This window comes from Manihot esculenta, chromosome 9 (assembly GCF_001659605.2).
Source record: "Manihot esculenta cultivar AM560-2 chromosome 9, M.esculenta_v8, whole genome shotgun sequence".
NCBI classification, from domain to species: Eukaryota; Viridiplantae; Streptophyta; class Magnoliopsida; order Malpighiales; family Euphorbiaceae; genus Manihot; species Manihot esculenta.
The window spans coordinates 26,090,916-26,158,246 of record NC_035169.2 but is presented as its reverse complement, the minus strand read 5'-3'; the positions used below and the strand labels follow the sequence as shown (position 1 = coordinate 26,158,246).

General features: G+C 38.9%; 2 protein-coding genes and 2 non-coding genes across 4 annotated transcripts; 3 read left to right on the top strand and 1 right to left on the bottom strand.

The window, feature by feature from the left end:
- Positions 1–13,546: 13,546 nt before the first annotated feature.
- Positions 13,547–20,696, top strand: LOC110622574 (ras-related protein RABE1c). The gene is made up of 9 exons (XM_021767132.2): positions 13,547–13,739; positions 13,873–13,955; positions 15,055–15,127; positions 15,202–15,302; positions 19,351–19,416; positions 19,658–19,755; positions 19,850–19,912; positions 19,995–20,087; positions 20,501–20,696. Exons 2-9 carry the CDS (start codon positions 13,883–13,885, stop codon positions 20,582–20,584), a joined length of 651 nt encoding a protein of 216 aa, XP_021622824.1. The 5' UTR covers positions 13,547–13,739; positions 13,873–13,882; the 3' UTR covers positions 20,585–20,696.
- Positions 20,697–26,138: 5,442 nt separating this feature from the next.
- On the bottom strand, positions 26,139–30,731 carry LOC110622573. Its single transcript, XM_021767129.2, has 6 exons — positions 30,553–30,731; positions 30,061–30,211; positions 27,258–28,526; positions 27,111–27,179; positions 26,797–26,995; positions 26,139–26,649 (listed from the first exon to the last, which is right to left on the bottom strand). The coding sequence occupies exons 2-6, from the start codon at positions 30,061–30,063 to the stop codon at positions 26,579–26,581; spliced, it is 1,611 nt and encodes a 536-aa protein (XP_021622821.1). The 5' UTR covers positions 30,064–30,211; positions 30,553–30,731; the 3' UTR covers positions 26,139–26,578.
- Positions 30,732–36,936: 6,205 nt separating this feature from the next.
- TRNAF-GAA lies at positions 36,937–37,010 on the top strand. The gene has a single exon. It is a non-coding gene; the product is annotated as a tRNA-Phe (tRNA).
- Positions 37,011–51,692: 14,682 nt separating this feature from the next.
- LOC122724719 lies at positions 51,693–51,799 on the top strand. Its single transcript, XR_006352172.1, has one exon. It is a non-coding gene; the product is annotated as a small nucleolar RNA R71 (small nucleolar RNA).
- The last annotated feature ends 15,532 nt before the right edge of the window (positions 51,800–67,331 follow it).

Below are 67,331 nucleotides of genomic sequence, written 5' to 3'. Positions count from 1 at the left end.
GCGACTTCTGGCTAAGGAGCATTTCCTTTTTGGGACATGTTGTATCAGAGGACGGTATATCAGTAGATCCCAAAAAGGTAGAGGCAGTAGCCAACTGGCCTACACCCACTACAGTGACAGAAATCAAGAGTTTTCTGGGTTTGGCAGGCTACTATCGGAGGTTTGTTCAAGACTTCTCGAAGATAGCTGCTCCTATGACCAGACTGACCAGAAAGAATCAGAAGTTTGTGTGGTCAGAGGAATGTGAGGAGAGTTTTGCAGAGTTGAAGAGACGATTAACTTCAGCACCGGTGTTAGCGCTGCCAATCAGTGATGAAGATTTCACAGTGTTCTGTGATGCATCCCGAGTGGGATTAGGTTGTGTGTTGATGCAGAATGACAAAGTGATAGCTTATGCTTCTAGACAGCTGAAGAAGCACGAGCTGAATTACCCGACACACGATCTTGAGATGGCAGCTGTTATCTTTGCACTTAAGATGTGGAGGCATTACCTCTATGGGGTAAAATGTGAGATCTATACGGATCATAAGAGCCTGCAGCACATCTTAAGTCAGAGAGAGTTAAACTTGAGGCAGAGACGGTGGGTAGAATTGCTCAGTGATTATGATTGCAAGATCCAGTATCATCCAGGCAAGGCGAATGTTGTAGCTGATGCCTTAAGCCGAAAGTCACTTGGCAGTTTATCCCACATTGCAGTAGAGAGAAGACCGGTGGTGAAGGATTTCTACAAGCTCGTGGAAGACGGGTTACAGTTACAGTTATCTGGTACCGGTGTTTTGCTCGCACAGATGAAAGTGACACCAGTGTTTCTAGAGCAAGTGGCTCTGAAACAGCACGAAGACCCCGAGTTAGTGAAGATTGCCAGGACTGTTCAGTCGGGCAACAGTGCAGAGTTTAGATTTGACGGTGAGGGGATTCTTCGGCACGGTAAGAGGTTATGTGTACCAGATGATAGCAGTTTAAAGGAAGACATTATGAGGGAAGCTCATAATGCGAGGTATAGCATTCACCCGGGAGCCACCAAGATGTATCAAGATCTGAGAAGGGTGTATTGGTGGCCAGCAATGAAGAGAGAAGTGGCACAGTTCGTGTCAGCCTGCGAGACATGTCAAAGGGTGAAGCTAGAGCACCAGAAGCCGGCTGGAATGCTTAACCCACTGCCGATTCCAGAATGGAAATGGGAAAACATAGCTATGGATTTTGTAGTGGGGTTACCGGCGACGTCTAACAGACTAGACTCCATATGGGTGATTGTGGATAGACTCACTAAATCTGCTCACTTCATTCCAGTCAGGAGTAACTACTCTGTGGACAAGTTGGCGCAGGTGTATGTAGACGAGATAGTAAGGTTGCATGGAGTTCCAGTGTCGATAGTATCAGATCGAGGACCTCAGTTCACCTCCAGGTTTTGGCGGAGTCTGCAAAATGAAATGGGCACAAGGTTGGATTTCAGCACTGCTTTCCATCCACAGACAGACGGTCAGTCAGAGAGGACCATCCAGACCATTGAAGATATGCTGAGAATGTGTGTGTTAGACTTTGGCGGTTCTTGGAGGCAGCATCTACCTCTGGTGGAGTTTGCCTACAACAACAGCCATCATGCTAGCATAGGGATGGCTCCTTATGAAGCTTTGTATGGGAGGAAGTGCCGAACACCTATTTGCTGGGAAGAGGTAGGAGAGAAAACTCTTGCAGGGCCAGAGTTAGTTGAGATAACCAGCAAGTTAGTGCCTATCATCAGAGCGAGAAAAGTTATGCAGACATCCGTAGGAAGCAGATAGAGTTCCAGGAGGGGGATATGGTATTGCTTAAAGTGTCTCCGATGAAGGGAGTGGTTCGGTTTGGAAAGAAGGGTAAACTGGCCCCACGGTACATTGGTCCCTTTGAGATCTTACAGAAGATCGGGCCTGTATCGTATAAGCTAGATTTACCGGCTTCTATGGAACGAATTCACCCGGTATTCCATGTTTCTATGTTGAGAAAATTTGTGTCAGATCCAGAGAAGGTTCTTAGTGAACCTGAGGTGGAAATCTTAAGTGATCTCACCTATGTAGAGCAGCCAGTGCGGATCCTTGACACCCAGATCAGAAAGCTGAGAAACAAGGAGATACCAATGGTGAAAGTTATGTGGAACCACCACAACCTAGAAGAGTGCACGTGGGAGACTCGGGAGTCCATGCTCCAGCAATACCCATATCTGTTTTAAGGTTAGTTTTTCCCCTTTTCTATGTGTTTCTGTTGTGTTAGGGACATTCGGGGACGAATGTTCTTAAGGGGGGGAGAATGTAATACCCGGCTCGAGTCCGGCATCGGAATTCCTATAGTCCGGTGGAATCTCGGGTGTCGGAACCCTCGAGAAGGGTAATACATATGTTTTTTAAGGTATTTTCACTGGTTTTCATGTTTTGAAGGGTTAAAAGACTTGAGTTTTGAAAGAAAAGCAACAAGGGAGAAATGCAAAGGTTCGGCCGCCGAAGGTCACTTTCGGCCGCCGAACATTGCATGGTTGCGGCTTCACGTTCGGCTGCCGAAGGTGGTCTGGCCAGCCACCTATAAAAGGGCCAAGGGTCGGTGGAAGGAGGTTATTTCTCCTCCACTTGCAGCCAGAGGTGAGTTTCAGCCTCTCCTACGTTGACTTTCATGTTTTCCATGATTTTCATCAAATCTTTCAAGAGTTTTAAGAGTTTTGGTGATTTATGAAGGTTTTGAGCAAAAGAACCAAGTTTTGAAGCTTGGAGCTTTGGAAGAGCTTTTCTTCATATCTCCACGTTGGGATCCTTCATCCTCAAGTTTTTTAAGAGGTAAGTGAAGATCCTGAGCTTCTTTGATGGTTTTGAAAGGTTTTATGAAGTTTGTATGGGTAGTATGCATGTTTAGGTTTAGGTGAGGTTTTTGGTGATTTGTGGTGTTCCAGCATGATTAAGTGTTGTGTGTTATGTTTGTTTGGGGTTTTAGAATAGTTTTAGACCCCTTTGTGCATATATATGTGTATATGCTAGTTGGGAGTAGTTGATGTGCATGTTGGTAGGTTTTGGGCAAAGTTTGCATGAAACAGAGCAGGGTTCTGCCCTTCGGGCAAAACCAGGTTCGGCCGCCGAAGGAAGGTTCGGCCGCCGAACCCTTTGTGGAGGCAGTTCGGCTGCCAAAGGTTGCCCCCGAAAGCTAGGCTTTCGGTTTAGAAAGGGACTTTCGGCCGCCGAAAGAGGGCGTTCGGCCGCCGAAAGTGTGTGAGTTTCGTCTCTGGACGAGACCTTCGGCCGCCGAAGGTGCCGCCGAACATGCATGAGTTTCGTCTCTGGAGTGGGGTTTCGGCCGCCGAACCTGCCGCCGAAAGTGCCCTGTCCAGCTTCCTTTTGCATGTTTTATGTGATGGTTTGAGGATTGTTTAGAGGGGTTTTGGGGAGTTTCTTAGAGATGTTCTTGAGTGAGTTTAGTCCCTCATTTGAGTCCACCTGTGTAGGTACGGACCAGAGGAATCAGGGACATCAGCAGTGAGTCCAGAGTCAGAACCTGCAGAGTCAGTTCAGAGAGAACTACAGGTGAGTGGAATTTAACTTAATGTTTTAATATGAGAACTGAATATTTTCTCATGCTTCATGCATCATGAATATGCTATAGGGTGAGTGCATTAGTGTACACGAAGATGATGCATTGCATTTATCCTTGTACTTGGCACTGCTCCTTGTACATTGCTTATGTGAGACGGCACGGACTTCGTGAGGATTCATTAGCCCTCAGAGGAAAGACCTGGAACAGCCCTACGGGGACCAGGCACACACAGAAAGACCTGGAACAGCCCTACGGGGACCAGGCACATGGTACTTAGGTACCCCAGATGAGATAGAGGGAGTTTTGATCCGTCCGGCCGAGGTTATGTGATTATGTGTTGCATTCCATGAGAGCATGTTTTATCACCTGTTATTTGACTATTCTACTCACTGGGCTATCGTAGCTCATCCCTCTCCCCTAACTTCAGTTGTGCAGGTTCAGAGGTCAGAGAGAACTCAGCAGGGTACAGGAAGAGTACAGAGTGGTGTAATAGCTAGTGTGGACATGTAAATGTATAGAGATAATGTATATGTATAGTGTATAGAATGGTGCTTGATTTATAAGACTTGTAATCCCTTTGTGGAGTCACATGATCAGTTTATGTATGTTTCTTTCTTGTTGTATGTTTATGAGCAAAACCAGGCTTAACATTATGAGATTGATCCGCCTAGAGCCATGAGGAGCTCTAGTAGGGATTGGTAGAGCACAGAAAGAGTGCATGCACAGGTTAAGCCTTGGAATGAAGAAAAGTTTTATGTTTTTACAGCAAATGTATGATCATGTATGGGATTTTACAGGTAGACAGACAGGATAACAGGCTTACTACGGGTCCCGGCGACCTTAAGTCGATCTGGATCCTAGTGCCGGTGGCAGTTCGGTTTCCGGGCTGTTACAATTTCCTTGATAACATCATAAAAAATCTAATATACATCTAAGATATCTCTATATCCAATTCACGACATTGATCCAGTGTGCTTGCTAGGATCATATTGATTTACTATACTCATAGCATATAACATATTGAGTCTAGTACACTTCATAGCATATATTAAGTTCATGACCTCACTCTTATATAAAACATTTTTATTTGAACTTTTGGAGTCTTAGGACATAATCTACGGTTTAAAACTTTTCCTTTTAAAAAGAAAATGAGTATCTATAGGTTTGAAATATTGCATATTTAATTATGTTAAATAATAGAAATTTATCCAAAATCTTACATTTATAAATAAATTTAATTATTAATATTATAATTAATATTAAATAAAAGTTAAAATTATTTTATTAATAATTTTAATTATATCAAAACCTCTATTATAATTTATAATTTAAAATTTAAATAAATTTACCATTTTAAATCAAATAAGTAATACTAATTAATTTAAATTATTTTATTTATTAGAATAAAATTAACAAAATTATATATATTATTAAAATTATTCATGATAATTTATTGTGGAACATTTTACGGAGTGATATATTTATTCATATCTAAATATTATTTGTCAAAAACTGATGAAAATAATTTTATAATGAAGATAAAAAGTGTTTTATAATAATTTTTTATTAATTTTAAATATTTTTATTTTTTTATTTAACTATCAACAATAATTTCAATGAAAGCTGAGACAAAGATCTAAAAGTTTCATGAATTGACTAAATTCTGAATCTGTAGGTAAGATGATGAAAATTTCAAGTGAACCTAAACTGGACACAGAGTTAGTGCATCCGGAACAGTGTATATTGAATATACCATAACTAATTATGTACACAGTGAAATTTGTTAAGACTAGTGCCAAATGAATCCTAAGAAGTATACCTAAAACTTTGTAGAAGGCACTTAAGCTTGAATTTGTATGGAAATGCATGAATCTGATAAGTTTTGTGATACTATAAACAAGTACCAATACTGGACTGATTAAGACCTTATTGAGCAGCTTGTAAAGAAAAATTCATAAATTAAGCTAGGATGATCAGATTTGTATGAACCATACCTTGTTGGAAAGATAAGACATAAATGTACATTTCTTATGAAGAAACTGAAGTGAAATTGTAACTCTAAACTGCTTGAAAAGTTTATGCAAGATATGATAGAATGTAGTTTTCTATATTGAAATGCTAAGTCAATAAAGTTTTGCACTATTTGCCATGAGTTTTCCATATTGTAAACCTTGGCATATGATATATGTACTTTGGAAAATGAATTCAAATAGCTTCAAATGACATGCATTTACATTGATACACTGAATTAATGATACTTGGCCCTAGTAAACGTAATAGGAGTCGAGGTTAGCTTAAGGGTATGGCATGCCATATAAACATACAGAGTTCGCAGTACTGCTACCGATACATGATCTATATTTGAGGTTACATATCTGGTACTTCATAAGCATGGCCACAGAGCTCTGCTATCACAGTTTTGGCCTCTGAGCCTACCGTTCGGCACTCAGTGCCTACCGTTATAATTCCTTATCTACCTAGTCAATCCTACTATGTGTTTATAAGGGCTAAGATCTTAATTAAGATTGATACTTGATTTTGTGAACTTATTGGTGAATGATAACATGTTTACATCTACTAGCTTGTAACTGTTTACTTGATTATCTATATATGCTAGCTTGTTTATTTTATTATGTTATTTGTTGCTATCACCCACTGAGCATTAGCTCAGCGTGTTGGTTCTTACCTCACGCAGGTTGTAGATAAAGTAGATACGCGGAGTTCATCAGAGGTCTACATTAAATATCAAGGCCATTATCATAGCTGGTTCTTTTGAGTCTCTGAGTCATAGTACAATTTTATTTTGGCATGTACATATTAAATAGAGTGAGTTGTAAAGGTTATGTAATCAAGAATAGAAGATATCAAATGACAGTTGTTAGTGTAATCATAACTGTGATTTTCATATGTATTACAGGTTAAAGTACTACTGAAACAGAGGAAACTCTGCCGAAAATTTTGGTTTAAAAATCTCACATTTATGTTAATCACTTGATGAAATTTACATGCAGTACCTAAAAACTTGGTATTTACAGATAAAGGAAATTGTTTACTTTTGGATATATCAAAAGAGGCATAGTTTGTGATTTTCCTTGCTCTGTCTACACTTTGATAGGGTAAGGGGTGTTACAATTAGTGGTATCAGAGCATAGGTTTAGGCGATTCTAGGTCATAGTATGTATGTGTATATGTGTCATTTATGTACATGCCAAAATGAGTTACAGTTATGATATGGTTCTGATGTAAATCTCTTCTTTTTGTGTTTAGGTCATATAAAAGATGTCATCTGAGTCGCAGAGAGCAGTAGATGAAGAGGTAGAGAGTCATGCTCCCTCTGAGGCAGCTGCACCTGCTGCTCCTCCACCTGCTGCTGCTGGCGGACCAGGGCAGGATGCATTGTTTCAGCAAATAGCTGAGTTTCTTAGGAGGGTTACACAAAATGTACTAGAGGTACCACCACCACCACCTGTAGCAATCCAGGTTCCCCCACCTGTTGTAGCCCAGGCACAACCTAGGCCTCCAATAGAAAAACTCAGAAAGTATGGTGCTACAGAGTTTATAGGTAAAAAGGAAGATGATCCTTCAGCTGCAGAATTCTGGTTAGAAAGTACGGAAAGAGTTTTACAGCAGCTACAGTGTTCACCAGCAGAGAGCTTAATGTGTGCAGTATCATTACTAAAAGAAGAAGCCTATAGATGGTGGACAACATTAACACAGATGGTTCGACCAGAGCGCCAGACTTGGGAATTCTTTTTGTCAAAGTTTAAGAAGAAGTATGTTGGGGCCTTATATATAGAGGAGAGAAGGAGGGAGTTCTTATACCTCAGACAGGGCAGGCTTACTGTAACTGAGTATGAGCGAGAATTTGTTAGACTTAGTAAGTATGCCATAGAGATAGTTCCTACAGAGGAAGAGAGATGTAAACGATTTGAGCAAGGATTGCATGCTGATATCAAGATGTACCTCACAGCTATGCATATCAGGGAACTCTTAGTTTTAGTAGAGACAGCCCACAGCCTGGAGCGAATTAAAGAAGAAGAGCAAAGTAGAAAGCAGAAAGGGCAGCAGAAGAGGAGCCATAGCCAGTATCAGGGACAATCCTCTGCATCTCAGACAAGTAGTAAGAGACAGAGGGAATTTCAGCAGACAGGGCAGAGAGGACCACCTAGGCAGATTCAGAGACCTGGGCAAAGTTCAGTAGTAAGGTCTGGACAGTAGACTACCTCAGTATCCAGTACAGGAGGACCAGGCAGAGGGTTGCCACCAGTATGTGAGCATTGTGGCAGGAGACATGGTGGAGTATGTAGGAGATTGACTGGGGCTTGCTACTTATGTGGAAGCTCATACCACTTTATGAGGGATTGTCCTAGAGGCCAGTCAGTGCAGCCTATACAGACAGAGAGATCTTTGCCGACAGGGTCTAGAGGCAGAGGTAGAGGTAGAGGTGAATCTAGCAGTGCTCAGAGTCACAGAGTATCAGAGACAGTAGATAGACCAGACACTAGAGCACCTGCCAGGGCATATGCTATTCGTGCAAGGGAAGACTAGGACAAACCAGATGTTATAGCTGATAAATTTTCTATCTTTGGCAAATATGTTTATGCATTAATTGATCCTGGTTCCACACATTCATACATTAGCATACCCATCAATAATGAGAAGGAAATTGGAGTAGAACTTTTAGAACATGACATAGCAGTGACTATCATGAGTTTAATTTAGAAATAAGACTTATTCTATCTCAATGTGCTTCGAAAAAATTTTGAAGAGTGTGATTCCCTATGATTCAAACTCAGTTAAACTTCTATTCTCTTGCTCACTAAAGAATACATATCCTTTTAATTAATCAAAGGTATATTGAAAAGAACATATTCTTCCCCTTTAGTTCTCCAAATTTATATGAAAGTTCGTGAGCAATTTCACACTCCTATGGATTTAAAGTCCACAAACAAATTTGTGTTTAGTCCATAACTCATATGGAGTGGAAGTTATTGATTATATGAGTATTAGGTTAAGTTCAATAGAGATTACGAATAATATATCACCCCAATAGATGATTGACAAAATTACCTCATCTCATTATTGACCTAATCTAATAAGGTTATGCTTCTCTTTTCTGTTACAAAATTTCTAAATTGCTCTGACAGAAATTTCTATCTAGTTGGTTCTTAAAACTTTTACTTTTTTGTTTAATTGATTCTTAACTGAATCCAAAAATTTAATGAAACAACTTAAAGTCTCAAATTTAATGAGATATCAAATAGACATAACCATACCGAGAACAATCATTAATTACAAAATATATGCTCTATGTTTAGTCCCACATACATAGAATCACATTTATTAGAAAAAATTAAATACAATAGAAATTTAGCTCTTATTCCTAGATAATTTTAAATTTGGCAATATTTACAAATGAACATATTTACTTTGTTAATATTACCTAATAGGCACACTTGACTAATCGCTGCATATTTTTTAACCTATGTAGCCAAACATAATATACCACGTATTTATATCATTCATAGACGTATCAAAAGATGTAAAATAGGAAAAAAATATTACTATTGAAGTTACATATAACTTCTAAGCCAATATGAGTATTCATGAAATATCTAGAACCATTGGAGCTTGTACTTAAAACAAGTTTATATCTAATTCATGAAAAATATAAAAAAAAAAATTAAGTTTAATCAACACCAATACAAATAATAAATTTCATTAAATTTATGGAACAAATTGAATATTATGTAGGAACAAAATTTACCTACTATATATAGCAAGCTCGTAAGTGCTTAAGCCCTTCACTTCTACTTTGGAGTTATTTTTAATGAATATCCATCTTGCTCATAAAAGAAGTCATAAAAAAATTTCATGAAGGTATTTCAATAATGTTCTATACGGTTAAAATATTTGACCTTAGTAATGTTTTCCTTCTTCTATCTGAAAAGACTTTTACTCTTCCCTTTATTGTTGTTTATAGTTGAATTCACTTATTCCAAACATTATATGACTCACAGTTTAACCTATGCTTTATTGTTGTTTATAGTTGAATTCACTTATTCCAAACATTATATGACTCACAGTTTAACCTATGCTGGGTCATGTTGTTCTATTCTAGTATTTCTTTGGAAAATTTATGCACATGAATTAATGTTTTAGTTCATGAACATGAGACCTCTCAAATTTACTCAGATGCACTTACCACCAAACTAAGCCTGCGAGTGCTAGTTCATACATACACTATCCTTAATAATAATGAATTATATTAATAATTACTTTACATTATATTTTAAAGTTGAAAGTTCACTATATTCCTAATCATCGTCTAAAATCCTAATGTATTATAAAAATTAATCACAAGTTCATTATAAAATTATCTACAATAGTATAAACAAATTACATGGATAACAATAATTTTCAAAAAAACTATTCATGTCTAACATAGACTTGAGACACAAGTATAGGATGTTTAACAAACATGTATAGCATCTGATCTAGTCGATTTAAATCACAATCAACTCTAAGAAGTTTTGGCTTAATTATAGATCTACTATTAAGTCTTAATAATCTTATTGAATGACATGCTGTCTTATTCACAACCCATTTGTAATATTCACTGATGAATCCAATACAAGGCGACTATAAGACTTATTAACATTCTCCCAAATAGAATCCAAAATTCCTTTTCAATTGAAATTAGATAACATGATTCTTAAAGAAAAACACATTTTTTTGTCTTGTAAAAAAAGACTTATTTCTAAAAAAAAAATTATCATCTACATCAATGATAAGCTACGCTAGACAATTTATCTTATTTTAAGTGCCTATAGGATCCATCTTGAAGATGATTCATGTATCTGATAGAAGTACCGGCATGGAGTCACAAATGAATTGCATCCCATTTGAAGTTGATATTATATTTTTTTAACATATACAAAAAAAAAATAATGGTCTAAAATAAAAATGACGGTGACATTATCAACAAAAAAAAAATTTAGACATTTTTTTAAAAAAAATTATTGAAAAAATTATTAAAAAATAAATATATAAGAAATGCCAAATTTTAGTTTTTTTTATAAATGTCACTATAAAATTTTGAACTATGAATTTATTTTTTTTAAATAAAAAACTTTTTTAATTTAAAAAAAAATTAAAAAAGGCCTAGGCTACCAAGCCAATGTGTGGGCTGGGTGCGCTTGGACCCAAAAATGAGAAGTATTCGATTCAAACTGAAATAACCAATCGAATCAATTAATTTTGAAAATTCAATTCGATTTTATTTTTTGTTCAGTTCGATTCAATTTGATTATTTTGAAAAATCAATAATTTCAATTTGATTTTGGCTAAAAGAATTTTAGTTGAACCAAACCGAACTAAATAAAACATATTAACATTGCTCAGTCAATTAATGCAAATCGATGCAACGCACAACTCCTCTTATCCTTTCAGTCTCAATCGCTCATCCCCATCTCCTTTCTCCTTTCTCCTTTCCTCCTTCACGCCATCGTTGACTGATTCACCTTTGCACCCTCTGATCTCTGTTGATCATTGTTGAAGAAGAAATACATTGTCTCTTTTGTCGATCTCACTAAATCGCATTGCCTCCTTTGTCGATCTCACCCACAAGATTTCATCCCCAAACCCAATAGGCTTCTCCTCTTTTGTATAAACCGAAGTCCTATTAGTTGTATTTCTTCTAATGCTAATTAGGCCTTGTTAATGCATTTATTTTCAATTTCAAAAAGAAAAAAAAAGTGAACATGAGAAAAAAAAATCCACCTAAATAAAATACCTACATAATAATCAAGACATTCGAGGGATCATTATCCTCATAAAGAATATGAGGGATGAAGCCATTATTGTAGGAATACATAATAGGGGAGTAAAGAACACAGTTAATCTGCAATTAACATTTAGCAGACATATAAATAAATGTTAAGGCATAAAGAAAATACATTTAGCATATTGATTAGCTTGATGAGTCAAATTTTTTATTAATTTTTTTAAAGCTATATTTTTGAAGGTCAAATCAATGCCAATTTGTAAAAGTGAAAATGCTAATTATATACCAATCAAGATTAATATTTCGACATTAATTCTAAATTAACTTCACACTCAAAGGAGAAAATATAGGTATTGAGTTTCTTTATCGAGATCTAGAAACCTCTTTGAATATGCCAAGATTTGTTTAGTGCAACCGTCAATGTGTTGTTACTAATAGTCTTAGACAAAACTAATTTGCTCACTTATAATCATTTTTGAATATGGAGACCTTAGAGATCACTAGTTTGCTTACTTATAGTCATTTTTGAATATAGAGACCTTAGAGATTATAACTATGAGTTGAAGAATAGTACCGGTGCAATTAAGTTATTACTGTAAGATTTAAAACAATAAATTCCATATTTTATTATTGTACTATTAAAATGATTAAAGAAATATAAAACTCATCATGATTAATAGTCAATATTTAATTGTTATATCATATGTATGTATGTTTCTAGATTTTTTAAAAATAAATAATTTAATTTTTATATTTTAATTTTATTAAACTAAATGAATTAAATTATTAAATTTTAAAAATAAAATTTTTATTTTGACATACATAAAAATAATTTTTCCAAAATTTTTAAGTAGTATCTTACTATTTATACTGCTTCAAAATTTTCATATAATTGTTTTCCATCTGAAAAAAAGCATCATAAACTGTCTTAAGGAAAGGATATAATTCTTCCTCTAGAGACACTAGGACAAAGGAACCTAAAGCTTAGGGTTGTGCTTGTATTTTTTATCACGACTCAAATTTGAAAATTAAATTGAATTTAATTAGAAAAGAAAAAAAAATATAATAGGAATAAATTATAAACAATTCCATTTTTTTATTTATGTATTAATTTAAATTGGTACATTAATATTAGTATATTTACTATTTATTATAAATATAAATAAAATTGTCTAAAAATAAATATTAACATTTAAATATAATTATTACGATTTTAGTTTGCATTATAAATACATCACTGTATTTTGCGGTTTAAAAACAATAATATTTTATGACATTATTGTAATATTATTATTAAGAAAATAATTTTATAATAATATAAAATTATTGAAAAAAATATTTTTATTATATAATAATATATTTAAAAATAACTTATTTATATTTAATAAGATTATTTTATAATATGATGGTAGAAGTAGATATAACAATAACAAATTGTTATTATTAATTTACTGTAACAATTTAAGTAGATCTAACAATAATTTGAATAAATTGTTTTAGATTTATTATGTAGTTGTAGAAAAATTTTCTTTTACTTTAAATTGATATTCTATTTATTTTATAATTTTTATCTATTTTATTTTTTTTATAATATTAAAAAATATTTTTTTTATTAATTTTTTAATGATTTCTTTGTTAAAAATATTAAATTTTATTAAATATTAAAAGCTATTTTAATAATTAATAATAAATTATTTTTAAAATAAAATAAGATTATAGCAATAAATTTATATATTAAATATATCTAAAAAAAGAAAAATGGACAATTAAAAAAATATGAACATATAATTTAAATTAGAAATAATTTTAATATATTGTATACTATTTTTTGAAATCATAATTTATACTAATTTAAGCAATTTTTATATTTATATATTATACAATAAAAATATAAAAAAAATTCTGATATTGTTAAAACAATAACTAACTTTATTATTCGGATAATAATTTAAATTTAAAATTTTAAAAGCCTCACCTAATTTGAAAAAAATGAACTAAACAAAATCAGAATATTCAAAATTAAAATTAAAAAACCAAATCAAACCCGAAAATTCGTCTCTATTTAAATTTTTTTCTTACGACGAATCGGAATTTTCTTTTCTTTCCTTTTTTTTATTTTTATTTTTATTTTATAAGTAGAAATATTCCTTTGTATATCCGGCATTATCATGGACTTCAAAAATCAGGCGTTGGATATCACACGTATCCCAAATAATCCATAATCCAACGGCCACAAGGCGAATGCTATAGTTTAAAAAGTTCCATCCAAGTTTCTCTCACAAAAATTCTCTCTCTAAAATATTTTCAACGGCCAACCGGTGCTGACGTGCTACAACTAGAAGACACTTTCCCTCTTCAGTATCAATCTCCTCTTATTAGATCTCACTCTCTCCTTCTCGATCTGGTACTTGTTCTTCAATTGATTTTCATTTTTAATAATTTGTTTTCTCAATTTTCATCGTTTACGCTAATTCATAGAGATGCATTTTCTCTTTAGGGTTTAATTTTTGTTCTTTTCTGATTGGGCTTTGTGATAGTAATTCATCAATGGCTGCTCCACCTGCAAGAGCTCGTGCCGATTACGATTACCTTATAAAGCTTCTCTTGATCGGCGATAGCGGTATAAATTTACCTTTCTAACCTCTGGGACTGGTCTTGTTTGAATCTATTTGAATTGAAATGTTTATCTTCTCGTTTTTTCTCTTCAATTTGAGGTATGAGCGATTATCTCTTGTCGATGAAAATATGGTTACAAGTATAGGCTCTGGATCCTTCTTATGAGGCGAGAAAGTGATTTGCATTTCCAACGATTGATTGTACAATGCTTGTTTTGAGCCTTACTTTGACTCAACTTTTTAGGTCAATATTGAACCTAAAGTTTATCCCGTTATTCAATATTTGATGGGTTGTTTGGGAAGTGATTAAGACGCCACCTCTTCAAAACTGGAGTTTGGAAGATGCAGGGAAGGCTGGAAGCATGAAGTTCTGATTGAAATTGCTAATTGTAATGATATCTAAAAGGATTATTAGTTTATCAGATGTATTGTTTTCTGAAGCGGAGTATTCATTATCAAATTGATTAGATGTTTTTCACTGATTACTTCTGAATCGTTATCCAATGTCTAATTTACTGCCAGCATTGATTCGTTCTTTATATTCTTATGTATTTAAATGCTGCATTCCTTCACTTCTTTTCCTTTTCTTTTGAGTTACTTTTTTCTAATTATTATGCAAGCACGACTTTTTTCTAATTATTATGCAAGCACGTGACCTAATATTAGAATGCTAAATGTAATTGCTGCAACTGTGCTATTGTGGAGTTCAAGTATAGAACTATATATATTTGCTCTTATCTTTGAAAGTTACATAAATTGGGTAGGATCCATAGTATAAGCTGGTACATATTGCTTTCAGGATAATAATTTTTGTAGTCGGCCTTCATTGATGATTAATTTACCAAATTACAACAAATTGAATGAAGTGGCAGCTGGAATGGCAATGACCATGACAGATTCTCCAATGCCAACTTGATGCATATGGCACTGCATGAGCTTGCCCTGTTGTTCGAGTTATATATTTTAGATGACTTAGCAAGTACCCTTTCTTTTGTTTTATTTACTTTTAAACATCTCTGTTTGCCTTGACTACATGTTTGTTTAAGTTTTATGATTTAGGACCCTAAACATTTCATTCTTGTCTCTTGATATGTATCTTGGCAGGTGTGGGTAAGAGTTGCCTTCTTTTGCGTTTCTCAGATGGTTCCTTTACAACTAGTTTCATTACAACCATTGGGTAAGTGCTTCTTTATATTTTCTTGTTTATTTGAAAATGCTTCTGAGCTTTAATGGTCAAATTTCCTTTTACAGTATTGATTTTAAGATAAGAACAATTGAGCTTGATGGAAAACGGATCAAATTGCAAATTTGGGATACTGCTGGTCAAGAGCGTTTTCGAACAATTACAACTGGTTTGTCTCGAGGCTTTTCTTTTTCTTCTTCATCTTCTTCTTCTTCTTCTTCTTTTTAGCATGTCTAAGCTAATGGAACTCTTTCCTTAAATGGTTCCTATGTCACCTTTCATTTTTCCTTGAATTCTTTATTTTTGTTTGGGCTTTGGAAAATTAAGGCCGACTTCTTAGCAAGTATGGACATAAATATAGGATACAAGAATGAGAAGGTATTGATAATTATGGGACATTCCATTTCAGAACTAGTCTGGTCCAAGCCAGAACCAAAACTTGTCCAATCCAGATTGACCAAAATGACCTTAAACTGCACTGGACCAGTCTGGTTTCTGTCAAAATTTGGTTTTTTCATTTTAAAAAAGAAAAAAAATTCAACCACTAGATTTGATCAAACGACTGGACTGGTACTGGGATTGGGGTGGACCTTTTGTCTGGTCCTGGTTAAATCTAACCCTTGTACAAGAATTGGCTGTTGTAGCCCAAACTATACTGCCAGCCATGTATACATATGGACCTTTGGTCTGGTCCTCGCTAAATCTAACCCTTGTACAAGAATTGGCTGTTCTAGCCCAAACTATACTGCCAGCCATGTATACATATAGACAGATGTGTTACTTATTTTTGAAAAGTTGAGGATATCTTATGGCGAGTTATGCTAATTATTTAATTGATATTTTTAAATACAAATTTAAATATGTTTTTTTCTATCTTTCGCCAAATGCATAAATTTCAACCATCAAAATATTTATGTAAAACTAATTAATTTCTTTTGAATAAGGAAAAAAAGGAAAGATATACAGTTGATAGAACCTATTTATTTTAGACAATCTTAAAGCAAGCCCATACTTCATTAGAAAGAAAAAATCCAGGAAATAATTTTATTGTCGATTGCTGTTGAATTGACAGGCAATCTGAAGTTTTACTACCTACCTTGTACATTCTGGTACATGTCTTATAGAATTTTATTTGTTTGATAAATATGTTTACATAAAATAAATGAAAGTGAAAAAAAAGGTCATAAGATCATGCCAGTCAGTCTCTATATCTGTATCCTCCTTTTTTCTTCATCTGTCTCTCTCCTTAGCTAGATAGCTCTCTGTTATTGTGTTGTATGTTTCCACTTGTCATTAAGTAAAATTGATGCATCTGTTTAGGTCTCTCCTTTTTTTTGCTTATTTTTTTTCGCATTTATGAGGTTTGAAGATGTACAATTGTACTGGGAAAAAAAAGTAAGGTATTTGAGTAGTGAATTGATGAGATCAGAGTATCGTTTGTTGTCGGGTAAAATGAGGCAAAAACCACTAAACCATATACCGTACACCTTCTTAAAGCAACAAATGAGCCAAGCAAATTGTGAGCTACTCTGAGCTTGACTCAGTAAGAGCTTCTTTGAGTTCATTCTTTAAGGTTAGTGAAATGAAGTCAAGTGCACTTTTGGAACTCTTTTAATAAATGAACCAAAATTAAGTTTAGTGAATCTCAGCTCGTTAGAACTGGCTCATGATTCACGTCATATATAGTTATAAATAACGTCATTGTCAGTTATTCTATTTTGATCATCATTTTCATGGTATCTTTATATGTAAAAAAAAATTGACTGTTATTAATTTATATACTATAAAAGCAGTTTCTGAAAGTTGCATTTTTTTTGTTATATACACCAAGAAGCTAATTTTCACCGTAGTCCCCCAATGTTGGGTATATTTTCAAGTGAAAATTACTATTTAGTCTCTATAGTATGGAGAAACTCACTGGTTGGTCTCTCAATTGAAAAATGTGTTAAAATATTATTAACGTTTTAAAAAGTCTACTAGTTAGTCTCTCCGTTAATTTTAGTTGTTAAGTATTGAAAAAAAGGCTAAAATATCTTTAATACAGAGAGACTAATTAGTAGATTTTTTAAAAATTTAAAAAATCAACTAATAAATTTTTTAAAACCATAGAGACTAAATAGTAAAGTACTTAATGACTAAAGTTAATGAAAGGATTAACTAGTAGGACCAACCAGTGAGTTTCCTCATACCATAGGTAGTAATTTTTCCTATTTTCAATATGGTCATTCAACTTCAGTTTCTTTCTTCAAACTCCTTTAGCTTCAAATTTGCATATCATCAAAATCATTGTCACCCACTATTGTAGGTTTCCTGATAAATATAAATATTTTTTTTCTCCTCCGTTTCTTCTCGACAAATTTCCTTTTTCATTATTTATATTTTATTTAATGAATAAATATTTTTAATTCTTTAAGTAGTATTGAGATCTTTAGTAATTAATTTATTAATCTTTAAGTTTTGGTATAAATCTCCTTTTTATGAATTAAATATTAACAATAAATAAAATAAATATCAAATATTATGACATTATTTTAAGCCATTATAATGAAAAATAATTTAAAACTTTTATCCAATTAAATATTATTAATATTGATTTTCAAAATGAAATAATATATAATAAACCAGTGAAATGAATTTGGATAATTTTAAAATGTTCCTCTTTTCTTGTTTATTTGTTTAAAACTATATATCTGTATTAAATAGAAAGAAAAGATAATAAAGTTAGGTGAGAAATGAGAGAAGAAACAAATAATTTTGTGGTAACCTATAAACCTGCCATAACAGTTAACAAGGACTTTAATAATACCTAAATTGAAGGAGTTTTAAGAAAAAAAAAGTTGAAATTGAGTAACCAAATTGAAAATATACTCAAAGTTGAGAGACTACAGGTGAAAGTTAGCCCATGCTAATATTACAAGAGTGAAAATTGATCAAGCGTGCTATGTTTTGAATATTTGTTGAATGGTTGTATTACAACCTAATGTTGGTTCAGAATGATTATGGCTTGATTTTAACTCGTTAGGCTTGTGATACATTGTGATAATCAGCTCAGCTCTTTTCAACCCTCCTGAGTTGACAAGTGGATCTTTTAGTTCCTGATTTGCACCAACGGAAGAACCTAGAATTTTCCAGTAAAGGAGGCTTTGACCTCGAAGAACATGAGGGCGGTGGCAAATTGTCCAACCATATCCCTGTTATTTTAAATATCAAGACTACAGTCTATTTACCCTTTGATATACATGCATCTTATACCCTTGATATTCTTCAGCTTTATTGAGTGCATTCTGAAATGCAATATAGTTTTGATGAAAGGGCACTTGCAAATTTTCACATGTCAATGCTTCCTCGCCTAGCCTTAAGATTGACTCTGGTTGGAATCAACTGTGAAGCATATTAACCATACACTTTACCCCCAGGATTGGTCTGTTATTCTGTTTTAAGTTGGAAATACAGTCAGTGTAAAAAGAAATTGCTGAACTCTTAATGGAGCTGCTTTGGATGGTTGGTACTTGGTACAGATTTCCAAAAATTCTTTTCTTATCTTTTTGTTGCTGCCTTAAGATTGACTCTGGTTGGGATCAACTGTGAAGCATATTAAGGCATACACTATACCCCCAGGATTGGTCTCTTTGTTTTAAGTTGGAAACACAGTCGAGTGTAAAAAGAAATTGTTGAACTCTTAAGGGAGCTGCTCTGGATAGTTGGTACTTGGTACCGATTTCCAAAAAACTTTTTCTTATCTTTTTGTTGCTGCACTAATCAACTTTGTTTGCTCGAGTTAAATGAACATGCTGAAAATACCTGACTCGATGAGCTGGATGGGACTTTTTCTTCCAGCTTTAATGATGATTGAATTGTACTGTATTTCTTCTTGAGGCAGTATGATGTTGGCTTTCGCATGCCTTTTATTGTTGACTTTCTTGAGCCATGAGTCACATATGGGCACAGAAATACCATCTTCTAAATTTGTGCCTACAGAAATATTTGCCTGTTCTACCCTAATGAATTTTCCAGTGCATGCATGAAGTGCTTGGATTCCATACCTGCTCATGTGGTGAATTTGGATTGGATGCTGGGAATCTACCTTCTAGATTGTTTGTTTTTGGCCTGTTTGTTGTTTTTGTTTGTTTCTTTTTTCTTTATTTGTTTCTCTAGAATCTCTCCTTGTTTTTTTATCTGGTTCTGAAGTTTGCTGAAGGTGCAGTTCTCTTTTGCAGCTTACTACCGTGGAGCTATGGGTATTTTGCTTGTATACGATGTCACTGATGAATCATCTTTTAATAGTAAAAACTTCTTTTACCCCTACCTTCTGAAGTTCAGATTTCCATGCTTTTGCCTATCATTCTTATTGATTGGATTGCTGTATTACGTTTGTATGATTTTCTATCAAACTATGTAATTGTGGACCTTATCATTGGTGAAGCTGCCATTATTACATATGGAATAAGGATCTTTTCTTTGTTATTTATTATCTTTTCTATCCTTAATATTCTCTGCAATTATGCTTATTTCTTTTATGTCTAGATATTAGGAATTGGATCCGTAATATTGAACAACATGCTTCTGACAATGTGAACAAAGTACTGGTGGGTAACAAGGCAGACATGGATGAAAGCAAAAGGGTCTGGTCTCTAGCTCTCTTTTTTGTCGCTGCATTTCTGTGGTTTATGTTTTCATGTATCTTCAAGAAAAATTGATGAGGAATTCCATTTTTAGGCTGTTCCTACCTCAAAGGGCCAGGCTCTTGCAGATGAATATGGCATCAAGTTTTTTGAGACCGTACGTGGATTTCATTGTTTACTTTGGTACTGGTTTTAGATCTTGTTGAATGTCAATATATGACAAAGAAACTGTCCTGCAGAGTGCAAAGACAAATTTAAATGTGGAGGAGGTTTTCTTTTCAATAGCTAGGGATATCAAGCAAAGGCTTGCAGATACCGACTCAAAGGCTGAGGTATGATTTATTAGAACTTTTGCCGTAGTGCTGCATTTTTCATGATGTGTAAAACTGCAACTTCAATGTAGTGGTTGGTATTTATGGTAAATTTAAGCTTCGTTAATGTCTCAAAATCTAGTTGGTAATCATTCAATTGATTTCTTAGAATATGCTAATCATGGGCAGTAAGCAGATCTTTGGAATTAAAACTTGAGTATAAAAGAAAAGGGGAGAAAAAAGTAGACATGATAATATTTTTGATTGATTTGTTTTTATCTAATTCCTGTTTTCCTTGTCACTCATAGTCAAATAGAAAACTTGCTCATATACTGAAAATGTATCAATATTTGATGCTGTTAAAATTATCCCAAACCTAGGCTTGAGTTTCTTGCCCTTGCGCGTTTTCTGATATCTGTTGTTGGATTCTGCAGCCACAGACGATCAAAATTAACCAACCGGATCAGGCAGGAGGTGCCAGCCAAACCGATCAAAAATCTGCATGCTGTGGTTCTTAAAGGCATGGACTACATTCGCAAGCATGCATGTCAATGGAAACTAATTTTGTTACAACTCTGTGATTGGTGCCTGTATTGTTTCTCCCTATCATTATTTTGCTAGTGCTGCGTATCTGGGTGTGAATGCATGATCCTATTTTTGAGAAATTAATTGGTGGCCTGAGGAAACTTTTAGCTTCTATTTGATTCCATTTGTCAACTAATAAGCTTCAACGATTATAGAGGGTAGATTCTGCAAGTCGAACTTCCAATTTGGGATGATGAACCTTATGGAATCCAATCTCTGATTCTGGTGAAGGATGAAGTTGATTCCTTCTGTGGGATTACAATTTTAAACAAGGTCATTAATGTTGATGTTTCTAATTCAGGTCACTCTCAAAGTTACTACGCTTAGCAAGTCTTAGGGTCTGGTTCTCAGTTAAACTCTCTCTCCTCTCGTTTTTCTATTGATCCATCATTATTGCTTTTAAACTTATCTTGTTGATGGCTGTGAATTTGTTATTTAGAGGATTGGAAAGTGCACCAGTGTTACCAACTGAAGAATAAATGAAAGAGCAAATAGGTCAGCTAGCCTAGTTCACATTTTTCTCCTCTTATTATATATATAAATATATATTTTTTTTAAATAAGACATATTTTAATAATTAAGGATATTAAAATTATTTATTTACTATTACATCATCAAAATGTTTATAATTAGTACGAACTGAAAAGTGCCACTTATCTAAGTGTGAAAATATAGATGTCTAATCATTATAAATTTAACTCTTTAAAAATCACTATACCTTTTTAGAATATTTTTACACATCTAAGAATCTACCGGTGCTAGACAAGATTTTATTTGTTAATAGTTTATAATTGATCCGGCCGGAAAATAAAGTTGTGCAATTAATCTTTTATTTTTATAATTGTTAATTTTTCTATCGTAAAAATATAATTTATAGAATTATAGTATTTTTTAAAAATTCAGTAATAATATAACTGGCTAATTGATGGGTGTCGTTAGCTAATCGATCGGATTCTGCTATTACATATATAATAGAAATTTGCTATAGATTAATGATAATTTACTGTGAAGATTTGGCCTAATTCTGATATTACAGATATAATAGAAATTTGTTAGATTAATGATAATTTAATGTGAAGATTTGACCTACTCTAGAATGGATGAGTCTTGATAGAGAATTGGGTGCCACGACGTTTGGGTTTTTCTTTTCATGGGTAAGACTGTGTATTGATTTATTAGCTTCTTATCACGTGACTCTATTTTATGGTAACAGTTCATAGACTTTTTTGGATACTCGCATCGTTTTATTTGCTCATGTCCATAAATAACAATTGCCTTATAGTTATGAAATAAATTAAATGTAATAAAACGAATTTAACATTTGGTCACAATAATGACTTAAGAATTTTATTAATTAAGATTGACACGTCCGGTGGATACCCTCTTAATGGAAATATGTCATGGTTTAGAGTGTGAATCATATCCACTGTCATGGTCTAGAGTGTGAATCATACCCACTGTCGTAAGTAGCAGCATGCATACATGACTTTTATTATTATTATTTTTTAAAATGGTTCAAATGATATTTAAGTTAATTCTGTTCACCTAAACTAATTACGGTTTTACGATTAAAATTTGACAAAAGAAGGTAATTATGATTATTATTCAAATCAGATCAGTAAATTAGATAATTAAAATCCCTAATATCTAATATATTGAAAATCCCTAAACTCAAAAGTAATGTGGACATTCTTTATACAATCTATTTTTTTAGATAATTATTTTCGTGTCTTTATATTATGATCTACTAATTAAAATATCCATATCATTTTAAAATTATATTAAAATATCCTTATATTTTAATTCTATCATCCAAAAAAGACTCCCATCAAATTAAATCCATTTTTTCCGTTAATTCAAGTAAAAAAAACTAAAATAATCTCATTTATATTTGCCCTTTAAAGATTCAGATTCCACTTGAAAATTCTGGTGCTTTGTAGAATTTCCATGGGTGCTTAGGAGAATGAAGAAGAAAAAAGTCACCTTTTCTTCACAGGGTGCAAGGATAAGAAGCTGAAGACAGGTTGGGGAAGAATCAATGCATTGTAAGTATATAAAATTCTGGTACTTTATAGAATTTCCATGGGTGCTTAGGAGAATGAAGAAGAAAAAAGTAATCTTTTCTTCACATGGTGCAGGGATAAGAAGCCGAAGACAGGTCGGAGAAGAATCAATGCACTGTACGTATATTTATTGTCAGGTCTTTGACACACTCCGCAAATCAAAGAAACTCTTCTTTCTTCTTCTCCTTTTTTTTCCTCTTCTTTTTCTTTCTAAATGAGGAAAGATATTGCTACTGTCATGGTTAATCGCAGGATTTGTTCTTTATTCTGTGCTTCTTGCTTTTACTTTTTCTTAGCGTAAAGTTGGTTTATGTCATGATATTGCTTGCAAGATACAAGAAATCAATGAAAAATTGAATGATATTGTTAACTAGAAAAACAAGTATGATTTTACTTAGAAATCAAAGATAGAGATAAAGAAAAAGAAAATGCAAGAATAAATTGTTGCTCGATCTGAGTATTGAACAATCCTATCATCAAATCATCTCTCTAGTGGGGATTGAAAAAATAACTCGCCAAACTAGTCTATAATGACATTGAGGTGCAAACCCATTTGAAAAGAGAATTTGGGTGTGAGATCAGGATTGCTAAGACAATGCTTGAATCTCTCAAGGATGCTATCCTAAATTTAATTGAACTACAAGCTCTACTTCAATAAATACAGTGATATTAGGAATTCTCGTTGTATAAGAAATTAGAGATTTTAGCTATCTAAATGATTTGATTTGAATGTTTATTCTAGTTACCTTCTTTAATTAAATTTTAACTACTTAACTATAGTTAACTTAAATAAAAAGAGTTAGTGTAGGTGTCACATGAGTTATTTGAAAAAATAATAAAAAAATCACATTTATATGCCACCTCAGATAAGCACTTTTTTCAAATCTAGATTTCTAATTGGATAGCAAATAAATTTATAAATTTGGACAATAAAAACCATGTCTTAAAGTTTTAAACAAAAAAATGTCAAAAGATTTATCTTTTCAAAATTTTATATTTTTAACGCAGGCTAAATAGTAAAAAAAGCCAAATCTTTTCTTATTTTTTAATTTTAACTAATCTTTTTAATTTTATCAAATTTAACCTAATTATAAAAGTTTATGTTAATTATAGATTGTGGTCAAAGTTAGAATTGAAATTGTTGACAGAGAGACTGATGTGGTATTTATACTATTATTTCAATTATAGTTACTGATGTGTCATATCTAATAAAGAAAAAGCTAAATATTTTTTTATTTTTATCAATTATAATCTAATTTTTTCAAAATTAGTATTTGATTACTTAAATAATAAAATTAAAATTCATTTTGCTTGGTATGATAAAAATAATCCTTTCTCCTTTATTTCTAAAGCATATTTATATAACTTATTTGTACATTTCTAATTTTAAAAATTATATATATCTATATACTCATAAGCAAGTTTTTATAAATAAATTTTAAAAAGTAAAAAAGAGACAGAAAATTTTATTCTTTATTATATTCATTAAAATAAGAACTCATTTTAAAAAAAAAGTGAAATAAAATATTAATTTTTACTGAATAAAGTAATAAACTATTAATTTAATTGATTAAAATTAGTCATTGGCTGAAATGAAACTTTAAAGTTGGTCTATATAACTAATAAAAATTAAAATGGTTTGGATTTTTTTTTTATTAGCAAATTTCATGCCACATTAATAACTATACACTAAATAATATTTTAAAGTTATAATAGTAACTATTCAATTCTCAATTTTGACTGATAACTAAAATTAATAAAATTTAAATAATTCACTATAATTAATAAAAGCCCTAAAGGTTTAATATTTTTCAGTAATTTTGCCATTAATATATTCGTTCTTTTCATTTTTTTTTATTTTATCTAATCTCACCATTAATATCAACCACTTTTTGAATATTAAAATCTATGGTGCACTAAAATTTTGAGTCATTTAATCAAATTGAGTGGTAATATCCTCTCCTTCCTCACAGTCGCATCTTATTACCATTTTATTCTTATTGGTTATAAAAAAGAAAAAAATTGAAGTAGAGTAAAGTTGAATTTTCAATAGTAGTTGTGCACAAGTCTTCAAAATCAAGTCCTGATTAATAAAAATTGAATAAAATTTCAAAAACTTTTAAAATTTTGGCTAATTGTAATAATATTTAAATATTTGAATTAAATTGCTAAAAGCTAAAAAGTTTAGATTATTTTTTAGCTAAGCAAATAAAATTTACAGTTCCTTATTAATTTTTTAAATTATATGTATATATATATATAATAATTAGTTATATATACAAATATAAATGAATTTCTAAACTGAAACTAGGTAAACAATAAAAAAAAATCAATTAAAGTAATACTAAAAATGAGTATATTAATATAAATAAGAAAAGGTAACTATTTAATCTACGTTTTATTACAAATAATTTATTTGTATATTTTAAATATTAGATTATTAGTTTCACAAGACGCTCATGTCTTCCATTCATTTTTACCATTACTTTTTAAATTTAAAATCTTATTTAATCCTAAATACTATAATTATTTATAATTCCATCCCTTAATTTTTTAATTATTTACTATTTCATCTATTAATTTTATTTCTTACTTATTTACTATTTCATCCATTTGGGAAGGACCAAGCATAATATTAGTCTCTTACACTCTTTTCATCTCTCTCCCTTCATATCTTACTCCTTTAGAAGAAGTTGATATGAATTTAATGGGAAAAAAATTAACAACATACAAAATTATAAGTAATTACAATATTTACAAATTAAATAGTAATTTAATTTTTAAAACTAAAGGCAATAAGAATGGAGGAACTTGAGTGTACAATAGAAGCAAAATCAATGGGACTAAGTAGTCTAATTTCTAAAATAACAAGATCAAATAGTTGTTGGTTATAATATTTAGGGATTAAATAGCAAAATTCCCTTTAAATAATTATAAATATTTTTTGTGCTTTTAAAACATATGAAAGTGTTAAAATAGATGGTGCGTCTGTTTTCTCAACAACAAACCCTAAACTCTTAGGAGGATTATGCAACTATGCATGACCATGATGCCATTCCCAGAGGAACCAAGAAACCCAAAAAAAAAAAAATTTACAAAAAAGGGGAAAGATTAAATGATTCATACAGGTAGTAAAAGAGTTCAAACTGAGAGAACAAACACAATCCTGAGCTCATTTTCATTTCACCATTAACATGTACGAATTGGGGGAAAAAAAAACTAATTCTTGCAGTCAGAAGATTCCAAATAGCAAAGTGATCTGAGTAGAAAAGGACCAGCAAAACATCAAGACCTTTTCCAAAAGTATATGTGTGAGGGGGATCTATCCTATGAGACATGAAAGAATTAGTTAATTAGTTATCAAAAAATCTTTTGCCCCCCCCCCCCCCCCCCCCCAAAAAAAAAAAAAAAAAAAGCAGATTAATATTGTCAACCATGTTTTAGACCTATTGACATGCTTCTTTTTTTCTTTTTTTTTGTTTACAGCCCATCAGTAATTTCAGCATAATGAACTTAAAATGCTTTTCCGGGTAAACATGACAAAAATGGTTGCAAAGGAAACCACAACAGAAAACTTACAAAACTTTTCTTCTGTTAAAAGTAGCACATATTTTTTTTAATTCCATTTGAGCTTCAGTCAGCAGGCTATGTGCAGTTTTCGCAAATCCAGCTACAAAAATTGAAGTTCCTTTTGCATGTTGGACTCCAGCTTCCACCATGATGCCCAGTTCAAAAAATTGCACACACCCAACAGTCGCAAGTTAGCAGTGCAGCCACCTTAAGCAGTACAAGGTGTGGCCAAAAAGATGACTTGTATGCACAACACAAAAACTATCCGACCTTGCAAATTAAACAAGGCTGCTCTTATTTTAATGGTTTCCCTTCATCTTTTCCATAAATACGTTGAAGTTCACGAGTGGCAGCTAGAAATGATTCTGTAAAGGAGACAGAATAGCACACATGAGATGGTAGACAATCAATACATAGTGTACAAGACCAAAAAATCAGAGTAAAAACCAATGAAGAAGAATGGATAATCCAGATATCAGAGCAACATAATTGAAACAGATACTTTGCATTACCCTTCCAAAGACGAAAGGACTTCTGGTTGATAGGTGATCCAGTTATTGTCTGAATTACGTCAAACAGCATACTCTGAGGTGTGCTTCTTAGCTCTTGGACAATGCCATAGATAGTCTTCCCATTCTCAAAATATATGTGATTATTGGGGTGTTTTGTTTTGCAATTAGCGTGTCGCTCAAATTCATAAGCATTAATTACCTATATAAAGAAATTATTAAATACTGGGTACACATTCAACAAACCATTCAGAAATTCTTCGCCAGGAGTCCATTTGGAACTTTTCTTTGATAAAGAATCATAACAAAATGCTTACCTTAGAGAAATTGCATGTCTGACAGCCACATAAATATCCAGAACCTTTTATAACACCACAAAGCTCCTTCTGTTATACATACGAACTGGAAAATGTCATCACAGGATAGGTTGGTCTTAAAGAGTTATGCATAAAATCAAAAGTTACCTCCCGTGACCATGCTATATACTTTACAGGAACTCCATCCAGCATTCCAGTGGATAGCAAACTTCTGACATTTGAAGGGAAGTTATTTGAAGGAGCCTTCTTAGATGCTTTTAGGTCCTCTTTCTTCTTAGAAGCATTTTCAGTTCCAGATGCAGTTGTATGGACAGCAGATGCATGTGCATCCACATTTGAATTGACTACTTCTTTCTCATTTATTACTTCTGAATTCTGAAGAGAAGGTTGGGCCATCAACAAGTCATAACTGGATATGAGCCGTCCTGAGGGATTTGTATCATCATCATCATAGCCACCGAAGGATATTATAGTACTCTCTCTTTCATTAAAGGACTGACCAACTGACAAATCATTGTTATCGCCTTTGTCATAGGTGTGACCCATTAAAACAGTACTGCCAGTGCCTTTGCTGAAGAGATGCCCCATTGATATGGTGTTTTCATCTGGCTTGAAGGTTTGACCCGTAGATATGATACCGTTCTCATCCTTGCTAAACGTGTGGCCCATTGCTATGATACCGTTATTATCTTTGTATGTTTGATTCATAGTTATGTTGTCATTTTCCTTGCTATAGGGTTGTCCCATTGAAATGAAAATGTTGCTCTCACTGTCATAAGCTTCCCCCACAGACATGATATGGCCATCCCCATTGTTATAAGCAAGACCCATTGATGTGGTATTTTCACCCTTATCGTAAGCATGAGAGGTTGACAAATTATTGCTATCCACCCTATTGTAGTTATGTTCCATTGACAAATGCATGACATTCTCAGATTCCTTGACCTGGCTAACTTTCACTTTTCTAATCCCACCAAAATTTAAATTTGAACTAGGATCTTCCAGTGTGTGAGACATAGATAAATTAAATGAAGAATGATTCCCATATGGATCCTCATTTACCTTCCTTCCCATATTAAACTTTTCTGAGCTAACCAATGAAATATTTCTGTCATTGAAATTGGCAGTCCCTGTTGTATCAGAATCAAACAACCGTTCAGAAAGATGACCAGAAATTGACTGAAAAGTAGAAGCATTTCCCCATTGAGAAACATTTGAATTTATCATTCCCGTAAACAAGTTGTTGGTTGGAACTCCAACTGCCTGTTTCTTGTTGGAAAATACCTCTGCTTCAGAACCATCCATAAACCACTGATGAGAACGCTTCATCTCAACTCTAGATGGATCGTAACTAATCTCACCATCATTTATTGACTCACCACCTTTTGCCATCCAAAAACCTTGATTCTGGAAAGACTGCCAAACAAAGTATGTAACAAAGAAAGAAGTCCCTTAACATATCTATAAAAGAAAAAAGAGTGCATATAATCTCCCTAGTCCTTGCCAAGAACATAACAAAAAATGGATGATTATAATCAATAAGTACAACTTAAGTAGTAAACATGACATGTGCTGATGTGCAAAATAAAGAAGCCCATTAAACTTTAGTTGCTATCCCTTTTATGTATCTTTACTTCCCATCCATTAAGTGAGCCGAGCAGAAATCAAGCACCAAAAACTTTATATTAGTGGAAAATTTGAACATAATTACCAGAATCAATCTATACCATACCATTATCTTGCTCTTTTAATGGCAGAAAGGAGATAGTAATCAAGCTAAAGTGCAACAATGTTAAAAGTATCCAATTCCAATTATTCCTCATAAGTTATTAAAGGGATTTGAATGCTGGCCCTCTACATGACAACAATGGAACTTGCAATAAAATTCCACAATTCATTTTTGTCTAAACTAAGGGAAAGTTTGGTTTGGCTTTGTATGTCATTGAACCTGCTTACAAGTATATAATCATAAGTGGGTTAGTGCTTCATTTGGCTGATAATTTTTCATAAAAAAAAACAAAAAATACTTAAAATAGGTTAAAAGTCATATATATGGCAACCTTTACAGTTTATCTACTCAGTTTAAACTATTCTCTGACCAAGTAAATAACTATATATCCTAATAATTTTTAGAAATATCAACATTGTCCTTATTCTAACCACAACACTTAATACACATCTGTTCTGGTCATTTTGTGATTTTGATAAATTAAGTTACTCTTAAGTACCTTTTAACAAACAATTTTTTTTTTAAACAACCTGTTAACCAAACACTTAAACTATTTAAAAGTTACTTGCAAAAAATTTTACCAAACAATTAACCATTTATTTTTAAATTGGTTTATATGTTTCAAAATATAGTTCAAATCAAAAGTTAAAAGTAATTTGCCAAACAAATCAAACAGTCTCTAGCACTTCATGAATTTTAGATTAACAGTTTTGATTGCAATACCAAAGTTCAGCAAAAAGTGTAAGCTGACAAAGGTTAAGTCCATCAAACTAATGACCAATTATGTGCTAGAAAAAATATTCAAATGAGCAGACGTATGCAAGATTCTTTTCAATGAAGACTGATCTTGAAGCGTAAAAGGAAAGGAAAATGAAATCTTTCACAAGTGGCACCTTGCCAAATGAATATTAAAATGCATATTTTCTTATTCTCTTCCATGGATAGGACTGGACAAGGATATAGTAATGAAACAATTTCTGCGATTACAATACAACCCAGGATTCTAACACCCACTTAAAGGAACCCATTTTGTATCAAAATTAACGGGCCAGTAAGAAGCAAAAGCACTGCACTGCTAGTGCAAAGTCTTAACAGCAAAAACAATAAGCACAGACAACTTCCTTAGCACATTCAGAGTCAATATTAGCACTAAGGTTCTGAAAGCACACCTCAAAATCTTAATGTGAAGTTCAAATTTGGTAACTGATACACGAAACGTACCATTTCTTGTTTCCTTTTCCCCGTCAAATCCTTTATTATTTTATTTGCAGGGAGCTATTGATACTTCTAGCTTGTAACCAAACTGTTCTATCAGTACAAATTTCTTCAAGTCCTGGTTTAAGCAAAAACGGCAATCCGAGCACAAGCTTACCTGCCAAAAGGGGAGGAAATAAGCAACTGCTTCGAAGCAAGCAAACTATAACATCATATTTTGAATCCTTGGTCCTTCAAGCACCAGATAATTGAAAACTCAATGAACCGAGCCCCATGCAACCATAATGAGAACTCAAACAGCGATAAAATCCCAAATATTTTTAGTTTCATTTTTCTCCATTCGCTAAGAACCAAATGCACTACCAACAAAATAGCAAATGCGATAAAGAGAAACCCAAACCCTAAATTACAACCAAGATAAAGGTGGGATTTTAATTTGATCGATTGGTAATTGGAATAACAAAATGCATAAGGTATTTGATGGTTTGAGAACCATACGATTCTTTTCTTTTTAAACAGGAGATCGAAGATAGTCCCGGCACCGATTTGGCAGGATAATGCGCCGGATATTGTAAGGACAGGGATTTCGGCGAGATCCACTCAAGCGGAGAAGTTGATAGATTGAGTTCGTTTTGGTGAAGAAGAGAATAGAGAGGGATTTTGATTTGGTACATAGACAGTGATATAGGCACTGCTTAATTAACAATAACCCAATCCAGCTTTCGGCTTACAGTAAGCGGGCCGGACCTTGCGGGTTGGATCTTTTGCCCGAAAAAAAAGGTTTTGTCGCTAACCACGCTTATAATCAAAATTTTCAATTTTAAAAGAAAATATTTCCGACTTTTAAATTTATTACAAACATAATTTTTAAAATAATTTATTTAATTAAATATAAAAATTTAAAATTTTACGTTTAATTATCATTATAATAAAAAAATCATTTTTTATTTATAAAATATAATATAATATAATATAATTAACAAATTTATTTATCTATTTTTAAAATTCAGCACTTCAGTGCCTCAACTTTAATTCCATCCACAAATTGTGTTAAAGTCAATAATTTAAGTTTAGTTAAAACAAAAAAAGTAAAATATAATCTCAAAAATACTCTTATCCTATTCTCTACTGCCATTTCCCTTCTCCTTACCCTTTTCCCTCCCTCCCTTAAACTGATCTCTCTCCTTCCTTCCCCTATCATCGTCGCCAGCTTATCACTCTCCTCCTCGTCATTGCCATCACTAAAAGAGAATCCCTCCACATTGTTGAGAAGAAGTACTCCTCAAGGTCTTAACTGCCTTCATCGTGGCCACAAAGAAGCCCTCATCATCATCGCTGCCCTCGTCATCACCGCTCGAAAAAGCACTTCTTATTATCTTGTTGTCTTAGTCGAAGCCGTGAAGTCTCGTCGTCCTGTTGTCGACAAGCGATAGTGCGATGATGATGGATGGAAAACGATGGAGGGATGAATGAAATCAAATGGATGAATGAGCAATTAGAGGGACATCATCGAGCAACAATGGCGTGAGGAGTGAGAATCGAGCGCGCCTTGCCTCAGTGGGTTGTTTGGGTTGTGCCTACAAGTTGCCTCTGTTCAATTATCTTCAATGGCATTGTTTTCTTGAATCTGAATTTATCTTTATTGAGTTTAATAGGATGAAAAAATTTTAATAGTTGAAATTCTTTTTGTTTATGAAGATCGAGTTTGAGGTTTTGGTTATTGTTTGAATTGTGAATGAACTTTTATTGCTTCTGTTCATTGATTCTTGCAATATGACTGCAAATGGGTTGATTGTTAAGAAAGAGACTTTTGAGTTTGATGGAATTAAATTTTAGAATTGGGTTCTTGATATTGCGGAGAATAGATGGATGACATGGCCGGAATGAAGCTATACTGTGATTGACTAGAACCTGCAAAGAAGAGAATGTGAGGTGGGGGTGGGTATCCACGGTAACCACTCTAATGCTCAAGTCAGTATTTAGACGGGTAGAGAGAATATAATGAATTGCTTAGAGTTTCAGTATTATAGAATAACGTACCTTTGTCTCTGTAATTCTTCTCCTTCTATACTGTAAGAGGTAGAGATGAATATGGTGTTTTTTTTATAATCCAGTGATAATATGGTCATCTATTTGATTCGAGACATTACCGGCTAATAGGCCGGAATTTCATGATCGCAGGTATAATGGAGATATGCTAGATTGTGCCTGATAATGGCCTTGTTGAAGGAGGGGCGAGTCTTTTAGTGATGACCCGGGTGTTAAGACATCCGGGTCTTCCCTTTCTCAGGATAGACTGCCTTTCCAACATGTCTGGTTATTGCCACGTGTCCCTACCTCGTAGCGACAGCTTACGGCTTACTTTGGACGGATGTTATGTAACATCAGAGGTCTCCCACTAGTTTTTGATTCTTCATATTCGAAGGAGATATCTCTCATCGAGGTTTGAGGCACGTGACCCTCAAGAGTGGTTTCTTACTGCTCACGTCGTTTCACCTATCTAGCCTTTCAATGATAACAACAATTTTTATCGCACCGCATTTAAAGCCCACTGTCAAAACCATCCTATAAAAGCCCTTGGTTTTCCTCGAGTACTACTTTTGCTCTCTTCCGTAACCTTTTAGAGAAATTTTCTCCATAGCTTCCTTCCTGTTTTTATTCCTTACAATCTTACTTCTTGTACGGTAATTTTGTTTTTCTTTTTCTTCAATATGAACAAGAACACCTCCTCTTCTTCCCCTAGTGGGGTCTCTGTCTCTAGCTCCTCCTTTTATGGTCTCATTCGAGCGCCATCCCCTATTCTTTCATTGAGGGAGGCTCCAAAGAATGAGAGTGGTCTACTCAGTGATGTCCCATCTGTAATACCCGGCTAGATTCCGGCATCGGAATCCCTACCTTCCGGCGGAATCTCCGTTGGAATCTAGAAATTTTGAAGATGCCAGAGGTTTCTAGAGGGGTAAAATGTGTTTTCTAAAATGTTTTTTTTTACTGATTTCATGGTTTTAAAGGGAAATGAATTGAGTTTTGAAAAGAAAAGACCAAGGAGGCGTTTGCCAGGTTCGGCCGCCGAAAGTGAAGTTTGGCCGCCGAACATGGAAAGGCTTCGGGAGCGCCTTTGGCCTCCGAAAGCTTTGTTTAAACGAGCCAAGGTTCGACCGCCGAACCTCAAGTTCGGCCGCCGAACATGCATAAGTTTAGGGGGCACGTTAGGCTGCCGAAGGTGGTTCAGCAGGTCACCTATAAAGAGCCCCTCAGATCGGAAATGGGCGAGTTTTCTCCCCTTTCTCGAGCTCAGGTGAGTTTTTGTCCTCCCTTGGCCGTTTTCATGTTTTTTCTTCATCTCCTTCATGTTTTTCATGAGTTCCATGGTTATTTTGAAGAGTTTTAAAGCTTAGATCGAAGTTTTGGGAGCTTGGAGCTTTTGGAGCTTGGATTCTCCACACCTCCGAGTTAGAGATCACGCAACCCTCGATCTTCAAGAGGTAAGTGTAGATCTTTGCTTTCCTAGTGTCTTTTGAAGTTTTATGAAGGTTTTAATGGTAGCGTATGGGTAGATAAGCATGTTAGGATTTATGTGGGTTTTATGCCCAATGTATGTTATATGATGCTATGTTGAATGTTTAGGCTAGGTTATGCATGTGGGAGAGTGTATGCATGAGTGGGAAAGAGCAAGTGAGATTTTGGATAGTTTTGTTGGTTTTGGCTTATATGGGTCATAAGCCATTTAAGTATGCTTTTTGATGTTCTTTGTTGGAGTTTAAGCTTGTTTAAACTCCTTTGTGCATGGTTAAGGGTTTATGCATGTTTTGGTTAAGCTGGGTGCTTGTTTTGGGGTGTTGGAAGGTTTGGGAGGCTTCAATGCATGAGAAGCTGAGTTCTGCCCTTCTGGGAAGAACTCAGGTTCGGCCGCCGAACCTGCCTTTGGATGCATGGATTGGCCGCCTAACCTTGCCCCCGAAAGCTGAGTTTTGGCTTGAAAGCAGACTTTCGGCCGCCTAAGGAAGGATTCGGCCGCCGAAAGTGCCTGACTTTCATCTCTGGAGTGGGACTTTCGGCTGCCGAAGGTGCCGCCGAAAGTGCCCGAGTTTCGTCTCTGGAGAGAGGGTTCGGCCGCCGAAGGTGCCGCCGAAAGTGCCCTGTCCAGCCTTTTCAAGGTTGTTTTCTATGCATGTTTAAGTGATGTTTTAGAGGGTTTTTTTTGAGGAGTTGTTTATGAGTTGTTTAGAGTGTGTTGGCACCTCATTCGAGTCCACCTGTGTAGGATCGGACCCGAGGGATCGAGGAGGCCATCAGTGTTAGCAGTTGCAGAGTCGGTCCAGCGTCTGCCAGAGGTGAGTAGAACTAAACTTAATCTTTATTTTATGAAATCAAATGCCTAAAGCATGCTCATGCATCATGTTTATATGTAATAGGTTGATTGCACTAGTTACATGAATATGAAGCATTGCATTATTTACTATTGATGGAGATTGGACCAAGGACGACCCCACTAGCCCTAGAGATGTTGTGAGACCTGGCCGGGCCAGGCATACATATACAGTTGTTGTAAGACCTGGCCGGGCCAGGCATACGAAGGTTATGAGACCCGGCCGGGCCGGGCATACTGAGACTGGAAGGGATGTTTTGGGGTTAGGTCCAATCCGTGATATGATTTGTTTGTGCTGTGACGCATTTTATGAAAGCATGTAATTAATGAACTGTTTTCTTTGTTTCTACTCACTGGGCTTTTTAGCTCACCCCTCTCCCCTAACCCCAGTGTTGCAGGTTTGAGGTTGATCGGGAAGTCTCAAGAGCAAAGGTTTTGCTTATGTAATAGTATTAGATTAGTACTTTTAGTGTGGACATGTATTGTAAATTGATATAATGTTTTGTAAGAGATTGTAATGTAAAGTTATGTTTATGGATTAGTACTGTGCTTGGCCCTAAGACTTGGTTAGTCCCTTTTTAATACATGATGTATGTTATGTTAGATGTTGAGTTGTGGTTGAACTAATCTTGTGGCATGTGTTGTTTACCACGCTATGGTAATGGATGAGGACCTTAGTGGAGGTCTTGTGTTGTGGTTTGATGCATGCACAGGTTAGGTTTGGTTCTTTGGATGTGACTCCGGCTTGATGTATGTTATGTAGACCCAGCTAGAGTTTTGATGAGGGCTCTAGTAGGGGGGTCCTTTTATGTTTTCAGTTATGTCGCATACAGGTCAAGTTCGGTTTGTACATCAGATGTTTGAGTTTTTATGTTAAAGTTTTGATCATGTATGGGATTTGACCAGGTGATAGGAGGTATGTTTGGCTTGCTACGGGTCCCGGCGACCTTAAGCCGATCTGGATCCTAGCGCCGGTGGCGGTTCGGGCCGTTACGGTAGGGTATCGGTTTTCGGGTCGTTACACCATCTGTCTTCTCAGAGCGTGACATGGATCGTTTGTATGATACTTACCACATTTCTCTAGAGTCTTTCCGATTTTTTGCTCCTTCCCCATCCCCCCCCCCCCCCCGTATTTATGCTAATGACTAGATCCCTGCAGAGGACACTATCATTGTCTTTGAAGAACAATTGAAGGCGGGCCTACGCTTCCCTTTAGAAGCTTGTTACCGTTAGTCAAGTGATTTGCTCAGTAAACGAGTAGAAAAAACCCTTCTTTCAAGTCAAGTGGGGAAAAAAGACAATGCGCTTCTGGAGAACAGCATCTATTCCTTTCGGCTCAAGGCTTAGTGCTCAGTAGGTCTCAAATAAAATGGTTAGTGGCATTACGGGGGTCAAAGGAGACTTTCTAGAATAGACGACTTTCCAGAATAGACCTTGAAAGGCTCACAAAATATATCTTCTATAACTCGCCTGGGTGGGCTACTTGTCTTAAGGGATAGGCAAGACCGACTCCTTAAGAACATATTTAATACAGTGTTCTTTCCATTCGACATGCCGATAGGGAATGATTCATATTCAATATAGTTAGTAGTCCAATTTATCTATTGGTTGGCTAGCTCATGCAATCAAAAAATCAGTCCTTCGCCTTAGTAAGCTAGCTTTCTATAGGTAGGACATAGATCGATCATGACGAAAATGGACTTTTCCGTAATGTAATGTAATAGAAGAGTCATAGTCCCTTCTCGACCAGACAAAAGTGATATGAATTCCATTCAGGCTTGGCTTGACCCTTCTGGAGGCGCAAAGTTCATCATTCAGTGTGGTGGGGTTCCTTTCCTTTACAGTCGAGTCACTTCGTACCTCACCTGGCATATTTGGATGACTTGGATGCTAGGGAGATCTGGATAAAGTCTCGCTCATAGATAGAGGATGAATATGCACGCTATGGCTTAGGCAGTTGATCAGATCAGATCAGATAGCCCTTCGGGCAACCAACCGCACATCAAATTCTGATCAAGAACTTGGAGGGATGGTTGAGTGGCTTAAGGCATTCGTTTGCTAAATCGACATACAATCTTCTTGTATCATGGGTTCAAATCCCATTTCCTCCAGCAGAACGGGCGAGCATGAGAGAAAGAACCTCTTGATGAAGTCCCCCGAATAGCACTACTTAGTGAGTAGGAACGGAGTTCCTGTTGCGCGTTTGACCGGCCTATCTTCTTTCTATAAGCAAGCTCCCTCCGGCAGTCCCTGGACGACTCTTGGTTCTTGAGAATGTTGGGAGATTAGGCGGCATTTGAAAGAGCTGCTCGAAAGCTTGACGAACAAGCGAAAAAAGCCCTATATCTAACTATTTAGTTATAGTTTTCTTTTCTTTTTCTATTTTTAGTTTAGTTTAGTGTTTTTCTATTTCTATTTTTAGTTTAGTGTATTTTTTGAGTAAAGGACTTTTCCCTTACCAGTCAAGTGGTAAGGTAGGGCATTATTCGATGAAGAAAAGAGACTTTAGGAAAGTGGTTCAGGTAGCTCAGCTGGTTAGAGCAAAGGACTGAAATTCCTTGTGTCAGTGGTTCGAATCCACTTCTAAGCAGGCGAAAGGACCAAAGGACATGTAGCCAAGAGCGAGCCGAATTTTGAAATTCAAGTGAAAGAGGAAGCCAAAAAAAAATATGAGCGCTCTTGCACTATACAGCTTTTTGGCGGTAAGGTTGGGGTGGCTTACTAGAGGCAGATTTTCTAAAACTAAAAAAAGCAGTTGATTACTCGGATTGGTTCTCGCGTCCCTATGCCTAAATGAGCAGGTTCGGTTCAAGTCTTCATCGATCAGGTGGATCTATATGCTCCAGAAGGGTGAGACGAGGTGTAGCGCAGTCTGGTCAGCGCATCTGTTTTGAGTGCAGAAGACCATAGGTTTGAATCCTGTCACCTTGATGTGGTATTCAACAGCTGAAGTGCACAACCCAGCAGCCTATAAAGGCTAGCCAAAAAAACTCGCATTTGGTTTGTTTTAATGAAAAAACTGTCTTTCTTTCTTAATTGTGTTAGTAAAATGAGTGTTCTCGTAGCGCTTTTCTCTGAATTATACCAACTGGGTACTGTAAAAATGAGGAATTATGGTATTTTAGTAGTCGAAAGTACTTGAACCTTTTTTACCAAATGCCTTCCTCTTTGAAGCAGTGGAAGAATAATTTTTTTATCCTCTGCCATCAGACTTCAGGGAGGTTTTGGGCGTTTTCAAACCAGCTGGCAATATTGGGTGGAGTTGAAGAAGGATGGAATCCATCCAAGGAGAGAGGAAAACAAAGCTTTAGCCTTTCTCCTAGAAATGGCTAAAGCCTTAAAGAAAATTGACATTACCCAGGCAGTGAGGAACGTCATTTTGCCCTAATAGAGTTGATAGCGGTTGTTGAAGCCGTCAAAAATAAACCTATTAAAAATCAACAATTAACTTGTAGATAGTGGCAATAGGGTCGAACCACAGGGATTTGACACCAAAGATTTTCCTAATAATGACTAAGGCAAACAAATAACAAATAAATAAAAGAGGGGATTTTGTTTTGATGGATTAAATCTAGAAAGCAAGAGAAAACAATAATTTAAATAAGTGAGAATTTCAATGGGAAAGATTCTAGTTGAAATATGGATCTATTTCAGTTTGTTCAGAATTGATCATTGATTTTTTAATACTCCTATTTTAATTCAATAAATTAGTTTTGGTTGTGGAAGACGCTTCTCACAACCAAATTCCTCCTTAGTTCTAGTTTGATTAGGAAACGTTCGCTAATCAAACACTAGTCAACAAGTTGCTAAGGAACGTCCTTAGGGCTTTTAGCATCGAACAACTGTTGACTGCATTAAGACTTAGAGAAACTCAATTCTAACCTTGCCAACCGCGTGGTCAAGTTTAGATTATGCAACCGATTACACTTGTGTTTAAACAATCTAAGCAATTACGGACTTAAATCATTCAAACAATATATTACTCAAGCAATTAAAAGCAATAGGCCTAAATTGATTCCAAAAGCAAAGCAATAATTATAAAAAGATCAAGTTGTATAAATATTGAAAGCAAATAGGAGTTTAATAATGGAGTTTTAAATCTCCCAATTCATCACAAATCTGAATTTCCCCAATTTCAACTAGAAAAGATTGGAATTTAGCCACTCATGGTGGACAAAATCACAAAAGAAAAGAGAAAAGAAGAGAAGAAGGGACTGCCGCAGGTTTCCTGCTGAATTCTGCAGATTTCCGAAGGTGAGAGATGATTCGTTGCTGGTCTGGAGGCTGCCTTCTTATAGTTGGAGAGTCCAAGTTCAATTAGGGTTTGGAATCCCTATTTTGACTTAGTCTTTGTGGTCTTTAATTCCTCTTTTGTCTTTGAATTTTGTTCTAGATAGAATTCTCTTGGTAGAAGGACATCCTCGTGACTTTTGAAATTGAGCTGGTGGTGTTTGAGGTGGATTTGGACTTCCTTTCTTTTTAAATCTGATTTTTCTTTTTTTCCCGTTCTGCTGTCAGTTTCTGCTGTCAATGTGATTGGGGCGGGTGATTTGGGCAAATCACTTGCCCCAATCGCTTTCTGTGAGTCAGTCCAGTTTTTAGCTTTCTGTCTCTGCGAGTGATTTGGCCAGTCTCTGCGAGTAATTTGACCAAATCACTTTGACCCAATCACTTTTCCAGCCTTTCTTGCACTTTTTCTCCAATTTTTCCAATTTCTTCCTTTTCTGTAAAAACAAGATAAAAACTATAAATTAAGCTGAAAAATGTGTAAATAAGCAATGATAAATATAATAAAAATGTGGCTAAATTACGTTTGATCAAATACCCCTACACCTAGCTTTTTGCTTGTCCTCAAGTAACAAACAACTTAGTCAATCAAGCTCCTTTTTCTTTTGAGCCTAAGTACCACTTAATCAGCCCCCCTAGACTCTTAGATTGAAGCAACACAGTGTAGAGTACATGCACCAAGGTTGTTCTCCCTTTTCCTTGTTTCCCTTCACCTACCATGGCCAAGAGAAAGGTTTTTGATTCAATCATGCTTATTCTTGTTTCAAGCTCAATACAACCCCTAAGAGTGACTTGCCCTTCTTTTTAATCACACTTTTTATTTGACAGCACTTATTCTTGCCTGACATTAACCTTTTTTACGCGAAGGTGCATATTGGTGATACCCACCCCCGGTTACTCAGTTAGTCACTTGTTCAAGTGGCTACTAGCTCTGTTCATAGCTCATTTGACTATTGGAACAGGTTTATGATTTGTGCTTTGTGCTGGTTTTTCTTTTTCTTTTCTTTTCATAACAATTTGGGCAAATCAACTCATAGGGAGTTACACTAATTTTTTATTTGCATGTATTTGTATTTTTATTTCCCTTGACCACAGCAAATTTAAGGATTCAATTCAAGAAAAGAATTTCCAAAGTGAAGGTAGCACACTGTAATTTATTCAATTTAGGCTTAAAGGGGTGGAAAATCAATGGGGTCATGAGATAGGAAGCTTTTTTAACCTTGTTATCTATGCTGAGTAGAGCAATAGCTAAGATAAAATTCTGTGTGTGTGTGCAGAAAGTGAAAAATGTGTGTAAAGAAAAATGTGTGAAAAGAAAAAAATTTTGGTGTGTGTCATAGGGCAAAAAGATGCAAAAAGAAACAAAAAGAAAGCAAAAAGATAATGTAATCAATGCAAAAATAACCTAGCAGTACCCCCACACCTATTGCAAACATTGTCCTCAATGTGTAAACATATATATAAAAAATTAAGAAGGAAAGGAAAAGGGACTTCCTGTCTTGTGGGTGATTTGGCCAGGTGATTTAGGCAAATCACTCGGCCAAATCACTGTCTGTCATGGCTTGTGGGCAGGAAGTGGTCAACCAGCAACTGCAGCAGGTGCTCCATTCTGTCAAGGTGAGATTCTGCAGATTGATCGACTGCTGGAGGTTCTGCTGATTTGGACAATGATTTGGGCAAATCACTTGGCCAAATTACCTCTGTTGTAGTTAAGTTCTGCTGATTTGCCCATCGATTTGGGCAAATCACCTTCGCTGGGTTGCCTCCCAGTAGCGCCCTGGTTTAAAGTCGTGGGCCGGACTTTCCCAACTTGATCAAGGCTCAAGTAATTGGGGGAGGAAAAAGGGTCCCAACAGAATTAAGTAAGAAGTGCAGCACACCTTTCGTTTTGGTTATAACCCATCCTATTTTTTTCATGTACTCATGAAGTAACATGATTAGTTTCTCCTCTTTCAAGTGAGGTGTGCTTCTAGCCCCTGTGTTTGAATTTTTGAGGTGTTTGGACAGCACTTTGAACTCCAATTCATATTTCTCCATAGAAGGTGGCTGCAATCTGGCATGGAATTTGGGCAAATCGAATTCTGCATGCACTGATGATTTGGGCAAATCAAAATCTGTCTGCACTGTTGATTTGGGCAAAATGAATTCTACCTGTTCAAGTGATTTGGGCAAATCGGATTCTGCCTGTACAAGTGATTTGGGCTGTAACGACCCGAAAGCGGACCGCTACCGACGCTAGGATCCAGATCGACTTAAGGTCGCCGGGACCCGTAGCAAGCCTGCTATACTCTCTGTGTACCTGTAAAACCCCATACATGGTTAACATAACCTGTAAAACTAAAAATCTCCTGCTATCTCATACCATGGTTCAACCTGTGCATGCACTAACTCATTACACAGACTCCCCTTGCCAGAGCACTCATCAAAGCTCTAGCTGAGTCCACACAGCATGTGTCAAACCTGGTCATCCATACTCATCAACTAGCCATATACATCATAGACCATGTATACAAAAAGGGATTTACATTACACCTGGGTCAAGCACAATACTATACAAAACCATTACAACTCTTTACATCGTTATATTTCTTTACATCATTACATGTCCACTCTCGGCTTTTACACATCTCTTACTCTTTTTCTTCCTGTACCCTGCTAGACTCCCCTGCACACTGAACCTGCAAAACTAGGTTAGGGGAGAGGGGTGAGCTATAAAGCCCAGTGAGTAGCAACACTGAAAAACAGTTCATGAATTACATGCTCTCATGAAATGCATCACATCACAAACAATTCATATCACGGATGGACATGACCACCAAAACTCCTTCCAGTATCAGTATGCCTGGCCCGACCAGGTCTTACAACATCTGTATGCCTGGCCCGGCCAGGTCTTACAACATCTGTATGCCTGGCCCGGCCAGGTCTTACAACATCTCTAGGGCTATTGGAGTCGCCTTGGTCCATCCACATCATCATAGTCATCATATTATGCAATGCGCCATATTCGTGAAACTAGTGCAATCAACCTACTATAAACAGCATGATGCATGAACATGCTTGAGGCATTTAATTTCTTTAAAATAAAGAGTTCTACTCACCTCTGGCTGACTCTGGTTTAACTTGGGTAACTCTGGTGCAGTGCTCACTGCTAGTCTCTGCGGTTCCTCTGGTCCGTACCTACACAGGTGGACTCAAATGAGGGACCAAACTAGCTCAAGAATATCGCTAAAACACTTCCCCAAACCCCTCTAATACATCCTAAACAATCACATAAAGCATGCAAAAGAAGGCTGGATAGGGCACTTTCGGCGGCAGGTTCGGCGGCCGAAAGTCCTGTCCAGAGACGAAACTCAAGCACCTTCGGCGGCCGAACTTTTACTTTCGGCAGCCGAACCCTTTCGGGGGCAAGGTTCGGGGGCTGAAGGGCACTCCAGAGACGAAAGTCTCTATCCTTCGGAGGCACCTTCGGCAGCCGAAACCCCGCTCCAGAGCCGAAAGTTCAAACCTTCGGGAGCGAGCTTAGGCAGCCGAAACCACCTCCTTAGCACGTTCGGCGGCCGAACCCTTCTTCGGCGGCTGAAACTGGGTTCCTCAGTTAGGCAGCACCCTGCTCCAACTCATGCACAACGCCCCCAAACTTCACTCAAACAGGCCTCTCAACACTTCACAACAAGCATATACTCAAGTACATGCACAAAGGGGTCTAAAACTACCTTAAAATCCCAAACAACAACAGCAAAACATCTCATAAGCATGCTTTTACACAAAACTCACATAAAGCCTACTTAACCTAAACATGCATCTCTACCCATAAAAACTCCATAAAACCTTTAGAAAACATGCTAGAAGCTCAGGATCTACCCTTACCTCTGAGACGACTTGAGGATAGGTAATCCTAACGTGGAAAGATGGAGAACCAACCTTCCCAAGCTTCCCAACTCTCAAACTTGGTCTTGTAGCTCAAAACTTCAAAACAAACATAAAACTCTTCAAAACCTTGAAAGATTTACGGGAAAACATAAAAATCACATGAGGAAGGAGAGGAACACACCTATGGCGGCTGATGGATGCAATTTCTATCCATTTCACCGACATATGGCCTTTTATAGGTGGCTGGCCAGACCACCTTCGGCGGCCAAACGTGTTTCCGAAACCATGCAAGGTTCGGCGGCTGAAACTCACTTTCGGCGGCCGAACTTGCCATTTCCTTCCTTTGTGTTTTCCAGTCAAAAACCCATTTGCTTTATACTTAACACAATAAAACGGATTCAAAATACTTAGAAAACATACCTATTACCCTTCTAGGGAGTTCCGACATCCGAGAGTCCACCGGACTACAGGAATTCTGATGCCGGACTCTCGCCGGGTATTACATTCTCCCCCCCTTAAGAACATTCGTCCTCGAATGTTCCACAAACAATGAAACACAGAAAAAGAAGGACACTAACCTCAAAACAGAGATGGATATTGTTGGAACATAGACTCCTGAGTCTCCCAGGTGTACTCTTCGAGATTATGGTGGTTCCACAGGACTTTCACCATTGGGATTTCCTTGTTCCTCAGCTTCCTGATCTGTGTGTCCAGAATTCTCACTGGCTGCTCTACATAGGTAAGATCTCCAAGGATCTCCACCTCAGGTTCACTGAGAACCTTACTCGGATCTGACACAAATTTTCGTAACATAGAAACATGGAAAACCGGGTGAATCCTTTCCATAGAAGGAGGTAAATCCAGCTTGTACGACACATGCCCGATCTTCTGCAAGATCTCAAAAGGTCCAATGTATCGTGGGGCTAGCTTACCCTTCTTTCCAAAACGAACCACTCCTTTCATTGGAGACACCTTTAGCAATACCATATCACCTTCCTGAAACTCTATATGTTTTCTGCGGATATCTGCATAGCTTTTCTGTCTGCTCTGAGCAGTCTTGATTCTCTCTCTGATCATGGGCACCACTCTGCTAGTGATCTCAACTAACTCCGGCCCTGCAAGAGCCGCCTCTCCTACTTCTTCCTAGCAAACAGGTGATCTGCACTTCCTTCTATACAAAGCTTCATAAGGGGCCATCCCGATGCTAGCATGATGACTGTTATTGTAAGCAAACTCCACCAAAGGTAGATGCTGCCTCCAAGAACCGCCAAAGTCTAACACACACATTCTGAGCATATCCTCTATGGTTTGGATGGTCCTCTCTGACTGTCCATCAGTCTATTGGTGGAAAGCAGTGCTAAAATCCAACCTTGTGCCCATCGCACTCTGCAGACTCCGCCAAAATCGAGAGGTGAACTGAGGTCCTCTATCTGAAATGATAGACACTGGGACTCCATGCAACCTTATGATCTCCTCCAAATAAACCTGTGCTAACTTATCCACGGAGTAGTTGCTCCTAACAGGGATGAAGTGAGCAGATTTCGTCAGTCTGTCCACAATCACCCATATGGAGTCTACCTTGTTGGATGCTGCCGGTAAGCCCACTACAAAATCCATAGCTATGTTCTCCCATTTCCATTCTGGAATCGGCAGTGGGTTAAGCATTCCAGCCGGCTTCTGATGTTCCAGTTTCACCCGCTGGCAAACTTCACAGGCGGACACAAACTGTGCCACTTCTTTCTTCATCGCTGGCCACCAATACACCTTTTTCAGATCCTGATACATCTTGGTGGCTCCTGGGTGAACACTGTACCTTGCATTATGAGCTTCTCTCATAATGTCTTCCTTCAGACTTTTGTCCTCTGGTACACATAGTCGACTCCTATAGCGGAGGATCCCTTTACTGTCAAATCTAAACTCTGCACTAGTGCCTGACTGAACAGTCCTGGCAAGTTTCACTAACTCAGGGTCCTCATGTTGTTTCTGAGCCACCTTCTCCAGAAACACTGGTGTCACTCTCATCTGTGCTATCAACACACCTGTACCAGACAACTCTAGCTGTAGCCCTTCGTCGATAAGCTTATAAAACTCCATCACCACTGGTCTTCTCTCTGCTGCTATGTGGGACAAACTGCCAAGTGATTTCCGGCTGAGGGCGTCTGCCACAACATTCGCCTTACCCGGATGATAATGAATCTTGCAATCATAATCACTGAGCAGTTCTACCCACATTCTCTGCCTCAAATTCAGCTCTTTCTGACTCAAGATGTACTGTAAACTCTTGTGATCTGTGAAGATCTCGCATTTAACCCCATAAAGATAATGCCTCCACATCTTGAGTGCAAAAATAACTGCTGCCATCTCTAGGTCATGGGTGGGGTAATTCAACTCGTGCTTCTTTAACTGTCTCGAAGCATAAGCAATCACCCTGTCATTCTGCATCAAAACACAACCCAATCCCACTCTGGACGCATCACAGAACATTGTGAAGTCCTCATTACTAACAGGCAGAGCTAACACCGGTGCTGATGTTAATTTGCGCTTTAGCTCCTCAAAGCTCTCTTCACACTGGTCCGTCCACACGAACCTCTGATTCTTCTGAGTCAGTTTGGTCATAGGAGCAGCTATCTTTGAGAAGTTCTGAACGAACCTCCTGTAGCAACCTGCCAAACCCAGAAAACTTTTAACCTCTGTCACTGAAGTGGGTTTAGGCCAGTTAGCTACAGCTTCTATCTTCTTGGGGTCTACCTCAATACCTTCTGCTGATACAACATGCCCCAAGAAGGCAATGCTCCTTAACCAAAACTCACTCTTCGAGAACTTGGCTTATAAACCATGCTCTCTCAGAGTCTGCAGAACTATCCTCAGATGCTGGGCATGCTCCTCTGCATCTCTGGAGTACACTAAGATGTCATCGATGAAGACAATCACAAAGTGATCCAGATATTCGCTGAAGACTCTGTTCATGAGATCCATGAATGCGGCAGGGGCGTTAGTTAACCCGAACGGCATTACTAAGAACTCATAATGCCCATATCTGGTCCTGAAAGCTGTCTTTGGCACATCTGCTTCTCTGACTCTCAATTGATGATACCCGAACCTTAGATCTATTTTAGAGAAACAACCTGCTCCAGCCAGCTGGTCGAATAGATCATCGATCCTAGGCAGGGGATACTTATTCTTAGTAGTGACCTTGTTCAACTGTCGATAGTCGATACAAAGTCTGAGGGATCCATCCTTCTTTCTGACAAAAAGCACTGGAGCACCCCAAGGCGAGGTACTAGGGCGAATGAAACCCTTATCTACCAAGTCCTGCAGCTGCTCTTTCAACTCTTTTAACTCTGCTGGCGCCATCCTGTAGGAGGAATAGATATAGGACTGGTACCAGGCAGCAATTCTATTACAAACTCTATCTCCCTATCAGGTGGTAGTCCTGGAAGCTCGTATGGGAAAACATCAAGAAACTCTCGGACTACTGGAATTGAGGCTGGTTCCCTAACCTGTCTATCTAGCTCTCTCACCTAAGCTAGAAACCCCTGACAACCCTTCCTAAGCAAACGATGAGCCTGAAGGGCTGAGATCAAACCTCTCGGAGTACCCCTCCTGTCTCCTCTAAAGACACATGCTGACCCATCCTGGTCTCTGAGACGAACTACTTTGTCTCTGCAGTCCAAGGTAGCTCCATATGTAGATAGCCAATCCATCCCTAGAATGACATCAAAATCCGTCAAATCTAGAACCACGAGGTCAGCTGGAAGGCATCTACCCTCTATGAACACTGAACTGAAGCGACAGACTGACACTGCCACTGATGGGTCACATTTGGGTCCACTGACCCAAAGAGGACACTCTAACTCTGAGATCATCAGACCCAATCGTTCCACGGCTCTCGAAGCAATAAAAGAGTGAGAAGCACCGGGGTCCATCAAAGCATACACATCAGAACACCCAAGTATGAGATTACCTGATACCACTGTGTTCGACGTGTTTGCCTCCTCTTGAGTCACAGTGAAGATCCGTGCTGGGGCTACCGGACCTTCACCTCGGGAACCTGCCGCTGAAGAAGAGACTGACCCTCTCCCTCTGCCTCTGCCACTGCTCTGAGGCATGGCTGGAGCTGCTGGCTGTGCCACACTGCCTGAGCTCATCTGCTGGGATGGTGCCATAAAGGTCAACTGAGGACATTCCCGAGCAAAATGTCCCTCCTGCCCACACTTAAAGCAGGCGGTAGATCCCATACGACAAACTCCTTTGTGCGGCCTTCCACATCTCATGCACACTGTACTGCCTGTGCCAGAGCTTGAGCCACTACCCATTCCCAGACCAGACTTGATCTTGCTCCAGAACTTATTCTTCTTGCCTTTGAACTTTTCTCCCTTTTTGCTGCCAGAAACTGCTGCACTGGGGGTCTTAGAACCCGAAGACTGTGCCACTTGCTATTTCATTGTTCCCTGAATAATGGCACTCGCCTCCATTTTCCTGGCGGCATCCACTATAGCGTGGAAACTCTCTTTCTCTACTGGAAGAATCAAGGAGGAATATCTGGGATGCAGTCTCAGGTATATCTCCTTGCCTTCTTCTGGTCAGTGTCATAAGCCTGACCCACATACTGCAACAGATCCATGAACTTATCTGTGTATTCCTCTACACTCATTTCTTCAGTCTGTCTCAACTGTTCAAATTCTATCACTTTCAGCTCCCTGGAACTGTCAGGAAAAGCCCACCCTGCAAACTCATTGGCGAACTCTCCCCATGACATACTGTCCAACTTGGGGTTCACATAATTCTTGTACCACTCTTGAGCTTTCTTACATCTCAGTGTGAACCCTGCCATCTCAATGGCTCTACTATCATCAGCTCCTAACTCATCGGTTATCATCTTAACCAAGCTGAGGTACTCAAAAGGGTCGTCTCCCGTGTTGTACTTGGGAGCATCCAACTTCAGGTACTCTGTCATCTTCACCCTACTTCCCCCAAATGAGCTAGGATGAGGTGCTTGGACAACTGGGGCTACTGGTTCTAGTTCTGGTGATAGAGCAGAAGGTGCTGAACTGGGCTCTAGGTATGCTGCACTGGGATGGAAAGGTGTGGGTGGATACATGGGATATGGTGGGTAAAAAGGAGGATAAAGCATATAAGGCATGTAGGTAGAATATGGGGTAAAACTAGAGTAATCCGACGTACCCCCATCGGATACCCTGGGCCCGGTGGAAAGGGTGGATAACCGAACCCCGAGGCCTGAGCGCCTCCCTGAGACTCTCTCATACCCTCTTCAGACCTGCCCATACCCATGCTTTCCTCTCTTGACTGGTCCACATCCATAGCCTCCATCACTTCCTCTGAGCTCCCTCCTCTATCTACTCCTCTTCTGCTCTCATCAACAGACCTTCTAGGGTCCCTTGACGTACCCTCCTTGCTTGATCTCTGAGACCTTGCCCTAGGCAACGCAGGAGGACGAGCATCTGAGCCCTCATTCACTGGTGGGACTCCAGTCAATCGTGCAGATCGACGAGTTCCTCTCATCTTAACTTTCTGGAAAACAACACATAACACATAACACATTAGCATACATCACATATCAATAAAAGCATAGCATTTCACATCATCATATAGACAGGACTCACATCCTATCCTAGTGGACATGTTTTCCTATTGTGCTTGACCTACTATAACCTCTATGAGCCTGACACGCTCTCTCTAGGTCCGACCATATGAACCTAGGGCTCTGATACCATTCTGTAACGACCCGAAAGCGGACCGCTACCGGCGCTAGGATCCAGATCGACTTAAGGTCACCGGGACCCGTAGCAAGCCTGCTATACTCTCTGTGTACCTGTAAAACCCCATACATGGTTAACATAACCTGTAAAACTAAAAACCTCCTGCTATCTCATACCATGGTTCAACCTGTGCATGCACTAACTCATTATACAGACTCCCCTTGCCAGAGCACTCATCAAAGCTCTAGCTGAGTCCACACAGCATGTGTCAAACCTGGTCATCCATACTCATCAACTAGCCATATACATCATAGACCATGTATACAAAAAGGGATTTACATTACACCTGGGTCAAGCACAATACTATACAAAACCATTACAACTCTTTACATCATTATATTTCCTTACATCATTACATGTCCACTCTCGGCTTTTACACATATCTTTCTCTTTTTCTTCCTGTACCCTGCTAGACTCCCCTGCACACTGAACCTGCAAAACTAGGTTAGGGCAGAGGGGTGAGCTATAAAGCCCAGTGAGTAGCAACACTGAAAAACAGTTCATGAATTACATGCTCTCATGAAATGCATCACATCATAAACATTTCATATCACGGATGGACATGACCACCAAAACTCCCTCCAGTATCAGTATGCCTGGCCGGCCAGGTCTTACAACATCTGTATGCCTGGCTCGGCCAGGTCTTACAACATCTGTATGCCTGGCCCGGCCAGGTCTTACAACATCTGTATACCTGGCCCGGCCAGGTCTTACAACATCTCTAGGGCTATTGGAGTCGCCTTGGTCCATCCACATCATCATAGTCATCATATTATGCAATGCGCCATATTCGTGAAACTAGTGCAATCAACCTAATATAAACAACATGATGCATGAACATGCTTGAGGCATTTAATTTCTTTAAAATAAAGAGTTCTACTCACCTCTGGCTGACTCTGGTTTAACTTGGGTAACTCTGGTGCAGTGCTCACTGCTAGTCTCTGCGGTTCCTCTGGTCTGTACCTACACAGGTGGACTCAAATGAGGGACCAAACTAGCTCAAGAATATCGCTAAAACACTTCCCCAAACCCCTCTAATAGATCCTAAACAATCACATAAAGCATGCAAAAGAAGGCTGGACAGGGCACTTTTGGCGGCAGGTTCGGCGGCCGAAATTCCTGTCCAGAGACGAAACTCAAGCACCTTCGGCGGCCGAACTTTTACTTTCGGCAGCCGAACCATTTCGGGGGCAAGGTTCGGGGGCTGAAGGGCACTCCAGAGACGAAAGTCTCTATCCTTTGGTGGCACCTTCGGCGGCCGAAACCCCACTCTAGAGCTGAAAGTTCAAACCTTCGGGAGTGAGCTTAGGCAGCCGAAACCACTTCCTTAGCACGTTCGGCGGTGGAACCCTTCTTCGGCGGCCGAAACTGGGTTCCTCAGTTAGGCAGCACCCTGCTCCAACTCATGCACAACGCCCCCAAACTTCACTCAAACAGGCATCTCAACACTTCACAACAAGCATATACTCAAGTACATGCACAAAGGGGTCTAAAATTACCTTAAAATCCCAAACAACAACAGCAAAACATCTCATAAGCATGCTTTTACACAAAACTCACATAAAGCCTACTTAACCTAAACATGCATCTCTACCCATAAAAACTCCATAAAACCTTTAGAAAACATGCTAGAAGCTCAGGATCTACCCTTACCTCTGAGACGACTTGAGGATAGGTAATCCTAACGTGGAAAGATGGAGAACCAACCTTCCCAAGCTTCCCAACTCTCAAACTTGGTCTTGTAGCTCAAAACTTCAAAACAAACACAAAACTCTTCAAAACCTTGAAAGATTTACGGGAAAACATAAAAATCACATGAGGAAGGAGAGGAACACACCTATGGCGGCTGATGGATGCAATTTCTATCCATTTCACCGACATGTGGCCTTTTATAGGTGGCTAGCCAGACCACCTTCGGCGGCCAAACGTGTTTCCGAAACCATGCAAGGTTCGGCGGTCGAAACTCACTTTCGGCGGCCGCACTTGCCATTTCCTTCCTTTGTGTTTTCCAGTCAAAAACCCATTTGCTTTATACTTAACACATTAAAACAGATTCAAAATACTTAGAAAACATACCTATTACCCTTCTAGGGAGTTCCGACATCCGAGAGTCCACCGGACTACAGGAATTTCGATACCGGACTCTCGCCGGGTATTACATGGGCAAATCACCTTTGGACCAGTTTGTGCAGCATGCTGTCTCTTCCGTTTCTTTCAAATTTTTCTTGTTCTCCTCATCCTCCTGGCTGGTGTCCATTGGTATTTGTTTGACAGTGTCAAGCAAAGGTATGTTGATCTCCACTTTACGAAAGGTTGCAAGTATTTCTTTCTCTTCTTTATCTTTTTGAGATCTTGCAAATCTTTTGGGAAAGGGGGGAGGTACCTTGAATTTTTCTGCTGGTTGCTGTATTATTTTCTGCCTCTGACTGGATTCTGCCTGGACTGTTGATTTGGGCAGATCGAATTCTGCCTTCTCTGGTGATTTAGGCAGATCACTACTGCTGGGCAGCTCAGTCTGCCTAGCGTTTGGGTCAGTGATTTGGGCAGATCGACTGCCCTGATCACTTTCTGGCAGATTTTCTTCCATGGCCTGTTTTTGCAATTTTTCAGCTCTACTGTCTTACAGCTCTTTTCCACTCCTCAATGTGATGGCACTAGCATTTTGCCTTGGATTTATCTCAGTTTGGGAAGGTAGTTTTCCTTGAGACTCAAGTTTGCTCATTGAAGTGGCCATTTGGCCCATTTGTTGCTCCATATTTTGCACCGTATTTGCTAAGGACTTCACAATTTCTTCAAGAGGTGTGTTGGACTTTTGAGGTGCAGCTTGAGGTTGATTTCTTTGCTGGTAGCTTGGATATTGGTTGTCCCTTGCATAACTGAAATTTGGATGGTCCCTCCAACCTGGATTATATGTGTTTGCATAGGGATCATACCTTCTTTGCCCATTAAAGCCTCCAACAACATTGACTTGCTGATCCTCTTCTTGAAGGGAAGGACATAGATTAGTTGGGTGGTTTATGTTTGCACATATCCCACATGGCTTTGGCTGCTGAATTTGCTGGACTTGTTGGGCTTGACCCATAACAAGGCTATGGACAACATTGGTGAGATCAGAGATTTGGGATGCTAAAATGGATATACTCACCTCATTCACCCTTCTTGGTGGCTGTTCTTGGTCTCCAAATTGCTGTGAAGCTGCTGCCATGGTGGAAATTAAATCCCTTATGGCTTGAGGTGACTTGTCTTCAATTGATCCTCTACATGCTGCATCTATGAACTTTCTTTCCGAAGGTAGCAAACCTCCATAGAAGTATTCAATGAGTGATTTATCAGAGATGTCATGTTGAGGGCAGCTTGTACACAATCGATTGAATCTTTCCCAATATTCATATAGCCCTTCATAATCCTTTTGCTTGATGTAACTGATCTCTCTTCTGATGCTAATAGCTTTTGAGGTTGGGAAGTATTTGCTCAAGAAGGCTCTCATTATCCCAGCCCATGAAGTGATGGATCCAGGTGGTAAATGGAACAACCAATCTTTGGCAAAATCATCAAGAGAAAAGGGAAAAGCTCTTAATTTAACATGCTCTTCGGAAATACCTTGAGGCCGCATTTTTGAGCACACATTGTGAAATTCTTTGAGGTGCTTGTGTGGATCCTCATTTTTAAGACCTCTGAATTTTGGAAGAAGATGAATTAATCCGGTTTTGAGCTCAAAAGGGTCTGCCAAAGGTGGGTAAGTGATGCACCATAGTGCTTGATCATCCAAGGGTGTTGCTAGTTCATGAAGAGTTCTTTCTTGTGCCATTGGAGCTCTTGCCTCAACGTTTTTTGTAATACCCGGCTAGACTCCGGTATCGAAATTCCTACCGTCCGGTGGAATCTCTAGTGTCGGAGAATTCTAGAAGGGTAAAACCATGTTTCCATAAAAGGTTTTAATGTGTTTTGATGATTTTAAGTAAAGAGGAAATAAGTTTTTGAATGAAAACAACCTTGGAGGAAAACTCAGGTTCGGCCGCCGAAACTCAAAGTTCGGCCGCCGAACATGCATGCATTTCGAGTGTGCCTTAGACCCCCGAAGGCATAAGTGAGGGAAGTCCAGGTTCGGCCGCCGAACATGGCATGCATGCGGAGGCACGTTCGGCCCCCGAACGTGGCCTGGCCAGCCACTATAAAAGGGTCCCTTAGCCGAAAACGGGCGAGCTTTTCTCCCCATTGTCGGCCAAGGTGAGCTCTCCGCCGTTCCTCACCAATCTTTGAGTTTTTCCTTCAAATCTTTCACGATTTTCACAAGTTTTCATCTTATTTTGAAGATTTTCAAGTTTTGAGCAAGTTTTGGAGCTGTGAGGTTCAAGAACTCAAATCTCTCCCATCTCCGAGTTTAGGTCGTCTCTCTCTTTATCTTTAAGAGGTAAGAGCCGATCTTAAGCTCATTGCATGTTTTAAGTAAGTTTTATGAAGATCTATGGGGTAGAATGCATGTTTAGCTTATGGTTAGGTTTATGAGCTTATGTTGTGTCTTTGAGCAATGTGTTGTTGTTGTGTGTTGTAGTTGGGGTTTAAGATAGTTTGAAGCCCCTAGGAGACAATGTATGTATATTTGCATGATTTGAATGAGTTATATGCATGTTGGAATGAGAAGGAGAGGTTTTGTGCAAAGGGAACTGAGTTTCTGCCCTTTGGCAGAAACCAGGTTCGGCGGCCGAAGGACTTTCGGCCGCCGAACCTGCCTGGGAGGCAGGCCTTTCGGCTGCCGAAGTTGCCCCCGAAAAGAGACTTTCATCTCTGTCTGGGACTTTCGGCTGCCGAAGGTGCCGCCGAACCTGCCTGGGTTTCGGCTCTGGAGGGACTTTCGGCCGCCGAAGGTGCCGCCGAACCTGCCCTGTTCAGCCTTCCTTTGCATGTTTTGCATGATTGTTTTAAGGTGTTTTAGGGGGTTTTTGGGGGATGTTTTTAGAGTTATGTTCTAGTTGTTTGGTCCCTCATTTGAGTCCACATGTGTAGGTTCGGACCCGAGGAACCGAGGACCTCAGCAGTGAGTCAGCTGCTTCTATCAGTGTCAGAGCTAGCCAGAGGTGAGTAGAACTAAATTAAACCTTTTATCTTATGAAATCAAATGCTTAAAGCATATTCATGCATCATGTTTATATATAATAGGTTGATTGCATTAGTCACATGAATATGTTGCATTGCATAAAATGTTGTTGATGCGGATGAATGTTGAATGATCCATTAGCCCTCATATGTTATGACATGATGATATGATATGGAAGTCCAGGTGTGGCCTGCACTACGCCCCTGACACTATGTAAGAGAAAGACCGGACGTGGCCTGCACTACGCCCCCGGCACCATGGATTATGTATGTTATGTTATGTATAAGAGAAAGACCAGGTGTGGCCTGCACTACGCCCCTGGCATGATTGGAATATGTAGAGGGCTAAATGGTGACAAGTTCATCCTTGATATGATTAGTTGTGATGTGATGCATTTCATGTTATCATATGTTTTAAATGTTTTATTATTCTGCTCACTGGGCTCTTGTAGCTCACCCCTTTCCCAAATTCCCCAGGTTTGCAGGTACAGGGTAGACCAGGAGGTCAGCAAGAGTATTGAAGTCATTTGTATGTAATAGATAGAATGTGGACATGATAAAATGTAAAGTTATGAATAGTTATGTTATGTATAATGATATTGAGGTTTAGAAGTGTGCTTGACCATAGTTTATTGTAATCCCTTGTTGATACATGATATTAATATTTATTGATGATTATGTTTAACCAACTCAACACATGTTATGCCACCCATTGGGGGCATTGATGAGGTCCCACAGAGGGATCAATGTTTATAGTTATGTCTATGTTCAGTGCATGCACAGGTTGAGTTTGGTGTATGAGAGAATGAATGAAAGAAAAGTTTTAATTTTTATGTATGATTGTTGATCATGTATGGGATTAAACAGGTTTACAGGTTACATGTCAGGCTTGCTACGGGTCCCGGCGGCCTTAAGCCGACCTGGATCCTAGCGCCGGTAGCGGTCCGATTTTCGAGTCGTTACAGAATGGTATCAGAGCCCTAGGTTCATATGGTCGGACCTAGAGTGTCGGGCTCATAGTTGTTTTAGAAGGTCAAGCACAATAGGAAGATCATGTCCACTAGGATAGGATGTGTAGTCCTGCCTTACATGATGATGTGAAATGCCATGATTATATGCATGTGCATTAATGATATGCTATGATGTGTGATGCGGGTTCATGTGTGCCCACATGAACCATATGATGCTAATGTTTATGTGATGTGTACTGTTTTTCAGAAAACAAGATGAGAGGAACTCGTCGATCAGCAAGATTGACTGGAGTACCACCTGAGGATGAGGGCACGAGCGCCCGTCCTCCAGCATTGCCTAGGGCAATGTCAAGCAGGTCTAGCAGGGAAAGAGCAGTAAGAGACCCTAGAAGGTCTTTGGATCTGGGTAGAAGCAGATCAGTAAGAGGAACAGTTCAGGGAGGAGCGTCAGAGGACATGGCGGATGATATGGATGTAGAGCAGAGGAGGGATGGTAGTTTGGGAGTTAGCATGTCAGAAGAAGGAATGGGAGAATCCCAAGGAGGCACCCAGGCCTCGGGATTTGTTCAGCCACCTTACTACCCACCCTTCTCACAAAACCCTGGGTATTCAATGGGAGGCACATCGGATTACCATAGCTTTAGCCCTTATCCCACACAGATGCCATACCCACCTTATTATCCACCATACCCACAGTACCCAATGTATCCACCTCCACCTTACTATCCAAATCCAGCAAACCCTACCCCAGGGGATGCTGCACCTCCTCCTCCTCCAGCAGAACCAGCAGCCCCAGTTACTCAACCTTTTAGACCTAGCTCAGCCAGTGGGAGCAAGGTCAAGATGACCGACTACATGAAGTTGGGTGCTCCTCAGTATGAAAAAGGGGATGACCCGTTTGTGTATCTTGAGAGGGTCAAGGTGATCACAGATGAGATTGGGGCTGATGATAGTAGAGCCATTCAGATGGCTGGGTTCACACTTAAGTGCAAGAAGGCACGAGAGTGGTTCAAGAATTATGTGAACCCGAGGGTGGACAGCATGTCTTGGGAAGAGTTTGCAAACGAGTTTGCAGGATGGGCTTTCCCTGACAGCTCAAGGGAATTGAAGATGATAGAGTTTGAACAGTTGAGGCAGACTGATGATATGAGTATTGATGAGTTTACGGACAGATTCTTGGAGCTGTTGCCATTTGCAGGGCAAAATCTTGACTCAGACTAGAAAAAGTCAAGGAGGTATATCATGAAACTCCACTCCAGATATTCCTCCTTGATCCAGTCAGCAGATAGGGAGAGCTTCCATGCCATTGTGGACATAGCCCGGAAAATGGAGGCCAGTGCCATCATTCAGGGGACAGTTAAGCAGTCAGTGGCACAGCCTTTTGGTTCTAAGACCCTAGGCTCTTCTTCAATGAGTGCAGCAGCTTCAGGTAGTAAAAAGTGGGACAGAGGTCCCAGGAAGTCTAAGAAGAACAAGTTCTGAAACAAGGTCAAGTCCAGTCTGGGACTAGGGAGTGGCTCGAGCTCTGGTGTAGATAATGCAGTTTGTGCAAAGTGTAGTAGACCACACAGGGGAGTTTGCCGGGCTGGGACAGCAGCCTGCTTCAGATGCGGGCAAGAGGGACACATGGCTCGGGAGTGTCCTAGGGCAGCTTTTGGAGCACAGTCTCAGCAGACAGCTTCTGGCAGTGTGGCTCAGCCAGCGGCTCCAGCCGCGACTCAGGCCAGTGGCAGAGGTAGAGGGAGAGGGGCGGCCTCTTCTTCAGCGGGTTTCAGAGGTGAAGGTCCATCAGCTCCAACACGAATCTTCACGATGACTCAGCAGGAGGCAGATGCATCTAACACCGTGGTGGCAGGTAACTTAGTCATTGGTTGTTCAGATGTGTATGCCTTGATGGACCCTGGTGCATCTCATTCTTTTATTGCTCCGAGAGCCGTCGAGAGGTTGGGTCTGATGATCTCTGGGTTAGAGTGTCCTCTCTGGGTCAGTGGACCCAAGTGTGATCCATCAGTGGCAGAGTCAGTTTGCCAGTGCAGTCCAATTTTTGTTGAGGGGAGATGCCTTTTCGCCGAGCTTGTGGTTCTAGACTTGACAGATTTTGACGTCATTCTAGGGATGGACTGGTTATCTACCCATGGTGCTACCTTGGACTGCAGGGACAAGGTAGTCAGGTTCAGAGGTCAGGATGGGTCAGAGGTTGTCTTCAGGGGAGACAGGAGGGGTACACCTAGAGGTCTGATATCAGCTCTTCAGGCTCGTAGGTTGCTTAGGAAGGGATGCCAGGGGTATTTGGCTCATGTGAGAGAGCTTAGCAGTCAGGTTAGAGAATCCGCCTCGGTGCCAGTGGTTAGAGAGTTTCTAGACGTCTTCCCAGACGAGCTACCAGGTTTACTGCCTGCTAGGGAGATAGAGTTCGAGATAGAATTGATGCCTGGAACCCGACCGATCTCTATCCCTCCCTACAGGATGGCTCCAGCCGAGTTGAAAGAATTGAAAGAACAGTTGCAAGAGCTGGTAGAAAAGGGCTTCATCCGACCGAGCACCTCACCTTGGGGTGCACCAGTCTTGTTTGTGAGAAAGAGGGATGGATCCCTTAGACTTTGTATCGACTACAGGCAGTTGAACAAAGTCACTACCAAGAATAAGTACCCATTGCCAAGGATCGACGATCTATTCAACCAGCTGTCAGGAGCGGGTTGTTTCTCCAAAATAGATCTGAGATCAGGATACCATCAGCTGAGGATCAGAGAAGATGATGTGCCAAAGACAGCTTTCAGGACCAGATATGGGCATTTTGAGTTCCTTGTAATGCCGTTCGGGTTAACCAACGCCCCTGCAGCATTCATGGATCTCATGAACAGAGTGTTTAGCCAATACCTGGATCACTTTGTTATTGTCTTCATAGATGATATCTTAGTGTATTCCAGGAATGCAGAGGAGCATGCCCATCATCTGAGGTTGGTTCTGCAGACCTTGAGGGAACATGGCTTATATGCCAAGTTCTCCAAGTGTGAGTTCTGGCTGAGGAGCATTTCCTTCTTGGGGCATGTAGTGTCAGAAAATGGGATAGAGGTGGACCCCAAGAAAGTAGAAGCTGTGGCTAACTGGCCTAGACCCACTTCAGTGTCAGAGATCAGGAGTTTCTTGGGTCTGGCAGGTTACTACAGGAGGTTCGTTCAGGACTTCTCAAAAATTGCAGCCCCTCTGACCAGACTAACCAGGAAGAATCAGAAGTTTACGTGGACCGACCAATGCGAAGAGAGTTTTGAAGAGCTTAAGAAGAGGTTGACTTCGGCACCAGTGTTAGCTTTGCCAGCTAGCAGTGAGGACTTCACGGTCTTCTGTGATGCATCCCGAGTGGGTTTGGGTTGTGTGTTAATGCAGAATGAAAGGGTAATTGCTTATGCTTCTACACAGCTGAAGAAGCATGAGTTGAATTACCCCACACATGACCTGGAGATGGCAGCAGTAATCTTTACACTCAAGATGTGGAGGCACTACCTCTATGGGGTTAAATGTGAGATCTTTACAGATCATAAGAGCCTGCAGTACATCCTGAGTCAAAGAGATTTGAATTTGAGACAGAGGAGATGGGTGGAGCTGCTGAGTGACTATGATTGCAAGATTCAGTACCATCCGGGTAAGGCGAATGTTGTGGCAGACGCCTTAAGCCAGAAATCACTCGGCAGTTTATCCCACATATCGGCAGAGAGGAGACCAGTGGTGAAGGAGTTTTACAAGCTCATTGATGAAGGTCTACAGTTGGAGTTGTCTGGTACAGGTGCTTTAGTGGCCCAGATGAGAGTGACACCCGTGTTTCTGGAGCGGGTGGCTCAGAAACAGCATGAGGACCCAGAGTTAGTGAAGATTGTCAGGACTGTTCAGTCAGGCAAAGATAGTGAGTTCAGATTCGACAACAAGGGAATCCTCCGCTATGGGAGTCGTTTGTGTGTACCAGATGACATAGGGCTAAAGGAAGACATTATGAGGGAGGCTCATAATGCAAGATACAGCGTTCACCCCGGAGCCACCAAGATGTATCAAGATCTGAAGAAGGTTTATTGGTGGCCAGCTATGAAGAAAGAAGTGGCACAGTTTGTGTCAGCCTGCGAAATATGTCAGAGGCTGAAGCTGGAACATCAGAAGCCGGCTGGAATGCTTAACCCGCTACCTATTCCAGAGTGGAAATGGGAGAATATAGCTATGGACTTCATAGTGGGGTTACCGGCAGCGTCCAACAGATTGGACTCCATATGGGTGATTGTGGACAGACTCACCAAATCTGCTCACTTCATCCCTGTCAGGAGTGGCTATTCTGTGGACAAGTTGGCGCAGGTGTATGTTGAGGAGATCGTCAGGCTGCATGGGGTTCCTGTTTCTATAGTGTCCAATAGAGGACCCCAATTCACCTCCAGATTTTGGCGGAGTTTGCAGAACGCCATGGGTACCAGGTTGGATTTTAGCACTGCGTTCCATCCACAGACAGACGGACAATCAGAAAGGACCATCCAGACGATAGAGGATATGCTTAGAATGTGTGTGCTGGATTTTGGCGGTTCTTGGAGGCAGCATCTACCTTTGGTGGAGTTTGCCTACAATAACAGCCATCATGCTAGCATCGGGATGGCTCCATATGAAGCTTTATATGGAAGGAAGTGCAGATCACCCATTTGCTGGGAGGAAGTTGGAGAGAAGGCCTTGGCAGGGCCTGAGTTAGTAGAAATCACCAGCAGGGTGGTACCCATAATCAGAGAGAGAATCAAGACTGCTGCGAGCAGACAGAAGAGTTATGCAGACATCCGCAGAAGGCAGGTAGAGTTTCAGGAGGGGGATCTGGTATTGCTCAAGGTGTCTCCTATGAAGGGAGTGGTTCGCTTCGGGAAGAAAGGTAAACTAGCCCCACGATACATCGGACCCTTTGAAATCTTGCAAAAGATTGGGAATGTGTCGTACAAGCTAGATTTGCCTGCTTCAATGGAAAGAATCCATCCGGTTTTCCATGTTTCCATGTTAAGAAAGTTCGTGTCAGATCCAAGCAAGGTTCTTAGTAAGCCTGATGTGGAGATCCAAGAAGATCTCACCTATGTTGAACAGCCAGTACGGATCATAGACACCCAGATCAGGAAGCTGAGAAACAAGGAAATTCCGATGGTGAAAGTCCTATGGAACCACCACAATATGGAAGAATGCACTTGGGAGACATGGGAGTCCATGCTCCAGCAGTACCCTTATCTTTTCTGAGGTTAGTCCCTTGTGAGTTTTATGCGTTTTGTATGTATGTTATGTGTATGCCATGCTATGTGCTAGTTGAGGAACATTCGGGGACGAATGTTCTTAAGGGGGGGGAGAATGTAATACCCGGCTAGACTCCGGTATCGGAATTCCTACCGTCCGGTGGAATCTCTGGTGTCGGAGACTTCTAGAAGGGTAAAACCATGTTTCCATAAAAGGTTTTAATGTGTTTTGATGATTTTAAGTAAAGAGGAAATGATTTTTTGAATGAAAACAACCTTGGAGGAAAAATCAGGTTCGGCCGACGAAACTCAAAGTTCGGCCGACGAACATGCATGCATTTCGGGTGTGCCTTAGGCCCTCGAAGGCATAAGTGAGGGAAGTCCAGGTTCGGCCGCCGAACATGGCATGCATGCGGAGGCACGTTCGGCCCCCGAACGTGGCCTGGCCAGCCACTATAAAAGGGTCCCTTAGCCGAAAACGGGCGAGCTTTTCTCCCCATTGTCGACCAAGGTGAGCTCTCTGCCGTTCCTCACCAATCTTTGAGTTTTTCCTTCAAATCTTTCACTATTTTCACAAGTTATCATCTTATTTTGAAGATTTTCAAGTTTTGAGCAAGTTTTGGAGCTGTGAGGTTCAAGAACTCAAATCTCTCCCATCTCCGAGTTTAGGTCGTCTCTCTCTTTATCTTTAAGAGGTAAGAGCCGATCTTAAGCTCATTGCATGTTTTAAGTAAGTTTTATGAAGATCTATGGGGTAGAATGCATGTTTAGCTTATGGTTAGGTTTATGAGCTTATGTTGTGTCTTTGAGCAATGTGTTGTTGTTGTGTGTTGTAGTTGGGGTTTAAGATAGTTTGAAGCCCCTAGGAGACAATGTATGTATATTTGCATGATTTGAATGAGTTATATGCATGTTGGAATGAGAAGGAGAGGTTTTGTGCAAAAGGAACCGAGTTTCTGCCCTTTGGCAGAAACCAGGTTCGGCGGCCGAAGGACTTTCGGCCGCCGAACCTGCCTGGGAGGCAGGCCTTTCGGCTGCCGAAGTTGCCCCCGAAAAGAGACTTTCGTCTCTGTCTGGGACTTTCGGCCGCCGAAGGTGCCGCCGAACCTGCCTGGGTTTCGGCTCTAGAGGGACTTTCGGCCGCCGAAGGTGCCGCCGAATCTGCCCTGTTCAGCCTTCCTTTGCATGTTTTGCATGATTGTTTTAAGGTGTTTTAGGAGGTTTTTGGGGGTTTTTGGGGGATGTTTTTAGAGTTATGTTCTAGTTGTTTGGTCCCTCATTTGAGTCCACCTGTGTAGGTTCGGACCCAAGGAACCGAGGACCTCAGCAGTGAGTCAGCTGCTTCTGTCAGTGTCAGAGCTAGCCAGAGGTGAGTAGAACTAAATTAAACCTTTTATCTTACGAAATCAAATGCTTAAAGCATATTCATGCATCATGTTTATATATAATAGGTTGATTGCATTAGTCACACGAATATGTTGCATTGCATAAAATGTTGTTGATGCGGATGAATGTTGAATGATCCATTAGCCCTCATATGTTATGACATGATGATATGATATGGAAGTCCAGGTGTGGCCTGCACTACGCCCCTGGCACTATGTAAGAGAAAGACCGGACGTGACCTACACTACGCCCCCGGCACCATGGATTATGTATGTTATGTTATGTATAAGAGAAAGACCAGGTGTGGCCTGCACTACGCCCCTGGCATGATTGGAATATGTAGAGGGCTAAATGGTGACAAGTTCATCCTTGATATGATTAGTTGTGATGTGATGCATTTCATGTTATCATATGTTTTAAATGTTTTATTATTCTGCTCACTGAGCTCTTGTAGCTCACCCCTTTCCCAAATTCCCCAGGTTTGCAGGTACAGGGTAGACTAGGAGGTCAGCAAGAGTATTGAAGTCATTTGTATGTAATAGATAGAATATGGACATGATAAAATGTAAAGTTATGAATAGTTATGTTATGTATAATGATATTGAGGTTTAGAAGTGTGCTTGACCATAGTTTATTGTAATCCCTTGTTGATACATGATCTTAATGTTTATTGATGATTATGTTTAACCAACTCAACACATGTTATGCCACCCATTGGGGGCATTGATGAGGTCCCACAGAGGGATCAATGTTTATAGTTATGTCTATGTTCAGTGCATGCACAGGTTGAGTTTGGTGTATGAGAGAATGAATGAAAGAAAAGTTTTAATTTTTATGTATGATTGTTGATCATGTATGGGATTAAACAGGTTTACAGGTTACATGTCAGGCTTGCTACGGGTCCCGGCGGCCTTAAGCCGACCTGGATCCTAGCGCCGGTAGCGGTCCGATTTTCGGATCGTTACATTTTTAGCTTCAAATTCAGCAAGCATAGCAGCTGGTTCAAGAGCAGTAGCTGCTGCATTTTCTGCCTCTTCAGGTGCTGTTGTGGCTGTCTTTATAGCAGCTCGTTCAGCTACTGTTTTAAAGGCTGGTTCTGGGATTTTTTTAGCAAAAATTTCTGATTTTTGGGCTAGTTCTGGTGCAGTTTTAAGGACTGGTTTTGAGTGCAGCAGCTTGTGCAGCAACAGATTCAACAGGTGCAGCATGTACAACAATTTCAGCAATTGGTTCAGCAACTTATTCAGCAGGTACAGTAGTGATTTGTGTAGTAGATACAACAATGATTTGTGCAGCAAATATAGCAGCAGGTCTAGTAGCAGGTTCAACAAATTCTGCAGCAGGTGTAGCAGCAAAATCTGCTGGTGCAGAAAATTCTACAGCAGGGGCTGTAGGTGATTTTACTAGTGCTGATGAAGATGCTTTTGAGGCTTGGTTCCTCAAGTTTGCTTGATTCCTTAAGCTCTTGGCGGTGCGTTCTATCTATGGATCGTAAAGAAGATTTTCTTTACGGCCAGCCCTGGTCATAAAGGGAAAATACGTTAGTTTAAATCAAATCCCCGGCAACGGCGCCAATTTTTGATAGCGGTTGTCGAAGCTGTCAAAAATAAACCTATTAAACAATCAACAATTAACTTGTAGATAGTGGCAATAGGGTCGAACCACAGGGATTTGACACCAAAGATTTTCCTAATAATGACTAAGGCAAACAAATAATAAATAAATAAAAGAGGGGGTTTTGTTTTGATGGATTAAATCTAGAAAGCAAGAGAAAGCAATAATTTAAATAAGTGAGAATTTCAATGGGAAAAGATTCTAGTTGAAATATGGATCTATTTCAGTTTGTTCAGAATTGATCATTGATTTTTTAATACTCCTTTTTTAATTCAATAAATTAGTTTTGGTTGTGGAAGACGCTTCTCACAACCAAATTCCTCCTTAGTTCTAGTTTGATTAGTGAAGAATTTTGGGAAAATTTTGAGTATTTTTATATTTCACTCTTAATCTTTACAATTGGTCTACATGACTATTTATACACAGAGAATCATATCTAAACAGGAAGTAAATAATCAAATAATAATTACATAGATAATTAAGGATCCTAATCAGATCAAATCAAATCTCTAGAATCAGCTAGGATTAGTTAAATAAGTCAACACTCCCCCTCAAGTTGGTGCAAAGATGTCACACATGCCCAACTTGCAAATCAGATTATGGTAGATCTTGTTGTTAAGCCCTTTAGTAAACACATCCGCAAGTTGCCCCGTAGAAGTCACATGAACTAGGCTCAAGACACCGTCTGTTAATTTTTCTTTAATGAAGTGCCGATCAATTTCAATGTGCTTGGTTCGGTCATGTTGGACTGGATTTTGTGCTATACTTATAGCAGCTTTATTGTTACAATACAAAGTTATCTTGTCTCTCTTGGACAATCTCAACTCTTCCAATAACTTCTGTAACCATAAGAGTTCACATACTCCTTGGGCCATTGCTCTGTATTCTGCTTCCGCACTTGACCGAGCAACAACACTTTGTTTTTTGCTCCTCCAGGTGACAAGGTTCCCCCCCACAACTGTGCAGTAGCCAGAGGTGGATCTCCTGTCATCGAGAGATCCTGCCCAATCTGCATCTGTAAAAGTTTCAATTCAGAGATGACCATGTTTGGAGTAAAGAAGCCCTTTCCCTGGCGCAGACTTTAGGTATCTCAAGATGCGAAGTACAGCTTGCATATGAGTCTCGCGAGGGTCATGCATGAATTGGCTGACTAAGCTAACAGCATAGGCTATATCCGGTCGAGTGTGTGAGAGATAAATCAACCTTCCTACCAATCTCTGATATCTTCCAATATCCACGGACTCACCAGTTCCTGCTTTCAGCTTGTGATTACTTTCAATGGGAGATTCTGCTGGTTTACACCCCATCATACCAGTTTCTTCCAAAAGATCCAGAATGTACTTTCTTTGGGAGATAAAAATTCCTTTTTCTGATCTAGCCACCTCGATACCTAGAAAATATTGCAGTTTTCCCAGATCTTTGATTTCAAATTCCTGGGCCAACAACCTCTTTAGTTGAGCCATTTCCTCTTTGTCATCACCTGTCACCACTATATCATCAACATACACAATAAGAAGGGTGATCTTACCCTTATGATGTTTGATAAACAGAGTGTGATCAGCATTGCTTTGTTGGTAACCAAAGGACATCATGGCTCTGCTAAACCTGTCAAACCAAGCTCTGGGAGATTGTTTTAGCCCATACAAAGCCTTTTTTAACCTGCACACCTTTCCTTGTGTCTTCTCATCAGCGAACCCAAGAGGAATTTCCATGAACACTTCTTCCTCTAAATCTCCATGGAGGAAAGCATTCTTCACATCAAACTGTTGCAAGTCCCAGTCCAAGTTGGCTGCGCAAGATAACAAAACTCTGATTAAGTTCATTTTTGCAACTGGGGCAAATGTCTCTTGGTAATCCACTCCATAGGTTTGGGTGAATCCTTTAGCAACCAATCTGGCCTTAAACCGTTCAATTGTGCCATCAGCTTTGTGTTTCACTGTGAACACCCATTTACAGCCAACGAGTTTCTTCTCAGGTGGGAGAGTGACAAGCTCCCAAGTCTCATTTTTAGCCAATGCTTTCATCTCTTCAATCATTGCTTTCTTCCATTTAGGATCTGCAAGAGCTTTCTTCCAATCCTGTGGAATAGACACAGAGGAAATAGACAAGGCAAAGGCTCTATAGGAAGGAGATAAAAATTCATAAGAAACAAAGTTAGAAATAGGGTGTTTAGTGCAAGATCTGACCCCTTTTCTTTGTGCAATAGGTTTATCTAAGTCATTGAAACATTCAAGAGTTGTGGGTAACTCACCAGAAGAAAGAGTTGTGGGTAACTCACCAGGAGAAGATTCTTGACTCTGAGTAGACTGCATAATGGCTTCTTCTGTCTTATCTCTCCTTGAATACCTTCTCAAATCTGACTTGTCCAAACGACCAGTTCTCTCTCCCTGATTGGACATCTCCCCCTGTCTACTAGAACTCAAACTTTCTAGTTGAACCATATCATTCAGAATCACAGAATTCGGGATCACCTCTTCTTGCTCATTATTCTCCCCCTGAAGAGGTGAGTGGGTGGTACTGAAGTAGGGTTCAGTTTCTCGGAAGGTAACATCCATACTAACGAAGTAATTCCTAGAGGGAGGATGATAACACTTGTATCCCTTCTGTGTTGGAGAATACCCAACAAACACACATTTAAGGGCCTTGGGATCCAGTTTTCCTGCCGTCCTAGTATGGACAAAGCAAACACACCCAAATACTTTTGGTGGAACAACGTATGAATTCTTCCCTTGTAGAGCCGTCAAAGGACTCATAAAGTTAAGGGTCTTGAGAGGCATTCTATTGATAAGATAAGCAGATGTAAGAATTGCATCTCCCCAATATGTTTTGGGTAGATTCATGGTGAACATAAGAGATCGAGTTACCTCCAATAGATGTCTATTTTTCCTCTCAGCAACGCCATTTTGGGCACTAGTATAAGGACAACTAGTCTGGTGTATTATCCCATTACTCTCCAAATAAGCAGAAAAGCTACTATCCATGTATTCTCTTCCATTGTCAGTTCTCAAAATTTTCACCTTAGTATCAAATTGAGTACAAACCATCTTATGAAAGGATTGAAAATAAGAAAAGACATCACTTTTAACTTTAATCAAATAGACCCAAGTCATTCGAGTGCAACAATCAATAAAGGTGACAAACCATCGATTACCAGATAAGGAGACCGTTTGAGTAGGCCCCCAAACATCAGAATGAATAGTTGCAAAAGGAATTTGACTTTTATTATGACTTAAAGGATAGGATGTTCTAGTGTGTTTAGCATACTCACAAGCATCACAACATAAAGAGCCAAACTGGGTTTTAGCAAACAAATCAGGATAAAGTTTTTCTAAAATAAAAAATGATGGATGCCCTAACCGTCGGTGCCACTGTATTATTTCCTGATTGACATCCTTATTTTCTCCAAAACAGGCTTGAGATATCGAAGAAGCCGGATCACCCTCCAACATGTATAAGCCATTATGCAGCCTACCATTGCCAATCATCTTCCCTGTGCGAAGATCCTGAATAACACAATGATCAGGAAAGAATTCAATTTTACAGTTAAGAGCATTGGTGATAGCACTGACGGATAAAAGGTTGACAGAAAAGTGGGGAACATGAAGGACAGATGATAATTTAATGTTGGATGTGCAAATAACAGAACCTGTTCCGGATATGGGAGTAAAAGAGCCATCAGCAATTCTGACACTATCTTTGGTTAGAGAAGGAGAATAATTGAGAAAGCCTTTATAAGAGCCTGTCATATGTCTATTCGCACCAGAATCGATAATCCATGGAACATTATTAAAAGAGGAAGCATTACCTGAGTTTACAAAGTTAGATGTAGCACCAGAGGATGAAGAGGTGTCAATATGAGACAAGAGGCGCTTGAGACTTTGAAGTTCATTAAGGGAAAGGAACTCAGTCGTTGTTGTCTCATTAAAGGGCTCCTCCACAGTTTCTGCTAACTTAGCTTGATTTCTAGAGGTACCTCGTTTTCCTCCACGACCTCTAGTGGGACGACCATATAACTTCCAACAAGTCTCTTTGGTATGCCTTGGTTTCCCACAATAGTCATAGTGTAAGTGATCTTTCTCAGAAGTAGGAGGCTGTGGTGTGCTCAAACTGGTAGTCAACCCAGCCTTTTCAACTGGTGCAGTATGGAGCATAGCATGTCGACGACTTTCCTCTTGTTGAACATGGGCATGGGCCTCTTCTAGAGAAGGAAAAGAATTTCTTCCCAACACTTGGACCCGAATTGGATCATATTCGTTATTCAACCCTTCTGCCATAGTAAAGCCCAATTGATTCACCAAGGTTGTACACACAAGAAAGCCCAATTGATTCACCAAAAGACCGGGTAACAGCACGGGAGAGCCGAAAAGATGGTCGGAATTGTCGCCGGAGTGATCTGAGCGGCGAAACAGTGACAGACGATGGATCACGCGCCGGGAAGCGACGGGTCACGCGCCGGGAAGGGGTGGCGCGTGAGCCTCACGCGCAGGCTTTTCCGACGTCGGAGCTGGTCGATCGGCCGGCGGCAGTCTGGCGGTTCTCCTGGTGCCGGCGGTGAGAGAAAAAGAGGCTCCTAGATGGGTTAGTATCAAAATTGGTAGATCTAGGGTTTTGAAACCCTAAAAATGAAAAATTGAATTTGGACCCAAAAAATCAGGAAAAAGCTCTGATACCATGA

What these genes read in the sequence shown, in the direction of transcription:
- LOC110622574 (XM_021767132.2), top strand. Translation starts at nt 13,883, where the DNA reads ATGGCTGCTCCACCTGCAAGAGCTCGTGCCGATTACGATTACCTTATA. An exon ending in TCTCTTGATCGGCGATAGCG is followed by an intron (nt 13,956 to 15,054) that starts GTATAAATTTAC and finishes GTATCTTGGCAG; the next exon opens with GTGTGGGTAAGAGTTGCCTT. An exon ending in TGATGAATCATCTTTTAATA is followed by an intron (nt 19,417 to 19,657) that starts GTAAAAACTTCT and finishes TTTTATGTCTAG; the next exon opens with ATATTAGGAATTGGATCCGT.
- LOC110622573 (XM_021767129.2), bottom strand. An exon ending in AGACATGCAATTTCTCTAAG is followed by an intron (nt 26,996 to 27,110) that starts GTAAGCATTTTG and finishes TTCTTTATATAG; the next exon opens with GTAATTAATGCTTATGAATT. An exon ending in GTCCTTTCGTCTTTGGAAGG is followed by an intron (nt 26,650 to 26,796) that starts GTAATGCAAAGT and finishes TCTCCTTTACAG; the next exon opens with AATCATTTCTAGCTGCCACT.